Here is a 71,327-nt window from a genome sequence, read left to right on the forward strand (position 1 = left end):
AGTGCAGCCCCAGAGCCCACTCAAACACTCTGAGAAACACGTGTGGCCAGAGGAGGCCGAGCAGGTACGCTACTCCCAAGCAGTTGCCCAGACAGCTGGAGCCAATGCTCAGCTGCAGTCTCATCCGGAGGCTCGCTCTGCCCCGCAGACGTCCCTGGGAATAACATCCTGCAAGCAGACAGCTTTCCCAACTGGCTCTTTCCAAATTGCATTTGAAGTAGATCTGGGCCCAAAAGGGGATCCCCAAGCTCTTTGCCGCAAAGAGCTTACGTGATGCGTTTCCGCGAGCACTTACGCAAAGATGACGGGCTCGTAAACGCTAATGAGATGTCTGGCTGCTGTCCAAGCGTACCCGAGGAAGACCATTTTCTCATCCCAGGGTTCTGAGATTAGTAAATTGCATGAGCAGCTACCAGGAAGCAGCTGTTAAGTGTTGTTACAGTCATTCTATTACACGCAGGCCTTTTAACATTTCCTCTTTAACCCTTAAGAAACACATTTCTAGGGCCCGGGAGATAGCTCAGTGGTGAAGAGCACTAAGCCTGACCACCTACATTGATCCCTGAGACCCATGTGATGTAAAATCTTGCAAGTTGACCTCTGAACTCTACACATGCACCAAGGAACACACACAAAATAGATAATTTTTTTTAATGTAAGGAATGCATTTCTTTTTTTTTTTTTTTTTTTTTTTTTAGAAATACATTTCTGTAACTCAAGCAGAAGGTTGAACGTGACATGAGTTCATTCATTCTACACGTCATTACCCCTTCTGTGTGTCAGGAGCCCAGTCAGAGGCTGAGGGCTTACCAATAAATAAGCACACAGCCTCTATCCTGGAGGCAAAAGAGACCGGAGGACAAAGTATGGTCATAGCCACCTGCAGGTGGAGCCATTCCCATCACAGCACGGCCACACCTACAGATCCCAGCTGACACACAACACACACAGCCCTCACCCAGAACTTTGCAAGGGTTTCAAACAGGCAACAGCAGATAACAACCCAGCCTGAGCCCTCCTGCCCCAACTACCCACCCTCCTCGGGCACTGGTCAGGTTCTCAGAGCCCGCATTCCCTAATCAGCTTCTTCAGACTCTACTGTTCAATGAATATAAAAGGAGGAGGGTACCTCGCAGCAAGGATGGGCCTGCAGTAATCCCCAAATGAATCGGAGCAGGGGTTCACACATTGTCTTCTGTTGCGAGGTTCAGCAGTAGGCAACACCTTCAAGGTCTGTGAGTGTCAATGTGGGGGGTCACTAAAGACCTCCCTCACAAGTCCTTTTTCCTTCTGGTGCTGCTTTCCACACCCCAACCCTGTGTCTCAGAACCAATCATCTGTCTGGAAGAGTCCTTCGCCCCTTCCTCACCTGTTTCCACTCTGACATGACGGCCCAAACCTCCTGCCTGGTAGCAGAGAGAATGTGGTCAGAAAGAAACTCTGGCCAAGCCATGGTTTACAAATGCTACCAACCACAAGCCATCTGTGGGTTCACAGATGACATGGGCAGAGTCCCCGGGAAACTGTTGTGCTTAAAGTCCTCAGCCAGCAGATGTGGCTCGCTCATCTGGACTGATGACAGACCTAAGACCCGCTCGGTTCTGTTGCCACTCAAAGCTGAGAAAGTGTGGCGCTCCCTCCTTTCAAGGCCAGGCTGCTGCCTGCAGCTGTGGGAGCCTGACTCTGATTTACCACAGTTGCCGGTGGGGACCTCTGCCGCCACGTTCAGCCCATAGAGGGAGACTCTGAGGCGGGGGTGGGGGAAAGGTCATCAGCTGGTCACCAATAGAGTGACACTGCTTGAGGATAGATACACTTATATCTGCTTTTCATTGAGTCCAGATCCAGCAGAGCAGGCCCCAGTCAGAGTGGGCCCCAGTCAGCGCTTTGCCTTCCATAAACGCTGAGGGTACTTTAAAAAGATGTAAGGAACCAAACAAAACTTTCCGGCATGATCCAAGCGAGCCCCTGTTGGCCTTGGTAAGGATGCGTGCACACACGGAACAGAGACATCTCCTGCCTGTGGCCTATCACACATCATTGTGACCCTCTCTCTCCTTTCCATGCAGGCCCCACCCCTCCCTCTCATAGCAGATACCCTGGTGGCTCTGGACACTCTTGGGCATGGTGCTCACATTCAGAGCCCAGCGTCCCACAGGTGTCTTAGTTCTTCCTTCCCTCCTCTCTAGGGTCCCTTCTCCTGGCTAGAACTGCGGCCCTGGGACTTCTGTGCCCTCGTCAGAACAGCATCGCTGATGAAAACATGACGTGGAGTAAGACAGGTATGGGCTGGAGTTTGAACCAGCGACAGAGAGCTCATAGGCTATACAGAACCAAGTGCACTCAGCAGAGGGTTCCCACCAGGGCTTCCAGGAAGGAGGACCTGGAACAAGGGGCAGAGGAGCCAGGGAAGGTGTGAGCAGGAGCATAGCCTGGGGTTTGATATGGACATATCAGGGGAAGCAGAGCAAGTGGCTTAGAGGGCTGTCTCCAGACCCCAGGCCGGATGGCAAGGGCCAGAGCCCAGAGCATGAGAAGATGTGGAGGGGTCTGCCCTGGATTCGCAAGTGTTCTAAAGCCACTGTTGTTCCTCGGGGTCAGTTAGGCCTAGATGAGGACAGAATAGAAGAAATGGTTCCTGAGCCTCTTTGGGTGACGCTGGTTCCTCTAGGAGCTCTGTCCCTTCCCTTACCCTGGGGGCTCAGAGCCTGGGAGGAGGAAGGGAACCTCAACTCCTCCTCTGGCCCAGGCCCTGTCTGCTTCCCCCCTCTTCCTTTCTGTAGCTGATCTCTGTCGGTGCTGCTCAGCTGTCCTTGATTTTCCCATACGCCTCAGGGCTCCTCCTGGTCCCTGGTGCTCTTCAGGGATCATCTTCCCACTGGCCAGAGCCTCTCAGACAGAGGTGAACCAGCACTAGAGACTCCCTCACCTCCCCATACCCTCACCCCCACACCCCACTCTTTACCCCGCATCTCATGCCCATCTTTACCCCCACACCCGAGCAGCCAACACAACACACCCCTATTCATTTACCATTCGTGCCGTACCCCTGTACCTGACACCCACCCGCACCCTCACACCCCTCACATACACCCCACCTGGTCCTGGACCCCATTCTCACACCAACCAGACCCTCGTGTACCCAGGAGCAGGAGGGGCTGGGCATTTGAAGTCTGTCCTAAAGACCTAGAGAGCAAAGGGTCCCGGTACTGCTTAGAGAAGAAATCAGCTCTCTGATCTTCCCCTAGAGAACTACACAGATAATAATTAGACTGAAGCCAATTGAAACAGGAAGGAAGAGCTGGCTCTGACCCAATGACAACCAGGAAAGATGTCCTGACTGGAAACCACTGGCTATTTCTCCCTCCTGCCTGCAGTTTAGGGGAAAGGAAGGTTCCAACTGGCCACCCGTTCTCCATAGCAGAACTGCCCTGGCAGGCGGGTTATCAATGGGCTCTGTTCTGGATGCTGGGCTGCAGAAAGAGCCCCACTGTCTTAGTTCACTAGGGGTTTTAGAACTTGGGAGGAGCAGTGGGGATGATTGGGCAACTCAAGGACAGGATTTCCTATGTCTGTCCCAGGACTGTCATAATTACCTCAGCTCCTGGGGAAACCATCTTAAAATTCATGATGAACTGCCCAGATGTCAGAATGCCAGATAGTGGGGACAGATGTGTGACCTCCATGTACCTGAGAAGCAAGCAAAAATTTGGGTTATGAATGTGGCTGACGGTGGAGGAGGACTGAGAAACCAAGGACAATGGCAATGAACATGAACTCTACAGCATGGACGGGCTCACTGTGAGCCTTGTCAGTTTGGTTGCTCACCTTCCTGGACTTAGGGGGAGCTGGGAGGACCTTGGACTTAACATAGTGAAGGGAACCTTGATGGCTCTTTGTCTTTGGAGAGGGGTGGAGTGGGGGTATGGGTGGAAGGGAGGGGAGGGAAGAGGGAGGAGGAGGGGAGGAGATGGAAATCTTGAATAAAAAAATGAGAAAAAGAAAAAAAAAATTTGGGTTAGCCTGGCCAGACCTCACAGAGGCTGACGTTCTGGGATTTGAACCAAATGTAGAGAGCTCATTTTGTGTGTGTGTGTGTGTGTGTGTGTGTGTGTGTGTGTGCGCGCACGCGCGCGCGCGTATTATACACATGTGTTGAGTGAGTTTGGATGCACAGGCATCAGCTAACAAATTCCTGCTTCATCCAGAACATGGACGTTTTCTTCCAAGGATGTCAACCATCCATAGGAGGGAGCCACCTATAGCATGAGGCTCAGGGGTTGTCTGCACCCAAACTCTACTGATTTAAACGACAATCCGGTAGAAGCCCTTTCCCAGATGCAGCTATAGAGGCTTGGCCAACCATCTGGAGTTGGAGGCCAGCAAGGGGCTATGTACTACAGCCGTAGCCTCACTGAGAGCCTCACATGACCTAAGTGTGAATCCTGTGCCCTGCTGAGGGTGCACAGATTTGAGAGCCAGAACAGGACAGCAGAATACATTCCCCAGTGGTGAGTGACGGCTCACCCAGCACCCACTGCTGTCTGTTAAATCACAGATCAGATAGTATTAAATTCACTGTATTTTTCTTGTCTCTAGGTACCCCAAAGAGAAAACACACAAAGAAGAAAGAAAACAGGCCCAAGGCTAAAGCGCAGGGTTCAGCAGTAGGTGTGGTGTCTGTGCTCCCAGGCCCAGAAGGCTAACTGGGAGGGTATAGGATGAATCTCTTCAGCCCAGATAGTTTCCCAAGATGGCTGATCAGGATCAGATGGTGGCGTCTGCGGAGCTCCAAGTCCTGCTGACAAGTTCTCTGTGTAGAAATAGTGCTCGCCATCAGGCCCCTGTGAGCGAGAAGGGCGTGGAGTACCAGCATAAGCCAGCTGAAGGCTGCAGGAGATGTTCTGCTAAAAAACTAAACCGAGCAAAAAGATCAAGGTCTAAGATCTTCCCGGCCAAGCCCAAAGGCCTATGTTGATTCCCCTGCGACCTAGGAAACAAAGCTCTTCCATCTAGGTGGTCCCTCGAGGACTGTGCCTACCTTGGTCTGGGCTTTTTAACCTCTGGCCCAAGGGAAATATAAAAAAAAAAAAATCTCTGAAGCTGAGCCAGTGTTTCCTGTTCCTTTGCTAAGAGAGAATGAAGACGTGGTTTGGCTCCCCAACAAGGAAACTGAAGCCCCACAGTGCCATTAAGGCCCTGGTTTCGCTGGAAGGACAGTGGGATGGGGAACCCAGCAGGCAGGGAGGAGAGAGGCGTGGGAAGAAGTCCCTGTTGCCAACGTTGGTAGGTAAAGGTGTGTACAGGAGGGAAGCTGGGGACAGATCCTGGGGAATGGCCAGTGGGCAGTGTGGATGAGCAGAGAGTCAGGAAGGAAAGCAGCCCAGGAGCAGCACTGGAGAGTAAGGAAGTTCTGGGGTCCAGGGCACCGTTGGAGGACTCAGCTCTGTCATTTTCGGTGCCACTCAAATTCTAAGTGCGTGAAAAGATTTTGTTTCTTCCCAAATGTGGATTCTGATTTTGAAATCTTTCTAACAAGACGTTAAACTACATTAGTGTAGAAGACACGGATTGCTCCCCAAGTGGCAGCTTTCAAAACCGCACCCCACATGGTGTGTGTTCTGTTGTTCTAAAAGTGGGTGTTGGGTGGATGGGAGTTGCCTTAGCTGTGGGAGGCCATGCCCCTTCCCACAAGGCCCAATCTTTATGCTTTATGTGTCTACTCCCAAACAGCAGTCTTGAGACGGGAGGACCAAGTGAGTTCTCTCCTTTGCCGATGCACCATAGAAATCCCTGAACCCACACTAAGCAAGGAATCCTCACCAGCTAACCCTGTAGCCGTGCGGAACAGTGGCCATTCCACTGGGTGACAGCCAGCGAGAGCAGAGGAAGGGCAGCAAAGCGGGGTAGACTGTCCGCGCCTGGATTTGGCAAGGATTTCTTGGATATAACACCAAGCACACAAGCAACAGAAGCAAACATAGACGAACCTGAAAGCTGTGAAGGAGTCAATAGCAAAAAGACAGCCCGTGGAAAGGAAAAATAAAAAGCAAACCACATGCCTGAGAAAGGGTTAAAAACTCCCACTGCCAAGGGGCCAATAGGGCTGGCTCCACACTGCCACCTACAGCAGCCGCCTGGGGAGTTCAGTTCAGACCTTGGCTCAGGTGAACCGGGATACCCGACTCTACGCAGGAAAGAGTAACCAGGCCCAGACATTATGAAGCACACTTGGAGTTTATGAAGAAGAGAGTTAACTTAGATTTAAGCTGGCGCAGGTGGGGGGTGAGGGTGGGTGTAATACAGAGGAATTCAGGGAAAGGCTCACACATCCCCCAAGCATGAGTCATGGGCTCCCCCAGAGAGCTGAACTTAAGCGTCCTTACAATAACCAAGTAGAGGCTTTTGGTGGCTTCTGAAGTTACTTCTCAAAAGGTAGCTGTGGTGGTTGTAATTGTAATGTAACTGACCCTTATAACCTCAGAGGGAGTGGCACTATTAGGAGGTGTGGCTTTGTTGGAGTAGGTGTGGCTTTGTTGGAGGAAGTGTGTCACTGTGGGGGCAGGCTTTGAGATTTCCTATGCTCAGGATACCTCTTCAACTTTTTTTTTTATTGCAGGTTCTTTCTGGGGATCAGACTCTAGCCTGGCAAGCACATTGGCCTGAGGAGCCATTTCCCCAGTTCCTTGGTGATTTTTAAATTCAAGTCTCTGCCACTTCTGTAAGGTTAGCGTGGAGCAGGGGCTGTTCACTACTCCTGCCTCTGTCTTCGTGCTCTGGAAGCTGCTTGTCTTTGTGATTGTTGGAGCAGATTTTGGGGTTTATTTATGCCATGGGCAAAAATAATTCTCCTAGGAGACACAGCCTAGCTCCATAATCTCTTAAGAGGAAAGAGTCGAAGGACAGGATAGGCCTCCACCGCACACGTGTGTCCTGCTCCTGCAACCCACTGTCCCAGGTCTGAGGGAAAGACAAGCAAGGGACCATCAGGGAGGTACAGGCTACTCTTCCTAGAACCAAGTCCGAGAGTCTGGTGAGATCAGTTCTGCCCTACTGTAATTGTCCCAGCTTTCTGGAGAGTCGCTTTCTGATATCAGTAACCCCAGAGACTGTTTAAGACAATGTAAGAGGGATATGGGCCCAGGGATCGCCAATCCCTAGCCTCCTCTTCCTCCTTGGTACCCCACGGCACAGCCTGAATCCAGAAAGAATGACCAATCTGTGTGGCTATCAGCACTGCTATGACACTGTGTCCCTGTGATCAGCTCCCTCCAGAGATGACCCTGACCTCCAGGATCTGACCCCCACCTTCAGATTCTACACTAGACCAGGAGACCAAACACATGGAGCCCGATAGCTGGCCTTGGCGGCTGTAGTGGTCATAACAACCATGTTTTCCCCTGCAGAACCAACGAGGACCCTGCTCCTTCCTCCCACTCCCTTCTGCACACATGAAAAATCATTCCAATTCTCTTGGTATCTCCAATCACACCCTACTGTGTTCCTCAGACCCCTTGACAGTTGGCAAAGTCACCCCAGGTTTTGTCTTGTGCCTCCTGGGAGGGTAACACAGGGACGCCATTACTATTTCAGGACTTCTGCTACACGCTGGGTACAGGTACAGAAGCTGCCACTGGCCCAGATCCCAAATTCAAAAGAATCCAAAGAGCAGTAGCAAAGTAGGGGATGTTGAGTAACACAAAAGCAAAGCAATTAGGAGGTGGTTGTCTAGCAAAAACACACAGCAAGCAGGGTAGGAGAGGACACCCAGGCAAGGCCAGTCTGGTGACAGTCACTAGGAAAGGACCCTGGTGCAGTTAGGGGTCAGGTGAGCAGTTCCTCAGGTCTGGGGCTAGTGGTGCTGCCTCGCGGTTCTAGAGAGAAACCATGAGACTCCCAATCTGGTCTCATCCTCTCGTCATCTCCCTCACAGAAATGCAGAGACAGCCTGGAGTGGAGCCATACCTCAGACACCAAGGCAAAGGCTTGTTGGGCACCTGCGGACTTCCTGTGGAGCTGTGGATTCTGTAACAGTGTAGGATGTGCTGAAAAATGCCTCTGACAGCCTCCACAGGGTTGTGGCTTCTCGAATGTTGTGGGACTCCCCGGAGGAAATCCACACTTCCAGCCTGCTGAGGGCTCATAGCCTCCCGTGTGCTTGTCCCTTCCCACCAGACTCACCTACAGTAGGAGCTGAGGGTTTCTCCCCTGTCCCAGATGGCATCTGGCTCATTTACAGTCTCACTTAGTCTCATTTTCACCAGAGTCTCGGCCTTCCCTGCTAGCAGATGTGGCTGGAGCAGCTGTTTTCTGATTGGATTACCCGGAACAGATCTCTGACAGACAAGGGGCTGCTACATTTTTACAACCTGCACCTCTCTACGTCTTTATCTTTGATTCATTAAGTCGGCCTTCAGTAGTCCCGAGGGCAGCGGAAGCAGGAGTCATTTCCCACCTGGGAGGTGGAGCTGTGCATGCCGTGACCAAGGGAAGGCCTGGGATGTCTGCACACCCCAGACTTGCTCCACACTGCTTTGGTGCGTTCTTGGGCTTTGATGTCAACACTGGTGAGCACTGACAGCCTGATCATCTAGAACGAGCTGAATCCTTGTGTTCAGTTGGACTCAATGCTGAGTTGCACTTGGGATGAGCTATAGGGTATAGCCTCTCCCCAGATTGGCGCCCCTGGCTCCTTCAGGTGGGGATCAGTATGCCATCTGCAGCTCTAAGGTACAGTTCCAGCTCCTCTACTCTTGTTGGGGTGATGTTCGTGTCTGCCCTCTGGTTCACATGCAGATTCTGCTCCTCCCTGGAACAAATCAAAGGGTCCCCTATTCAACCAGACAGACATGTTGAGGTGGATGAGAAATGCCTTAGTTACTCCTCTATTGCTGTGATAAGATGCATGAGCAAGGCAACTTAGAGAAGAAAGTGTTTATTTGGAGCTTATAGTTTTAGAGGGTTAGAGGTCATGACCATCACAGCAAGGAGCCTAAAGGCAGGGAGCAGGGAGCAGGCCAGCAGGCAGGGCAGTAGTTGAAAGCTTTTATCCCCCTCCCACTAAGTCAGGGGCACACTATTTAGCTCTGGCTGTCCTGGAACTCACAGAGATCTGCTTACCTCTGCCTCCCAAGTGCTGGGATTAAAAGTGTGTGCCACTACACCCAGCAAGAGACCTTATACCTTGAGACAAACCTCAAGGCAGAGAGAGCTAATTAGGAATGGCACAAGTATTTTTAAATCTCAAAGTCCGCTCCCAGTGACACACCTCCTCCAACAAGACCACACCTCCTAATTCTTCCCAAACAGTTCTACCAGCAAGTGTGTGTGTGGGGGGAACCAAGTATTCAAACATACGAGCCAATTCTCATTCAAAACAACACAAAAACAACCAATTCCAATAAATCACATATTCTTTTGTCTCTCAGAGCAATAGACGACTTTTCTCAACAACAACAACAAAATCCTTAAAAAGCAGGACAGCGGCAGCGAGTCCCCGCGTCTTTGCAGAGCTGCTTTGGACAGCCCAGTTTGTGGTGCTTTCTATTCTGAGCCCCAGCCGCTAGGACCACCGTGGTGCCATAGCTCCACTGCGGCCTAGGCCGGGAAACCTTGGAGCTCTTCCCAACGGCTGTGCTTCAGGGGACCCCAGGTTCTGGCGCCCCTCTGCAAAGACCATGTCCCCAAACAGTCACGTCCTGGGAATTAGGGACTTGGCCTGTGAATTATGGGGGACACAATTCAGCTCAAGCCGGATGCTGCAGACAGCTGTCCCTGGTGATTAGAACCAATGATGATGTGCCTGGAGCTGACCAACAGCCATGTGGGCTGCTCTGCCCTCCTATTCACACCCCTGCTCACACCCGTGCTCACACACCTGCCCATACCCGTGCTTACATTCCTGCTCACACCCGTGCTCACACACCTGCCCATACCCGTGCTTACATTCCTGCTCACACTCATGCCCACACTCCTGCTCACACTCCTGCCCACACTCCTGTTCACACTCCTGCCCACACTCCTGTTCACACTCCTGCTCGTGCTCCTGCCCACACTCCTACTCACACTCTGCCCACACTCATGCTCACACTCTGCCCACACTCCTGCTCACACTCTGCCCACACTCATGCTCACACTCCTGCCCACACTCCTGTTCACACTCCTGCTCATGCTCCTGCCCACACTCATGTTCACACTCTGCCCACACTCATGCCCACACCCGTGCTCACATCCCTGCTCACACTCATGCCTACACTCATGCTCATACTCATGCCCACACTCCTGCCCACACTCATGCTCACACTCACTCCCACTCATGCCCACACTCATGCCCACACTCATGCTCACACTCATGCCTACACTCATGCTCACACTCATGCTCATACTCATGCCCACACTCATGCCCACACTCATGCCCACATTCATGCTCATGGGCACTGATGTTGAGCAAGCAGGACCTGACTTTGGCTCTCCTTGCTTAGAGCACACACTTTGTGAGCCCAGCCCTTCTAAAGCCTCCATTTCCTTACCTGTGAATCTTGTCCCTAGATCTGGACGAGGGTGGGTATGCCAGCACCCACATCCTCACTCCAGATGGAGCCCCAAGCCTGGCTATGATGCTTGGGGCCATTACAGTGTCCCACAGGACAGTTCAGTCACTCCCATTTCCCAACACACAGGGAAGAAGTCCTTAAACTCACAACTTTGAAAAGTAAGAGCACTGACTTCTTTCACAGGTCCTGAGTTCAATTCCCAGTAATGCACGTATTGGCTCACAGCCATTTGTAATGAGCTCTGGCGCCCTCTTCTGGCCTGCAGGCATACATGCAGACAAAACATTATATACATAACAAATAACTAAACAAAGAAACAAACAAGAAAAATAAATAAAAGTCTGTGCTGGTAGGTGGTGGCGCAAGCCTTTAATCCCAGCGCCTGGAGGCAGAGGCAGGTGGATCTCTGTGAGTTTGAGGACAGCCTGATCTACGACTGAGCTCCAGGATAGCCAGAGCTATTACACAGAAAAACCCTGTCTCAAAAGGAAAAACAAAAACAAACAAACAAAAAACCAAGAGGATATTTAAAACTTAGACCTAAAAGATAGACCTGTACCAATGAATATCATCTCAGCCCTGGTAGGTACAAAGCTGCATGGTGAGCTTGTCGCCCAGTTTGGTCCTCCTGGGCCACACTCAGAGGGTGAGCCTGTATGTCCTTTTGACACTGGGCTCTTTCCTACCCTGTGCATGCCAAGCTGGTACAGATCAGCCCAGGCCACAGTTCTGGGTACCGATTGCCTCAGCTACCTCACACCGTCTCCAGAACAGGCTATGGGCCAACAGCTGAATCCAGTAAACAGAAACCTAAGAGGTAGCGGGGGCAAGTGGGGGAGCTGGTGGCAACCGGCGCCTGGACACAGCAGGCAGGACAGGCTTCTTGGGACAAGGCCAAAGCACTGCAAAGGAGCTAGGTCCTGAGCAAATGTGCTGGAGGTGATGGCCTCTCGAGGGACAATTGTTCGTCTGACTTGGCGTGGAAACTCTGTTGTTTCTTTTCCCAATTTGGGGAAACCCCAAACCGGATTTGCCCATTCTGTTTGCACAAGACAGAGCTGCCTTTTCCAAAAGGACTTCAGGCTGTGTTCATGGAGAGCAAGTCTCAGCCCAGAGAGAAAACGCTGCTGCGACGGGCCCCTAATCTCAGCTGCCATTTCCTTCTGGTTAGACCGCTGACGGTCTTTGTGGAGGGAAAGTCAAGAAAACGGCTTAAGGAGGAGAAATGGCGGAAGATGATAGAAGGTGGGGGGGTTAGTGAGAAGAACAGAAACTCCAACCAGGACCTGGGGACTTCCGGCAACCGTGTACCGAGAAGGGCACTGACTGCTCTAACACGAAAAATGCCCCTTGCAGTACAAAGTGGGTGTTGTCTGTAGACCTGAGTTTTTCCCCAGTTTGGATTGTGCCACAGAGCCCTGGCCTTGTCTCCCCACACCCATGCCCAACACACACACACACAGAGTAAACTCCATCAGCCTCTCCTCACAGTCTGGGCTGCACGCACACACATACACACACCACACACACGCATGAATGCACACACATGCACGAATGCACGCACACGCGTGCACACACACACCACATGCACTGTACATATGCACATATACCACACACCCCGAAATCTACTGAACGCTGGTCCAGGTAACCATCCAAGACCTCATTGCTGAGTCTCCACTGCAGTTCAGGATCTCACTTTGACACACTAGTCACGATGACAGTGTGTGATCAACTCTCACTTTGACACAACACTAGTCACGATGACAGTGTGTGATCACCTCTCACTTTGACACACTAGTCACGATGACAGTGTGTGATCAACTCTCACTTTGTCAGGCATTGCAGCTTCTGTCTTGTTCCCTGAAAGAGGAGTCTCTCTTGCTTGAGGGCCACCAGCAGTTCTGTAAAGAAGGATCCCCGGAGAACTGAGCTCTTCCCAAATGCCACCTGCAGTCCGGCAGGAACCATCCCCAAGGGCTCCTCTGAGCCCAACCTGAACAAAAAAGCCTGTAGTTCTGCTGCAGCTCAGGAGACCTGGAACCAGCCTATCCAGACCACACAGCTGCACAGGGACTGTGAGTGGCACCTGTCGGTCCTGTTTTTAGTCACTAAGTTGTGAGACAATTTGTCACATAGCAATGCTCAGGTGATACAAATATAGATTGGTCAGGATGGAGGCTGCAAGGGGCGGGGGGAATGTATCTAACATCGACTCAGTGTTCCCCAAACGTTCTCGTTATGCAACACTTTATCCAAAGAGCCAAGGGCCATCAGAAAGCAGAGAGCACATCCTTTATCCCGGGTGCACATCATCCAGTACTACGTATAGCTAGGTTATCTTCAAAAGGTCACCAGCTCCACATAACTTCATCTGCTTACCTTTGATTGAGGACGGGTCCTGGTCTCAGTGGGGCTGCGGCAGAGATCTCTCCTATACTCTATCAGCATAGCCTCAACCCTGCCTGAGACCAGCTCCCCAGGGTGCATCAAGAAATGAGGTCTGGGGTCTACCTGCCAGGAGAACCTCTCCAGGATATAGTCCCTTTGAGTATATTTCCAGAGCTATCATCACCTCTTATCATAATCAACTTTAGAACCTCAAGTTCAAGATCTACTAAGTGTATTAAGTATCATGTGCATTTGTGTGTGTGCGTGTGTGTGTGTGTGTGTGTGTGTGTGTGTGTGTGTGTGTGTGCGTGCTGCAGGTTTTGGGGGGAGACGTAGCCAGAGAACAATGCTGACTATTGTTCCTCAGGCATCCAATACCTTGTTTCTTTGAGAAAGGGTCCCTCAATGGCCTGGAACTTGCCAAGTAGTCTAGACTTGCTTGAAAGTGAGCCTCTAAAATTCTCCTCTCTCCATCTCCACAGCACTAAGATTACAAACCCATGCCACCCCCTGTAGAAGGAGGCTGCTTGTTCATCCCGGCCACCCAGAACCAAAATAATCACACAGAAACTATATTATTTAAACCACTGCTTGGCCCATTAACTCTAGCTTCTTATTGGCTAACTCTTACATATTAATTTAACCCATTTCTATTAATCTGTGTATCGCCACGTGGCTGTGGCTTACCGGCTAAAGTTCAGGAATCCATCTCTGGCGGGGCTACCTGGCTTCTCTCTGACTCCGCCTTCTTCCTCCGAGCATCCAGCTTAGTTTTCCCTGCCTAGCTAAGTTCTGCCCTGCCATAGGTCCAAAGCAGTTTTTTTTTTGTTGTTCATTAATGGTAATCACAGCACACAGAGGGGAATCCCACATCACCTCCCCAGTTTTTTTTTTTAAAGTGGATTATGAGGATTGAATTTCGTCACAGGGCATTTCCCTGTGCTCCCCTACTTAATCAAGTGCTGGTCAAAACCTACATTCCATTAGTAGGTGACAACTTTGGCTTGTCACCAGTGCTGAGCATTCTACCAAATGCCTGCCTGCTCCTCCCAAGAATCCTAAGCAGGTGTTGCGAGACTGAGGGCAGGAAGAGAACCAAGGACATGGCTGAGGTTAGAGCTGGCCCACAGGTCCTCAGAGCCACCAGCCCTTGGGGACCACCCCTGAAAATGAAGGCAGTGGTCACAGGGGAGGGTCAACCCCACACAGTCCACCTGCTAGAGACACTGGTCCTGGTCAACAGGGTGAACTCGGCATGTGAGTCTGGCCATGGTCAGAAACAGTCCAAGGACACAGCCCTGGGTGACTGACTCGGACCTGGAGAAAAGCCTGAGGAGCCAGTGAGGCACAAGACAGCCTTCTGGACAATTCTGGCTTTAGGTTTTCAAATGTGGAGCCAATGACTAGGTTTTTGGAAGCCATGAGCCATTGGAAGTATATGTATTTTCATAGCAGTGAGACATTCTAGAAGCGAACATTAGGGGGCTGTCAACCAGATATTGAGAAGCCTAGGGAATTACCTTCTGGAAGCACAGTGGTAAAGCCACAGGAGAAAAGTTCCTGATTCCTCTCATTCCCAACCCACCCACCAACAGAAGGTGTGTGTGGGCATCTGAACCAAGTATATGTTTATATATGTGTGCCTGTGTGGTGTGTTTAAAAACACGTATTTGACGAATTTATGTTTGTCCATATGTAGTATACATATTGAGTGTGCTTTGTGTGGAATGTTTAATTAAATGTATGTTTGTATATGTGTGTGCATGCGTGTGCACTGGTGGATGTTCGAGTATTCTGTGTGTTTGTGTATACATGTATATGCATATAATAGTGTTGCTGTGTGTATATATTTGTGTGTGTGTTCATGTGTGTACGTTTCTGTGATGGTGTATATGCTGGCTAGTCTCATGTCAACAACGCAAGCTAGAATTACCTGGAAGAAGGGAACCTCAGCTGAGAAAATACCTCCGTAAAATCCAGCTGTAAGGTATTTCTTAATTGATGGGGAAGGTGGTTGGTGCCATTCCTGGGCTGGTGATCCTGGGTTTTATAAGAACCAGGCTGAGCAAGCCAGTAAGCAACAACTTCCAAGGCCTCTGTATCAGCTCCTGCCTCCAGGTACTTGCCCTGTTTGAGTTCTTATCCGGGCTCCCTTAGTGAAGGACTACCATGTGGAAGTGTGAGCTGAATGCACCCTTTCCTCCCCAACTGCTTCTGGGTCACAGTATTCTGTCGCAGCAACTGAAGCCCTAATGAAAGCTGTGTCTTCTGCTGGATGAGGAAGGTTTGACCTCTGCAGCCGGAATGACCTGAAGTGACAGGATTTGTGGGCAGGGCAGGGCACGGCAGGGCAGGGCAGGGCAGGGCAGCAGTCTCCTCAGGCTCAGGCGCCCTCACTACCAATCAGGAAGTGGGTTCCTTTGAACATTTGAAGGCTGAAATAAAGCCTGGCTTCTTCTGTATTCTAATGCAGCCTAGGAAACGGCTGTGTACCACACGGGAGGCCCAAAAGGGTCACAAGTGGAGTGTGCTGTAGACTGCTCTCCAGTCCTTTTGCTTTTCAGAGCCAACACCCCGGCTCTAGGGAGGTTCCACCCCTCCCACACCAACTCTTTTCTGTGGGGACGAGGTCCTGCCCTATGGCCCCTGGACTGTATGTTGCCGAGAAGTCTGATGTTGCAGAGGTCCTGTATCAGATGCCAGTCCCTTTGAGGAGCTGGCAAGAGCCACACTGATCAGTGCCGTCCACAGGTGTGGCCTTGGTTTAATGCTCCTCCTCAGCCCTGCGTCCATCACTCTGCTGGGCTGTACAGCCCAGCACCGTGATTGGTGGAATGAAGGTGAGGTCACGTGCCTGAACTGCCAGTGTGGTCTGTGCTCACATGGGTATGGGCCGGGGCTCTAAGGCTAAGCTCTCGGGTATGGACTGGATACTTCTCTCTGCCCCAGGCCTCCTACCTGACTGTGAACATCTCAGACAGGACCTAGACACCAATCCGAGAGCCACCGGTACCTGTGTAGGGTGCACTCACTCAGGTTGCCCCAATGGCAGTTGATTGGCTGGCTGGCCAGACCCGGCCTGAGGTGTTCTAAGGACTAAGTCAACATGAAGCCTTGGTTCTGGGACGGGAGGAGGTAGTCAGTTTTCTCTTCCAGCAGCCCCATCACAACCCAGCACCACAGTCTCTCTCTGAGATTCCCGCTGACATAGTTCCTCACGTGGCACCTGTCAGGAGGTGGCACATGGCCTCCTTACACACAGGATGACAAGCTCGCCAGAACAGGGCACTTAAACTAAAACCAGAACAACTGAACACCTGCCCACAGGCCTTGTCCCTCCACTAAGAGACCTCAGGGCTCAGAGATGGAACCCGGACTTGGAATGCATCAGATCCACGACCCATTCAAAGGTCAGGGCCAGCCAAGTCGAAGGGGGAGAGCAAGGCTTCCAGGCTTTCCCCTAACTATCACAGGCATCAGCCCAGAGCTCAGTCCCTGGGCACAGAGCCTAAGCCGCCTTAGAATAGCCCCCTCCATACACACACACACACACACACACACACACACACCATGGCACTGAGACCTCCTTCCATAGCTTGTCCCAGCTTGGCACAGAGCCTATCTCTCCTTGGAACAGCCAGACCTATGACTCCCAGACCCCTGAAGTGTCCTGTCCTGCAGCTGCCCAGGTAGGTGCCCAAGGATGAGGAGAAGACAGAAGTGGCTTGCCACAACTGTGTGGACAACTTGTCACAGTTTTATTCTTGTTGATGTCCTCCAGCCTGGCAGAGAGAAGGGTGGGTGGGGTGCTGAGGAACCTTGATTCTTTGGTTTTGAGTGAGCAGAGACCAGGTGAAGTCACTGACACACCCAAAACTTGGGAAGCTCCTATCACCTCTGGGGTTCAGTTTCCCTGCGGCCCTAGCCCCTGCCAGTAGGCCCCTCATCTATTCAGGAAATGAATGCCACAGGGAAAACGAGGTGAGGCAATGTTGGGGTGCCTCAGGGATGCCCCCCCACCTCCTGCTTCCAATATTATTAGGCCACCATTTCCTGACTCCATGTATCTGGGAGCATTGTGTTTGTTAACAGGTTGTGACTTCAGCAACCCCAGGAAGCAAAGTGGGCTCCTTAAAAAACAACGACTCAAGGAATTTCGATGGCTCACAGAAGGGGACAGAACTGCATCCACCCCAGGCTGCCTTCTGTTGCTTGGGCTTCTGTTTGCACAGTCCAGAGCCAGCTAAGCAAGGAGAGGTTGGAGCTCTTACAGAGAGCAGCAGCTAGCTTGCGCCCTCTGCTGGTTGCTTTCCCAGAGGATGGCTCCACTAATGCAGAGGCAATATGAGGGAAGGGGCTTGAGGGTTGGGGGTGGGGCAGCTCAAAGCCAGGCTCACAGAAGCAGTGCAGAATTCCAGCTGCAGGGGGTCTCAGCAGCGGGCGGGGTGCCAAGTTCACTGAAGCGGCAAGCGATGATCTAGTCCTTGACCAAAGTAAGAATAGCAAAGCTACGTGTGTGTAGGGAAGGCCGGTAAGGGGCTGGGAAAGCTGCTTCTTAGTAAAGAACTGGTGGGCTCCAGGCTCCATGAGAGGCTTGCAAAAAATAAGATGCAAAGAATAGAGATCAACACCGGAAGTTGATCCAGTCTGGCTTCCACATGTAACCGTGAGTCTACACGAACAAACACACATATGTATATACACATACCGCACACACATAAAGAAAAGATATTATTGTCAGCGATAATAATTTTTAAGAAGCCAGTTGTGGCGGTGTATGCCTTGGCACTTGGGAGGTGGAGGCAGGTCGATTAGGAATTCAAAGCCAGCTTGGGCTATATAGAGTTTTCAAGGCTAGCCTGGGCTATATGAGACCCTGTCTCACAAACAAAACAAAAGAATAATATTTGAGTCTCACAATGTGCAATGTGGCGCCTTTGTTGGCTTTCCTGCTCCTTGGAAGAGCCCTGAAGTAATATTTAGTTTGTCAGCTGTAGAAAATGGGGACTTGACATGCTAAGGGACAGCACAGCCGGGCAGCACCAGGACAAGCAAGGATAGTGAGCAAAAGATATGAGACAGGTTACACAACGTAACGAGTGACTGAGCATCTTCTAAAGTGTGACAAGGCTGCTCGGTGCCCATCTTTAACCCTGCTACCCTGGAAACCAAAACAAACAACCACGAAAACCCAATGCTTAAGGCTGCTGTGTCTGGTGTCAGCACAGGACACTGACTGCCGCCCTCCTTAGTGGAACATCCAGCGTCAAACACTGGGACCACCTCACCCTGAGCCGAGCGGTCAGGAGCCCAGGCTTGGCAGTTTCCCTGCAAGTTGTCTTTCTGGTTTTGAAAGGAATGTGGCCTTCCCAAGGACAAGGAGGAAAGTTGGCGGCGGTGCAGAAGCACCTGAACCGTACTCCAGGTCCTGAGACCCAGAGCTCATGTTTCTCAGCTCTATTCTCCCTGCAAGGAGTTCTGCCCTGCCTGTCTGGCCAGAGAGGCAGCAAGCCCTGGGTCAAATCCACCTCACTGACTTCAGGAGGCTGGCTCCTCCCCAAGCACACAAGCTGCTCTGGAGCACGAAGGAGACAGACGTCACCAACTGACCGCAGCGAGGGCAGTGCTGCTGCTGCCTGGGACCTTGTCTCCTTTCCACCCAGAGGGAGAGGCTGCTGAACGGGGTCACAGCAGAAAGCAACCGAGGCAAATGAGTGTGAACCTTGAAACTAAACTCCTGGCAGGTACTGAAATGAGAAACCCACCTTCTGAGGAAAGACCCTGGCTCTGAAAGTGCCCAGCCGAATTCAAGGGCCAAACCAAGTTGGCACGAGCTAGAGCCCAGTGTGCCAGGGACATTCTGTTAACAAAGCACAAAGGGTAGAGGAGGAGCAGGCCGTCCCATCTCTGCACAGGCTAAGCCTGGCTGTGTTTACCCAGCATGACAAAATGTGCTCTGTTGAAAGCTCCTTGGTGGCCCCACTGTCAAAGTCAAGTCCTCAGACCCCAGATCCTTGGGCAAAGCTAGTGTCCCAGAGCACTGCTGGAAGAAACCTGACCCTGCAGTGAGACCCTGAAGTTCAGCTTGTAGGTCAGATAGGGCCACATGTCCCTTGTGGCTCACTTCTTAGGCTCTCAAGACCAGCAAGAAGGGAGCTGCTGAGGTCCCACTGAGGCCGGTCATAGAAGGCCTCTTGGGGACAGAATAACAACACCAAATTTCACACTTCCAGAGCCTCTGATTATGGAAACCACTCATCTGGGCAACTCTGCAACCCTGGGCAGCTACTTCTGCACTCAGAGCCTCGTTTACAGCCTGCCCCTCGGTTTCCCCAACACTGCCACTTCCTGCCACTCTCATCTCTGCTCAGTAAGATGATTACAGAGTGGTGACCGACATCAACCTAGAAAATATCCCAACTAGGCTGAGGCAGGAAGATCATTTTGAGTTCAAGACAAACTGGACTATAGAGTAAGGCTTTGTCAAAACAAAAAGAGAAAAGAGAGAAGGAAAAAAAGGAAGAAGGAAGGAAGGAAGGAAGGAAGGAAGGAAGGAAGGAAGGAAGGAAGGAGAACGGGATGGGGGAAGGCTAAGGAAGTAACTCAGTGGTAAAACCCTTGCCTAGCATGCACAAGGTCCTGGGTCCAAATCCAGCACTGGAAGGAAGGAAGGAAGGAAGGAAGGAAGGAAGGAAGGAAGGAAGGAAGAAGGGAGGGAGGGAGGGAGGAAGGAAAGAAGGGAGGGAGGGAGGGAGGGAGGGAAAAAAGGAAGAAGGAGAGAAAGGAGGAAGGAGTGAAGGTATACTTGCATTGTTCTATTATTAAATAAAACTCAGGAGACAGATATTGGAGTTAAAAATCTGATTGGTCAAAGAAGTATCAGAGAAATGATCAGTGACTTCCTTGCTCCCTCTTTCCTCAATCCAAAAGGGCTGCAAACCCTTCTAAGCTCCTCCCTACTGCTTCCTATGTCTCTCTATATGTATCCTGGGTCCTCCAAAACCTCCATGGCTAATTCTGGTCAGCCAGTCACTAACTCTGCCCCTGATTCAAGGTTAAACTTTAATGGCAGTGGTCTCAGAGTGTCAGTACAAGCAAATATCCCACAACATTTCCCTTTTTTTGTCTAAGTAAAAAGGAAAGGTTTTAACTCTGACACAGTAAAACTGTATACAGTAAGAACAATTGTCGGGTAAGAATTACATTTACAATGTCTAGTCCATTTGTATTTGACAACTTTGGAGAAAATACTCTATCATCTGTCCTTTCTTGGTGAGTCCAAAGTTTTGTACTTAATTCACTTTCTATCATAACTTGTATTACCAATGTAGAAATATCTTTTTAAACCTTAAAACATTTTCTTAGATAAATAACTTAAGTTTTTATGTCTCTCAACTTTGTACACATACATCTCTTTTGTGAGTTTCTTTTCTAAATTTGGTAACAAGGAAAACTATAACTATTTAGTCCTCAACACCATCAGAGACCCAAGAAGGATATAATATTAGCTCAGTAAGCAGGAAGTGCAGAGCAAACAACTTCCAAAACCATAAAAGCAACAAAAACATCTGGCTGCCTGAACAGTCACCCAAGTTTCCTCTGCAATGTTGGGGCATCAATCTCTGGCCTACAGGCCTAGCTTGTCTCATAGACTTTTTGTGAAGCATGAATTTTTGAAGGACTGTCTTACCTTTCTTTGGCAAAGTTTGGCAGTCACAACCTTATGCTGTGTGCTGCTTGCCCAACAGCATAATGTCATCAGTCAAGGCAAGGGCAGTTTCTTGCCCAGTGGTTAACTTTGCCACAATGAAAATAAACTCCATATGGAGGTTCTTTGATGTCCATCATCCTTTTTTGAAGTAAACTGATACTATCTGGAACAAACATATCCAACTGTCATGAAAAGTCTTATGTTATTAATATATATATATATATATATATATATATATATATATATTTGTTTTGTTTTTCAAGACAGGGTTTCTCTGTGTAACAGCTCTGGTTGTCCTGGAACTAGTTCTTGTAGATCAGGCTGGCCTCAAACTCACAAAGATTCACCTGTCTCTGCTTCCTGAGTGCTGGGATTAAAGGTATGTACCACCACCGGCCAGCTGTTATTAAAACATCTTAAATTCCATATTGTGTAGGTCTCTGAAATGTTTGGAGACCATCTGTCTATCTAAAATATATTTGTTTGACCTTAAAAACATACCTAACTAACATGGTCACAAATTTGACTGTTAGATGACTAACTACTAACCTGTATTTTTAAATTATCCTAAATAGTTTGTAATAATAACTTTCAAGGACTACAAATTTACATTACATTGTTAAATTGGCTGCATACATGCAATACCTTAAATAAGAGGAGAACCATATATATAGTATAACAAAAATAAACTTAAATTTGTATCAATATACAAAAATCTTTATCAATATAAAATATTTAAGACTAGTAGTTGCTTCATTAGTTTAAAAGTAGATTCAATAATCTATCCTTTTATCCTATCATTCCTATACCCTCTTTTTTTCTTCCCAGAACAAGATCCCTAAATCTAGTCTCCTTTGTTTCGTTTCTTCCCTGACCATGACCAATAACAGTATGCAACCAAACCCTCTAAACAATGATAAACATCCATAACCCTCTGACTAGCCAAAAATCACCCACCCAACCTCTTGGGAATATGGGCGTTGTATTCTTAAAATCACTTCCTGTTGTCTAGGGGCGATGGCATCTTTCGGAGGCCCTGAGAAAATTGAGATAGTGGTCAAGTCCTGGGAGAACTAGCTGGTGTCTAGGCTCGGTGTGACAGGAAAGTGCAGGGCTTGTTTAAAGTCCAGGCTGGAGGAGTTATGAGGCTGGACCCTCCTAGTGAACAGCTTTGAAGCTGTCCTGAGCAGTGTGCTGTCAGAAGCTGCTCTGTGGGTGGTGGCTGTCAGCCTAACGGCATTATTGCGGTCAGGTGGGTTTGTTGCTGCAGGTCCCCATCATCCTGGAGACTTCGAAGGTCACTGCCAGGAATGGTCATGGTTCACTGCAGAAAATGTAAACATTTGAAGTGTCATACATAAGCAGCAGATCTCAGAGAGTTTAAAGAACCATAATCTATTAAATACATCCGGGGTACACAAGCTGAATTCCTAGTTACCTGCTTTAGACTCAAACCCCAAATCACATACAGGAAGCTAGATGAAGCCTATTTCTAGAATTAGCTAGTACTCTGTATGACCATTAATATCATGACAGAAAGTTTAAATATGTATAATAATCTTACAAAATTTGAGATAATATTTATTCCTTAAGAAAAGTTTTAAAGAGTCAGAATAAAACCAAAGGATTATAAGATTAGTGTCAATAATAATAATCCCTTAATTTTGGTTTTTCTTCTGTCCATACTAGGTGGCTCTCCTGATATGAGACAGATTTTGGTGGTGAAGGTGGGGGGTGGAGGCAGTGGTGGTGGTGAAGGAGGTGGTGGAGGCGGTGGTGGTGGTGAAGGAGGAGGTGGTGGTGAAGGAGGAGGTGGTGGTGAAGGAGGTGGTGGTGGTGAAGGAGGTGGTGGTGAGGCGGGGGTGGAGGCGGTGGTGAGGTGGGGGGTGAAGGCGGTGGTGTTGACAGCAGCGACAGCAATGGTGGTGATCCTGGAAGAGAAGCAACACACTGCAAATGGCTCGGCACCCTAAAGTTATCATCCCCAAAATGGGTAAAATAAAATAATAATAGAACAAAAAAAGATATAGACCTTTCTAGTATTCTAAAAACGCCACCGAACTCAGAAGTTCAAAGACCGACTCTGTGACGGGACCAGCGCCAGAACGGCACAGCCAGCCCATCACAGTTGATTCCCTAAAAACACAAGAATACAGAGAGGAATCTTAAAGGCAACCTGAAATAAAACAGCTTGTGTGGGGTTCAGAGTTGGCGTAGCTGCAGTTGGCTTCCCAACAGAAGCCACGGACACCAGCAGGCAGCCTGGGAAGAAAAACCTGCTGACCTAGAATCCTATGCCAAGAAATAACATCTGACAAAGCCAAGAAAGAGCAAAATAAGGTTTTCAAATGAGCAAGGGCTAAGACTCATGATGCTGGTGTCCTTGTTCTATAGAATGCCCAACAAATGTCTTCAGGAAGGAGGGAAATACTGAAGAAGGCAGGACGGTGGGCAGCTGTGGGAACATGCGAGTGCATGTTTTAAAATCTCGTGCCTCAGGTGTGATTCTTTAAAAGCCGGGGATGAATCGCCTGTTTTCCGCTTGGGATCACAGAAAGCATTTTAAACTGTAAGCTGTCCCTGTGCAACCCCTGTGGCAGAAGTTAGTAACTGCAGCACAAACTCTGGCCCTCAGCATCTGGAACCTTACAGAACTCCTGCCACTGCGGGTCTAAAGCAAACTGTGGCGCTGACAGGACGTGTAGCATTTATTCTGGGGCCTAAAATCCTGCCTCCACCTCCCAAGGACCGAGACCACAGGTGTGCACCTTCACACCTAGTTGGCTTGGGATTGAACCCACATCTCTGTACATGCTAGGCAAGCACAATACCCACAGAGACAGCCACAGCCCAGACAGAAAGATTGTATTTCAGATCATGCTTCTGCTGTACAGTGTAGGATACATTTACTTAAAACAAAACCTACCTGTATTAGCAGAGTTCCAGGAGCTTTCTCTTATCTGTTTAAACAAAACAAGCAGGCCCAGTGAAATGGCCTAGACTCTCTGTGTCTGTCTCTCTCCGTGTCTGTCTCTATTTCTGTCTCTAGCCCTTTCTCTGTTCTCTAGCCACCATCTGCTATGTTACAAAGAAGCTTTAGCAACACATGTCTCCATGTCTCTAGCTCCGGAGGCTAGAAATCCGCAATGAATGTGAAGGCCTGACTGGCGTCTTCCAAAGCCAAGGACCATCTGACCCAGGCCCCTCTTCAAACATTTTAGCTTATAGGTGCACATCACTCCAAGCTCTGACCTGCAATCGTGGTATTCCTGCCCTGTGTATGTCTCTACGTCTCTTTCTCCACCACCCCCACCCCCAAGACAGCTTTTCTCTTTGTAGCCCTGGCTGTCCTGGCAGTCTCCGTGTAGACCAGGCTGGCCTTGAACTCAGAGATGCTCCTGCCTTTGTCTCCCGAGTGTTGGGATTAATGGGGCAAATCATCACCACCTGGCATTTCTCCTCTTCTTAAGACACAAAGAACGTTAGGTTAAGGGGCTACCCCAAGGTGTAGACCTTCCTTTCTTTTTACAGTGTGTGTGTCCATGTGTGTTCGGACATGCACACATGTGACGGAAGTTAGAGGATAATTTGCAGAAGGCTGTCAGGTCCTTCCACCAATTAGGTCCCAGGGATTGAACTTAGCTGGTCAGGTTTGCCAGGCACTGTTATCCAATAGGGAAGAGCATCTCAACCGTCCATATCTTTTCCTCCTGTTTTTTTTTTTTTTTGTTGTTGACACGTATGAGTGCTTTGCCTGTATGTATGTATGTAAGCATGCGCATACATATGTATGTATGTGTACACACCATATGCATGCCCGGTGGCAGTGGGAGCCAAAAGCCATTGTCAGAGCCCCTGGAGCTGGAGTTACAGATGGTTGTTGGCTGCCACAAAGGTGCTGGGACCCGAACCTGGGTCCTCAACCAGAACAACAAATGTTCTTAACTGCTGAGCCGTCGCTCTAGCCCATGGCTTCTTTTTCAAAATGGCATCTGCAAAGAAGCTTTTTCCAGGTAAAGTTACATCTTTGAGGCACACAATTCAACCCACATCACTTTTATAAACTGCACCCTCCGTCATCAGACAAGACACAGTGCCTTCTTGGATGGCCACCCTTTCTGGGCCACCAGGCTGAGTCCACTAGGAGCTAGAGTCTGGCCACCAGGGGGCACCGCAGGACCAAAAAATGATGTATGAGATTGGCCCTCAACTGAATTTCTGAAGTGAAGCTCTCCACATTTGATAAGGCCAAGCGATGGAGGATGCCCTAGCTTCTCGGTCACAGATGCTAAGCTGCTTTAGAACTCACTGCCACGGGAGAGAGGCTGGCTCCAGACCTCTCCAGAATCTGAGGGTTGGAAATGGAGGGGTTGGAGCTCCCCATTCAGGGGGATGATACAGGTTAGGGCAGACAGCCAGTCTGAAAGTGGGTATCCAGCCTCCTGGGGGGGGGGCACTCTCATGGTAAGCAAGCCTTCAGGAAAGACCCCCGAGGTGGCCACTTCCCTGCCAGTGCCATCATTGGTCTCCTTCCTAGGCAGACACAGGTCCCTCCAACTTTCATCTGACAGCGCTGTGCAGCAGGCTTCACTGAGCCTCCTAAAACCTCTACAAACCAATCTCCAGTTGTTGTATTCTCAATGGCAAGCAAGGATCCCTCCTTTCTTAGGGGAAATTATAACATTCTCTCAGGCCTCTCTCTAGGGGTGGGGAGAAACACACACATGGCCGGGGAGCGGCGCTCAGACAGGCCGCTGGACCACCTAAGTGGTCATCTCTGTCTTGAGACATAACGCTTGGCTGGCCTTAAACAACCCTGGGCTCCTGGGCTGAGCCTTAGTCATGGCTCACTCCACGACTCCCTTTCCGTCTGGTTAGGGCAGTGACTGCACTCTCTAGTCCTGGTGAGGGCAGTGACGGCACTCTCTAGTCCTGGTTAGCGCAGTGCCGGCACTCTCTAGTCCTGGTGAGGGCAGTGACGGCACTCTCTAGTCCTGGTTAGCGAAGTGATGGCACTCTCTAGTTCTGGTTAGGGCAGTGCTGGCACTGTCTAGTCCTGGTTAGCGCAGTGACGGCACTCTCTAGTCCTGGTTAGGGCAGTGATGGCACTCTCTAGTTCTGGTTAGGGCAGTGACGGCACTGTCTAGTCCTGGTTAGCGCAGTGACGGCACTCTCTAGTCCTGGTTAGCGCAGTGACGGCACTCTCTAGTCCTGGTTAGCGCAGTGACGGCACTCTCTAGTCCTGGTTAGGGCAGTGACGGCACTCTCTAGTTCTGGTTAGGGCAGTGCCGGCACTGTCTAGTCCTGGTTAGCACAGTGACGGCATTCTCTAGTCCTGGTGAGGGCAATGACGACATTCTCTAGTCCTGGTTAGGGCAGTGACGGCACTCTCTAGTCCTGGTTCATTTCTTCCACAAATGTTTGCTTGGGACCAAAAAATGTGCCCGGGTCTGGGGAAAGCTCCAGAGGAATCAAACATGGGAACAAAGGCTAGTCTCTGACCTTGGAGCTTGTATCTAGGGTCAGAGGCTACAAACTTGGGCTGAATAGAACAGAACTCCTGGAGCAGGGAGTAAAGGGGGGTGTGCCAGTATGGAAATGGCTCTCTCAGTGGTGGAGGGGGATGTCAAGGACTGCTCCCCAGCCAAAACCCTCCCAGGGAACCGCCAGAATGCAGAAGGGTCCATTCTGGAAAAGGGCGCTGCTATTGTCCTGTGATTCAGATCTGCAGAGCAGAGCAGGGAGGGGAAGGACCGCCGAACTGTGCCCCTCATTGGAACTATGGTGGCCTGGGGACATGGCTCAGCCAGCAAAGGTCTTGCCTTGTAAGTACAGGGCTTTGAGTTTGCTCCCCAGAACCCGTATTAAACAAGGAAACAAACAAACCCAGGCTTGCTGGCACATGCTTGTAATTCTAATGCTGGGGAGAAGACAGGCTGATCTGTTGTGGACATCTCTGTGGGGCTCACTGGCCCGCTGTCTAGCTTGATGGGCAAGCTGCAGACCAGGGAGAAACTCCTAAGGAATGAAAGCTGAGATTTCTCTCTGGCTTCCACAAGCACATAAACAGAATTGCATGCATGCACACAAACACACACACGTGCACACACATGTGCAAACACACACACACACAAATATATACAGACACAATATAAAGCAGACTGTGCAATTGAGAAGCTGGAGGAGAGATAGAAACTTAATGCAGCCACAGAGTTCACAGTCTCTCGCTCCACATGAATGAGAGATGCAAGGGCAGAGCCTGGGGGTGAGGCAGGCAATGAGATACCGCTGAAAGATTTCTGAATTGAAAAACACAGAAACAGGAACCACACGAGATGGAACAGCAAAAGGATTCAGCAGAAACGCAAATTCAGGCATCCTATCAAACTGCAAAGGACGGGGGTTGGGGCGCGGGGGGGACCTCTGAAAAGACAACAGTTGGAAAAAATTCCAAGTCGGATAAAAATGAAAAACTTGCAGAACAAAGAAACCTAACAAAACCCAAGAACAGGAACCATGATGAGAAGCACTCGATGGCGCATCAAGATCAAATTGCTTAAAACCAGAGAAAAAGATGAGATCATTAAAAGCTGAGATAAGTGACTCATTTCACATTAAGAAATGAAGATAAGAGCGGCACACACAGTCACCGGAAACACACTTGACGAACAGTGGGGCTATGGGAAACCGCCCGCCTCTAAGTGAGTTGGCACTTCAGGGGCAGGCTGTGTAAAACACCTTCAAAGTGCCCTTTATTTAGTTTTGGCTAAACCTATATGCAATCTGAGCATGCCCAGAGGCACTCCTCCTTTTCTGCCGTTTTCACCTTTTGAACACACGTTCCCTGCCCCAAAATGTGCCTGACACCTTTCTTACTTCAGTGATCACTTTCAGCTGAGCATAGTCAGGAATGCATGGCTTAGGGCCACGTGTGATGCTGAAGGAATTCTCTGCCAGTATGTTAGCTTCCAGGTCTGTCACCAGAGTCCTCTGTGCAGAAGGAACTGGTACCAGGCAACATAACCCCAAAGTGGGATTTAATTGATAAGCATAATGTGCTCTTTTTCTTTTATTCCCCCATTTACTTGTTATAAGTATGGACACACGCCTGCTGTTAGAAGACACCTTGGGGGAGTCAGTTCTCTCCTTCCACCATGATGGGCTCAGGGATCAAAAAGTGACTTTACCCACTGAGCCTCCTTGCTGCAAAAACTATTTTAAAGAATTGTCTAAACCTAGTGTGGTGGTGAACGCCTACTATCCCAGGTGGTGGAATCCTGAGGATCAAGAGTTCAAGGTCAAGCTGTGTGGTGGTGGCACAGGCCTTTAATACCAGCACTTGGGAAACAGAGGCAGGTAGACCTCTGGGAGTTTGAGGCCAGCCTGTTCTACTAAGTTAAGTTCCAGAATAGTCAGGACTGTTAGACAGAGAAACCCTGACTCAAAACAAACAAACAAAGACAGTTCAAGATCATCCTCAGTTATAGAGCAAGTCTGTGGCCAGGCTGGACTACCTGAGACTGTGTATACAACACACTGAATAGTGCTTGGCCACTGAAAGAAAACAGGCTAGGGATGTGGCTCAAATGAGCCCTGAGTTCTGTCCCCCAGATCACGTAAAATCAGGAGTAGTGATCAAGCCTCTGATCCCAGCACTTGGGAAGAAGCAGCAGGAAGATCAGAAGTTCAAGGTCATCCTCAGCTACGTAGTGAGTTTGAGGTCAGCTTGGGCAACATAGGACCCTGTTTCCAAAACGAAAAGAAAGAATTTAAAGTATTTTCTGTTACTTTTGTTTCGATTCTTTGAAATTCCATGTTTCTCTGCAGTCCAGGCTGTCTGAAACTGGATAACCCTTCCTTGGCCTCTCAAGTGCTGGGGTTAGAATAGCGCGAGCCACCACACCTAGCTAAGAAATTGCATTTTGGGAGCAAGATAGGAAAACAACAAAGTTCAGGGGCTGTGGGAAGGGAAGAAACACCTCGCCTTTTAATCTGATTACATTTCCTGTAGGCTCAGAGAGTCAGAGACGGCAACACAGCCGCCAAGCTCACCAAAGCAAATGAATCTTGCTTACCTAGGGCCAGAAGGCGACCTTTGGGTTTAACCTATCAGCTCCCCTCTTTTATCCCTACACCCAAACAATGAGCCTCCTCAGCCACCTTGCCATTCAGTCACCAGAGAAAATTCTTTAAGCAAACAGGTGAACGCGGATGGGTTTTTACTTAACTCATTTTTACTTAATCTTTAACTGTTACCTAATTTTTAAACTGTGCTTATCTTTTAACCTAGTTGTATATTATGTCTTTTGAGCAATACAGCCCTAAAAACTCCAAGTTCACATATGTAGATATTAAGCCTCTCTGAGGGTTTTTACAACACTCATACTTGAAACTAAAGCATGCACAATATCTTTACTTAATACACTTTATCATCTATCTATCTATCTATCTATCTATCTATCTATCTATCTATCTATCTATATCTCCTTTCCTTTCTTTCTTTTGAGGCAAGAACTCATGTAGCCAAAGCTGGCCTCCACTCTACAATGCAGCAAAGACTTTGAACTCCTAATCCCCCTGCTTCACCTCCTAAGTGCTGGAATTATTGGACCTAGTAGAACGACTGCCAGGTGTGAAATTCCTTAGTTGAGACATAAATTTTGTAAGTGTATTTTCACACACACACACACACACACACACACACACACACGGGCAGGAACTGGCTGCTTAAAGTAGACACAGCACATAGCCAGAGCCATGACATCCGGTTCATGGGTGCTGGCAGAGGCAAGTGGTAATTGTCATAAAGTTCTATATTCCACAGGAAGTGTGTGTGACACCACTGGAGGCCGACGGGGATGATACAGAGACAGATGCTAGAGTCCCTAAAGCCACCACTCAATGAACCTTACAAGACATTATTCTAGAGAAGCAACAAAAGAAACCACCCAGATCACAGGACACAAATGTATAGGCTGAGCCCAATAAAGCTGTGGCACCTTTAGCAGCAAGCACAGGTTTACAGAAATGCAAAACGACCAAAGTGTTAATTCATGGTGTCCATTGTGCTTCAATAAAGTTGCTTCAAGTAAATGAGGAATGAATCACCGAGAGCTGGGAACTCCAGTACGGTTGGAACAGCTTCCCACATGACCTCTCAGTCCCTTGGGGACTTGATATCTCACTTCTTATCTGTCCTCTTTAGAATTAGCTATAGTCAATGATTTCTCTGGCCCATTAGTTTCCGGGGACATCTTTGGCTGATACACAATGTCTCATTTCCTGCCCTCACTGGAGTGATTTGGAGGTGTGTTCAAATGCACCCACTCAGCTTGAGGCTACCAGAACCACAGTGAACCCCACCAACCAGCCCAGAAGTGCCAAGATGGTGTGAGCAAGACCTGAACGTCACTGTGTTAAGCACCGATGCATTTGGGATGACCCTGTTCCAGCAGCTAATTCACTCCATCCAGGCAAACAGTCCCTGAAAGCAGATGTGTGTGTTGCAAAGTTTTGGTGTTTTGTTTTGTTTTTTAGTGTTGGAAGGTTATCCCCCAAAGTATCTTCCTGCTTCATGGCATTCATTGATTCATTCATTCATGGGATCATTTTCACCCACCTGGGTGTAACTAAATTCATACATTCAAGCTTCCATATGTAACTGCACAGCCTGGCTCCTCCTTGAGATAACACCCAGATGTTTCTGAGTCCCAGCTGTTGGAAGTGATTGGTCCATATTCCTCAACTTCAGCTGTGGAGGTCCATATGCTATGGAGGGTTTCCACTAAGCCTGGCCCCCAAGGACCCATGTCACCAAGTCCTAAGCACCAAACTATCGTCATTAAATATGAGGTCTGATATAGTCCAGAAGCAGAAACAAAATGCCAGTTTTGTGGAGGACCCACCAACCTGGGAAGAAATTCTGGTCTTCTTGAGACAATCCTTTCCCCTCCTTTTTCACCTAGATAGGCTCACCCCTCACCCCTAACTCCCACACCCCACCTGGACCTGTTTATAGCCTGCCAAAAAAAAAAAAAAAAAACTCCTCTGAGAAGAAAGGGGGTGACTAAAGAGAAATTCAAGTTAATACATTGGCAAAACTTCAATACACAACCGGCAGTGTCTCCGGATCAGACACTAAGAACACCAGGAGAGGTCTGCCTCCTCCTGGACCCCAACTGCTGAGATGCAAAGACCACTCATCCCGCATCTAAAGAATCCTGGCTCGGCCAAAGCTGCACCATGCTTCTTGTTCTAGTTCTCACACTGACTTCGCTGGGGTGACAGAAGGGTCTCTCTGCATTCTGTCTTATTTCCCCCCAAACAGTATCCTTTCCCAGGGTCTTTCGGCCTTCACTTTTCACAAGACAGACAGACAGACAGACAGACAGACATTTCACAAACATATATATATGTTTGTATACATACATATGAAAGGATGCTTTAAAAAAAACTAGTCAAGTTCAGCCATGAGAAGAGGGGAAGGTGCAGGAGTTCAACCTGTAACCAATTGTGAACAATTGCAGTAACTCACAACCTTCTGACCAACCGAAAGCACACTTTTTCTTTTCTCTGTGACCCTGAGAAAGTTTCTTAGATTTCTGGGTCCAGTTTCTGCCAACACACAAATTAGCACCATACCCAGTGACTTCCTTCTGGCCAGAGGCAGTGTGTGACAGGAAGGACATTTAGATCTGAAGGAGGAGGCTGATCTCGGGTAACACTGACCTCTTCCTGGTCTGGGAACCCCAGTTCTTCTGACTGCTTTAATCAGAAGCAGTTGGCTTTGCTCAGAGCTGAAGCCCACAGAGCAGCAGAAGGCCAAGCAGTAGGGCACATGCCTCAACCCCAGCACTTGAAGACCTAGATGCAAGGATGGATGCCAGTTCCATGTGGGTACATAGTGGTTTGCCAGCCTCAGCTACAGCATGAGACTTTGTACCAAAAATAAAACCAATAACAACAAAGAGAAAGCAAGGAAGGAAGTACCTGAGTCCAGAACTAGATACAAAATAATTCTAGGAAATTACAACTTCCAAAGTACTTTAGCAGTGAGGTCGGCTGAACGGCAGATGGAAGGATACTGATTTGCTATTAGAATCAGCAACAAGGAGCAAGAGACAGACAGCTCTGTGCAGCTGCCTGCAGCTGCATGAGTTCTTTCAAAGATCTCTCTCTAATCAGGGAAGCTGGGTTTTTTGGTTTGTTTGTTTTTTTTTAATTTTTTAATGATTTATTTAACTTTATGTACATTGGTGTGAAGGTGTCAGATCCTGTGGAACTGCATTTTCAGACAGTTGTGAGCTGCCATGTGGGTGCTGGGAATTGAACCTGGGTCTTCTGGAAGAGCAGTCAGTGCTCTTAACCGCTGAGCCATCTCTCGAGCCCAGTTTGTTTTTTAAGACAGGATCTATTCTACCTAGCCTTGGCTGCCCTGGCACTCACTACTTAGATCCAGCTAGTCTTGAACTCATGGAGATCCACCTGCCTCTGCCTCTCAGGCCCTGGGATTAGGGTGTGCACCACCATACCTAGTCAAAGCTAGGATTCTAGACTGCACAACAGAAAATAATTTGCAGTTTATTAAGTAAAGGGGGGGGGGAGCTGGAGAGATGGCTTGGAGGTCAAGAGTACCTGCTGCTCTTGCAGAGGACCTCGGTCTGGTACCCGGCACACACATCAGTAACTCCATTTCTAGGGGATCTGATACTCTCTTCTGCCCTTCAAGGGCACTTGCATGCATGTGATGCACACATATGTATTCAGGCCCACACATATACACATAAATTTTTAAAATAACAAATTTTGTAAAGGCTTGTTTAATTTTCTCTTACATGTATAGATATTTGAGTGCACATGTGTCTGTGAACCATGAGCATATCATGCCCATGGAGACCAGAAGAGGCCATTGGGTTCTCCTGGGACTGGAGTTACCCAAGGTTGCTAGCTGTCAAGCGAGTACTGGGAATTGAATGTGGGTTCTCTGGAAGAGTGGCCACTGATTATTTTTTTCTTTTTCTTCCTGAGACAGGGTTTCTCTGTGTAGCCCTAGCTAGCCTGGACTCACTTTATAGATCAGTCTGGCCTTGAACTCAGAGATCTACCTCCCAAGTGCTGGGATTCAAGGCCTGTGCCATCACCGCTGGCTACAGTCAGTGGTCTCAATAGCTGAGCTACCGCTCCAGCTCCCTTAAGATTAGTAAAGATTTAATCACAGAAATTAAAAGAGAGAGAGAAAGAAAAAGGAAAGGACATGGGTGAGGGGCATTCTCAAAAGAGAGTGTGCTGGCTGAAGATGGGGCTCAGTTGGCCAAGTGTTTACTAAGCACACACGAGACCTAAACTCGATCCCCGGAGCTGCATAAGCTAGGCGTGGTGGTGCAAAGCTCTGATCTGAGCACTCAGAAGGCAGAGGTAGGAAAATCAGAAGTTTAACATTACCTCCAGCTACATAGCAAGTTGGGACCAGCCTTAGTTACATGAGACCCTGTCTCAAAAACTAAAGAGAGAGAGAGAAAGAGAGAGATAGAGAGAGACAGAGAGAGAGAGAGAGAGAGAGAGAGAGAGATTCAAGTATCTTAACATTACCATATATATGATTTTGGCTTTTATTTTGTTTTAATTATTTTATACATTTATTTATTATGTATGTGCATGCACACATGTGTGCTTACTATTTATTTTGTGTGTGCATGACTGAGCGTTGGGGTCAGAGGACAAACCTTCTATCATGCAGGTTTCAGGTCTTCAGGCTTGGTGACAAGCACCTTGACTCACTAGGCCATCCTGCCAGCCCTGGGTTTTTTGTTTTGTTTTGTTTTGTTTTGTGTGTGTGTACACGACGTACACATGTATGTCTGTGCACATGTATGCAGAGGCCAGATGTTGAGTATCTTTCTCTATCACTCCCTTCTTTTCTGAGACAGAGCTCCTTTCTAAATCTGGAGGTTACCGATTTAGCAAGAATGACTGAGCAGCAGACCCCGTGGGTCCCTCTCACTGACTCCCAGTGTTAGGATTATGTGTGCACACCACCGTGCCTAACTTTCTACACTGGTGCTGAGAATCTCCACTAAGGTCCTGATGCTTTGCATGGCAAGCACTCTACCAAATGACTCATCTCCCCCCGCCCCTGCTTTTGTTTGAGTCAGGATCTATCTAAGTCGGATAAAAACACCACGACCAAAAGCAACTTCAGGAGGAAATGTTTGTTTCAGATTATACATCTACATCAAAGTCTGTCATCGAAGAACGTTAAGGCAAAACCTGGAAGCAGGAACTGAAGCAGAGGCCATGAAGGAGCGCTGCCTACTGGCTCGTTCCTCATGGCTAACTCAACCTGCTTTCTTTTATAACTCAGGCTACCTGCCCAGTGCTGGCACCATAATGGGATGGGCCACTAATCAAGAAAATGCCTACACACACCCCAAAAGAAAGAAACTGTCACATCAGCTTGGCTACAGGTCAGTCTTATGAAAGAATTTTCTTAATTGTAGTACCTTCTTCTCAGATACTAGCTCATGTCAAGTTGACAAAAACAACCAACCAGGACAGGGTCTCACGTAGCTCAAGCCGGCCTCAAACTTATTATATAGCTAAGATTGCTGGCTTGAACTTTCAGTCCTCCTTCCTCCATTTCCCCGAGGAATGGGGCTATAAACATGCCACCACACTTGGCAATTTTGATGTCTTCCCTTTCTTTTTTAAAAAAAATGAGATCATAGAGTTGTTTCTGAGGTAAACATCATAAGATTAGAGGCCAAGATAAAAACAGGTCAACAAGGCCAAAAGTTTCTTTACTATATTAAATCACAAAAGCTAAGACATAATTTTTGTTTGTTTGCTTGCTTGTTTTTGAGACAGGGTCTCACAAAGCAGCTCTGCCTAGAACTCACTATGTAGACCAATCTGCACTCAAATTCAGAGATCTGTTGATTCTGCTTCGAGAGATGGAATTAAAGGCCTGTGCCACCATGCCCAACTGAGATGTGTGTTTTGAACGCAATCTGTTTGTCAGCTCCTCAGAAATAGTACAGATTTGCAGCTGGGAAAGAAACCAAGCTAAGCTCGAAGGTCAAAGGTCACATACTGGGGCCGGAAGCACAGTTCGTTGCTATTTTAACATTCGCATATGAAATATCTCTATATTTAAAAATTGTGTAAGCAATCGCTTTGCTATTTTAAAACCTGTTCATTTGTTTCTTTTTGAGCTGTGTCTCTTTTATCTTTGTTTTCCCTCCTTGCTGTGTAGCCCAGGTAGGCCTCCAACTCAAAAATATCCTCTTGAATGCTGAGATTGCCGACAGGGAACACCGTGCCAGGCAATCTCAACTGCAAATTGTGCGTGGGGTAAGAGTTTGGCTTTCTGCTAATGAACCCTCTTCCCTTCAAAGAAAGCCCCCCCCACCCCCCACTCCCCCCCCCCCCGGCACACACACACACACACCCCGCACCCACACCCCTCCCCCCCACGACGGCCTCCTGTCCACCATAGCCTGGTAGGTCACAGTTAAGGATGGCTGTGTCTGTGTTGCAATGACAGCTGGGAGGACCTACCGGGTGCAGGCACCCCTCCCGAGCCCCGCCCCTCCTTCCTTCCTGGTCCCCCTTCTTCATCCTCCTCTGCCTCCTCCTCCTAGTAGGAGCTCCTCACCAGTTCTCTCGCTCTCCCTCCTCCGGTTCCCCAGCCCGGCTCCTCCTTTCTCCTGCGACCCCGCCCCCCGGCCCCTCTACCCCCCGGCGGGTCTTTCGCGGGGCGGTGGTGCGCAGGCGCGGAGCCGAGTCCCGCTGGGCCGCAGCCGGTGGCCGGCTCGCTGTGGGCCTGTACCCGGCCCTCCACGCTCGGTTCTCCCTCGCTCTGCGGAGACTGGAGGACGGACCGGACCACGCAGAAGTGTGGCGGCAGGATGGCGCAGACCGCCATGTCCGAGACTTACGGTAAATCGCGCGGGTTCGCATGCATGTGTGTAGTGGGGCAGGCCTTGGGGTCCCGGAATGTTTGTGGCTGGGCTTAGGTATCCAGAGCCGGTGTTTAGAATAGCGAGATGTTGGGGCTGGACAGGGATCCTGAGAACCTGGCGGTGTCAGAGGCCAGAAGGCGATACTGAAAATCTTTAGATGTTTACGGCTGGGCTGGGATCCTCCTGGTAATCTTGGGGTGGGATTCTGAGAATCTAGGTCTCAGGGTCCGGGTAGAGAATCCAGGGATGTCAGCTGCTGGGATCCTGAGATTCTTGGGGTGTCAAGGTCGGGCTAGAACTTGAGAGCGCCTGAATGTTTGAGACTGGGCTGGAATCATGAGGATCTAGGGGTGTCAGGAGCTGGGTTGGACTCTCTGGCCAGCAGGTGCCCCCAGCTGTGCAGAGCGTTGTGATCCTCTGTTCCAAGTTCCCTCTTGTTTTGACCCTGGTTTCACCCTACATTTTCCTCCTTGGATTATTTAAATAGCTCAAGGTTGGGGGAGCCAGTTTATCATTGATTCTCTCCCTCCCCCCTGCAGCACCCGAGCGCAGGGACTAAAACTCAGGACCACGCCTGCATTCAATGTCTTTGGGGCTTGGCTGTGGGTCTCTCGAGGTTCGGAATTCCTTTCTTTGCATTGAGATTATAATGAATTTTAAATGGATGCGTGCAGCTCTTTTCTGGAGACCCCCTGGCCTCATGTGCCTGTCCATCCCTCCCTCCACTCTGTTATGGGTTAATTATAGCTCTTTATAAACACATACCCTCTCTATGACCATGCGCCTTTCAGCTTTGTCTCTCCTACAGCACCTAGCCATTTCCAATGCGTGTGCAGGGTGTCCCCTCCCACCCCAATCGAGATAAGAATAAACAACCGATACTATGCATGGTTGCCAGTCCCTAATGAGACTTGAGACTTGACTTGGTATGTGCTGGTTCCAGGGAGGGATTCTCATGTTAAAGCATGGTGAACAAGTCCAGGTTATTTCAATGTGCCCCGCTTCCTCCCTGCCCCAGGGTGGGGCCAGGGGCCAGCCAGGAAGGTTCTAATCATTGTAAAAGGTGCCATAGACATTTTCTCCAAGAGTTTGCAGTCTAGTGAGGAATAGATTGCTAATTCGGTTGTGACCTTAATAGATGAACAATTAAAATCCAGACAGCAGTTCCAAAGGAGCGTGGTCTGGCCAACTGTGTAAGAGAGGGCTGCCCCATTGGGTCAGAGGGGCATGTGAACATGCAGACCTGGGGCTCAGGTCTCAGAGCATGGTTTGGGCACTTTAACTTGAGGAGGGTGAGGAGGCAGTTGAAGAACCTTGAGGTTTGGACTTTGAGAGGGTGGGACCCTGGAAAGGGTATTATGAAGCACACAGCAGCCTGGTTCACTGTCTCCTGGCACCAGCACTCCTGTGGCATGGAGGCATAATGTCTGACCCTATAAACATAAGCACTGTCCACGGGTTACTGGCTTTGTCAGGGCCACAGGTGTGTTTATCTTTTCTTTCATTTTAAGGTATTTTCCAAATAATGCCTTTATTTTTAATTTTTGTTTTGTTTTTTGTTTCAAGACAGTTTCTGCCTTTATAGTTCTGAATGACTTCGACTTTACAGTGTAGCCCAGGCTGGCCTCACACTTGTGGCGCTCTCCCTGCCTCTGCCTCCCGAGTGCTCCCGAGTGCTGGGATTATAGACGTGTGTCCCCAGAGCCAGGCTTTTACTTTTTAACTAAGTCTGAATTTAATCTTTCCTTTCAACGGAGAAAAATAAACAAACAAAAAATGAATAGAAACTCGTAAGTGGACGTTTATCTTTAGAAAGGCAAGAGTGGTCTCTAAAGCTGCGGGCGTAAAAGAATAGTCACCCAAACCAAGGCAGAGGCTGTCACCTTCACTCATCCTTGCCTGTGTTTACACAGTATTGTTCCCCAAATCAAAACAACCAAGACCTCTCCTTCCGGACGTTTGCCCGTCGGCTGGCATAGGAATGTTTGCCTAACCTTTTAGTTCCGTGTGTTTGGGGCTGGTTTTCTGTCTTCTGTGAAATGAGGTTCTGTGCAGCTTGGTGGAAATTCGATGAAAAATAGGAGCCAGTTCTTATGGCTCCTGCTAATGAGCTGGCCGCTTATGGCCTTATGGCTCCTGCCAATGAGCTGGCCACTTATGGCCTGGAGAACAGCCCCTGCACCTTGCACTGGCTGAGTGGTGTCCAGCACTTTCTTGAAGTTCCTCACTCTGTGAACACGGTGCTTTCGATCACATCATATCATATGTAAATTGGGATATAAACAGGCAGGCCTCTCATTGAAATGTGGTTCACCTAGCCCACTTGATTAGACAGAGACACTAGGACATCAGCAAAGCACACCTCTGGATGTGCCTGTGGTGGATTTCTAGGCGTGATTAGATCCCAAGGGCTCCAAGCTAATCTGATGTTATTATTGGCAAGTGATCAAAGGTTGGAGGTGGGACATGATTGGAGATAACTGGGGGAATGTCCTTGGAGCTCTCTCTTACCCCTGCCCCTTCTCAGAGTCCCGCCTCTCTGCTTCCTGGCCTCTGTTGATGTGGCCTGTCTATCACACATCCCCAGCTGCGTTGGGCTGACCCCTGGGAAACCAAGCCAAACCAATCCTTCCTCCCTTCATTCTCTCAGGCATTTTGGTCCCAGCTAACACTAAACCCTCAACCCGAGTGTCCCTAACCTGAAGGGAGGTTCACCTACTTACCATTAGAGACACAGCATCGTACGGCTATCTGTGTTCCGTGAGCATTCGCGGGACCAAGGACTCATGCCAGCAGCCTGCCACCCAAGAGTTTGAAAACGATCCCTAAGTACTTCCTGACACCAAATGGTCAGACACAGAAATTGCTAAGCGTGTATGTAGTGGGAAATGCCAGGGAGCTTTTAAACCTTCAGTGCTAGAGAGCTGGTGTGGAGGAAGAGTTTGAGACAGGTGTCTACACACTGCAATTATGCCATGTGCTATGTGAAAACTCCAGAGACAGAAGAGTCCTGCTCATGTTGCTGGCCCTGTGGTTTTCTGTCGTAGTCTGTTCAACATAGTTTATTCCACCTAGAAAACCCCACACAGCATTCCAGTGTCTAGCAGACAAGGTTGAGATCATCAGAGTATTTTCTGCTAACTACATATCCTCATTTGTGTATATGAGGTTTGAATTGTGTTCTCAGTCACTTACATCCTAGCTCTGGACCTGTGGATGTGACCTTATTTGGAATAGGATCTTTTTAAAAAAATTATTTAATTTTATTTTATGTGCATTGATGTGAGGGTGTCAGATCCCCAGGAACTGGAGTTTTAGACATCTATGAACTGCCATGTGGGTACTGGGACTTGAACCCCAGGTCAGCCAGTGCTCTTGACTGCTGAGCCATCTCTCCAGCCCCCTGGAAGAGGATCTTTGCTGATGATTATTGAAGGTGGAGTCTTACTGGAGTCGTATGTCCCAAACTCAGTGACTGTGCCCTAAGAAACCAGAAAAACATGGACACAAGTATTAGCAAGGAGAATGGCTGTGGAGGGAGGTGCACCTCATGTTGGAGAAGACCAGGACCCAACCAAGGTACCCTTAATGTAGCTCGCAACCACCAGAAACTAGGAAGAGGCAGGAAGCACCCTGCAGGAGCTCAACGCTGCCACATCTCTGCAGCCTCTGGCTCTGACAGCAAATATCTGTCACATAAGCCAGTGGACTTGGGGCAGCTTGAGATGCAAAGCCTCGGAAGCTAACTCCCAGGACTTAGTCCTTATATGATGAGTCTTTAAGAAATATAGGCTTGATAAGGCAGTTTGGATTGACAAGGATATCCCTAATAAAAAAAAAAAAAAGCAATCTTTCCAAAGCCCTCTCATTCAGAAAGTAAAATTAATTTCCTGTTAGAAGAATCACCTGAATTAATATTACCTTAGTTCACAATTTGACAAAATGTTTAAGCAGTTCAATCAGACATCCGAAAACGGAACATTTGTTTAATTAAGTACATTTTTGATTGCCAAAGTCATGGTTTTCTTTTTCTCACTCACTGAAAACTAACCAATGAGCATTTCAAGAAGCCAGGTCTAGGGCTGGGGTGGGAGGGGAGGCATGTCCACGATCCCAGCACTTGGGACATGGAGGCAGGAGGATTAGAAGTTGAAGGTCATCCTTTGCTATGCTATATAGGGAGTTGGAGACCAACCTGTGCTACGTGCGATCCTGTATCAAAAAAAAAAAAGAGAGAGAAAAGGGAAGAGGGGGTAGGGAAGGGAGGAGAGACAGGCAGGCTAGCAAGGTGCCGGGGGTGCGGGGTTAATGCACACACTTTGCAGTCAGACTGAGCTCAGTCCTTAGAACCCACGTGAAAGTGAGAGAGCTGATTCCTCAAAGTTGTCTTCTGACCTCCACACACACACACCCATTGCACACTTGTGCACTCACACATTTTACACACACACACACACACACACACTGTAATAATAATAATTTATGGAAGGAGATAAAGAGAAAGAGGGAAAGGACCAAGTCTCCAGACAAGCACTGGTGCTTTGAGAGCCCCCGTGTCCTGAGCCTCTGTGATTTCACCTACAACGGGGTGAGTCCCAAGGGTCTGGAGAGTCTCCCCTGAAGCTCCAGAAAGAGAGGTGCTGTTGCTCAGGAACAGTCTTTGGATGCTTTATCAGGGATGTCCAACCTTTTGACATTACATGATGTTGTAGTCTACAGATGTGCTGGGCAGCATCCATAGCTATCCTGGGATGCTTGTGACCATGGCCATAGGTCAGACACATATTAATGTAGTTGATATAGACTTTTCTGCATCATAGCTCATTCCAAGAACTTCAGAAACACAGTTCTTTGGCAGAGCGAGACCACTTCCCCTCTCATGATCATCCGGGTGCTAAAGCCTATGACTTTATTTCTGATTCTGGGATGCCCCCTAAATCTATAGTTCCAGTTCCACTGTAATTCCAAGGATCTTATTTCTCAATACCCTGCCTACCTCTTCCACCTGGGTGCCCCAGAGAATGAGAATACAGTGTGTCCCATGCCCAGCTACATAACCCTCCGCCTCCCCAGCTGCTGCTGAGTCCCCACCTGCCTAGGAGAAAGCACCATTTAAACAGTTCCCTGCCCTCAGCTCCTGAGTCCAGCTGTCTCCTAAGTCTCCAAGATGCCCTTTCCACAGAGTCCATGATGCTTTTCTCTCTGGAAGAGGCAAAGGGAAGTCGAGTCAGGGCTGCTTGGCCAGATCCTAAGTAAAGGGGGGTTCACTCAGTTCCCGTCTCAGGGATTGGCAGGCATGTGACATCCTGCAGCTTGTGGCTGCACATCTACCCCTGGATCTTGGGTAGCTTCTGCAGGCTTCTCGGGACCCACAGTCCCTGGATGTGCATGAGAGAAGGGACCTTGAGAAAATTATGGTGGAATGCAGTATTGTTGGAAAACCATGATGACTGAGTAAATTAAATTCCCCAAACTTTGCAAATTCTCCAAAAAGCAATATTGGGTACATCTGTTTGGAATTTTCTTCTTGCTATGATAGTGGTCCTTCTGTTAGAGAACATGTCAGTTTCTTTGTTTTTTAAGAATTCACATGTAGGCCAGGCAGTGGTAGTGCACACCTTTAAGCCCAGCACTCAAGAGGCAGAGGCAGTGTGTAAATATACCGCATATATGGGTGCCCATAGAGGCCAAAAGAGGACATCTGCGTTCCTGTTCCTGGATCTGGAGTTACAGGTGACTGTGAGGTGAGCTGGGTGCTGGGATTGGACGCTGGCTCTCTGGAAGGGCAGGAAGTGCTGGGATTGGACGCTGGCTCTCTGGAAGGGCAGGAAGTGCTGGGATTGGACGCTGGCTCTCTGGAAGGGCAGGAAGTGTTCTTAACTTTTGAGCCATCGCTCCAACCCTGAACATTTCTTTGAAATGAGAAAAGGTTCATGTTGTTTCTGGAATTTCTACTCTCAAGCCCTCCTAGGGGGTGTGGTCAAACCGAGCTGGTATGTTTTTATCCTTCTTAGTAATTCTAACAGAACATGGCCCAGTTAAAGTGTTGGAAGCCTCTGCTGGCCGCTTCCGGGCCTGTGCCATAACCCCTGTTGTTGCTGTGAGGGGATTTCTGAGGTGGGGCAATTGTGTTTGTTTTTGTTTGTTAGAGATTTGCTTTTCTTTTATGTGTACGAGTGCTGGCCTCCATGTATGTTAGTTAGTCTGCCGTGTGTGCCTGGTGCCTGCAGAGATCAGAAGACGGCCTTGCATGCCCTGGAGCCCGAGTTGCGGTGATTGGAATACGGGATGGGGCGGGTGATGGTGAGGCGGGATCGAGTCCTCGCCCGAGCGGTGCTGCCCCACCCTGTTTCACCGCTGAACTGTTTTCTGTGCATTTGCAGTCAGTGTCACACATGATGTCTACGACTCAGTGACTAACTGTGGAAGGAAATATCAGACGACACAGGGCACTGTTCTCTAAAGGGTAGAACTGGATGTCAGGCCAATAGTCCCAACACTGATGAGGTAGAGGAAGGAGGGTAGCCTGAGCTACGTGGAACCCGGCCTTTAAAAAAGATAAGAAAAGGACTCACAGAGATCTGCCTGCCTCTGCCTCCCGAGTGCTGGGATTAAAGGCGTGCGCCACCACCGCCCGGATCTCTGTGAGTTCGAGACCAGCCTGGTCTACAAGAGCTAGTTCCAGGACAGGCTCCAAAGCCACAGAGAAACCCTGTCTCAAAAAACCAAAAAAAAAAAAAAAAAAAAAAAAAAAAAAGAAAAGAAAAGGAACCACGTTATAGCAGAGAACATAAGGCAAATAAGCACTGTATACTGATACATTTTATTATTTATCTACTTTTTAAAGCTTGTCTAAGAATTCCAAGAATGCTGGGTGTAGTGGCACAGCCTTTAATCCTAGCTCTCGGAGGCAGAAGCAGGCAGATCCAGCGTGGTCTACACAGAGAGCCACAGGCCAGCAAGGGCTGTAGATGAGACCTTGTTTCAAAAATAGGAGTTCCCAAGGTAGTTTACGATGTGAAAGACGTGGTCAGTACAAACCAGTGTGTGATGACAGCAAACTTGGCATCAGGTAGCACGTGCTGCATCAAAACAAGTCCTGCCTCAAACATTGGCGCCCGGCACTTAGTGGCCGAGTCTTTGTGGGTCTTTCTGCTTCTCTTGTCTGGTTTTGTTTTGTTGTTTTTAAGACATGGTTTCAGGCTGGAGAAATGGCTTAGTGGTTAAGAACGCTTGCTCTCTTCCAGACAACCTGACTTCAATTCCCAGCCTGCATATCAGGTTGCTCACAACCTGTAACTCCCCTGTTACTCCTGTTACCCCCTGTAACTCCAGCTCCGGGAGGTCCCATCACCTCTGGCCTCTGCAGACACCTGCATCCATGTGCATATACCCACACACGTGCACACATAGGATGTTTTAAAAATAAAAGTAATAAAAGAGACAGGGTTTCCTATGACCCAGGCAGGCCAAGGCTGGATCTAATCCTGATCTTTCTGCCTCCACCTCCTGAAACAGATTCCCAGATTACACCAATTCTGGTGCCATCCTTCACAGGTGCGGCATGTTGGCGTTTAAGCCTTAAGGACTCAATGATATTTAGGTGGGGGAAGGAAGGACACTATTCATAAAGTGCTAATAAATTATGAATGTAAGGTCTATTTTAGAGAGACATTTATCATTTTCTTTTCAAATATAAATTTTTAATCGTGCAGAAAAGCAATTGGGGGCTTAAGAACAAAGCAGCCGCCCTTTGTCATTGCTGGCAAGATAGAGTGTGCGTTTAGCAGCCCCAGTGTCTCCTGGGGCACCTGCCGTAGCAGTTCTCGGGAAAATGCTTGCACAGTGAACGCGGCTCTGCGCACAGCCCTTGCAGCCTTCTGCAGATCAGCTCTTTCTTATGATCAGAGCAAAGTCTCTCTTTCAGTACTAGAAGGTAAACTCTCATCTTTGGGGACAGAAGGTCCAGGTGAGCTTCTGCCTTGGTCCTCTCTACAATCCAGGGCACAGACTGCCAAAACAGACTTTGATGCAAATCCATCTGAGAAACGATTTTGCTCTCAGGGAAGATGAAGCAAAAAGCCAAAATAAATAGAAACTTGACTTGGAGGGCTGGCTTGACTTTGTTCTTTGTGGAAGTCAGACGGTTCCATTGTGCCCGTGGAAACAGAACTCTAATAAAACCCGTTCTGTAGATCGAATTTCCTGGACTGATGAGGTCATGTGGGCACTTCACAGAGCCTGAAAACAGGGAACACAAGCATCCCTGCTGAGGACCCAAATCTGAAGCCAAGGCCCTGCCAGGCCTCAGAGCAAAGCGTGGGAGGACCTGGTTCTGCAGTTGCCAGATTCAAGGGATGGTCAGATGAAACCTGGGCAGCCAAAGAAGGAACAGGGTGACAATCAGGGTCTTGGGGGATCTGCCCAGGTACTGTTGGGCACATTTGTGCCCAGATCTCAGCTTGGAACCCCGGTGGGATTCTGGAAGGGCCCCTGTGCATTCAGATGTCTGACCTCATGGTTATTGTTTACAGAAGGAGCTCGCGTTTGTCCCAAGTCATTTACTTTGGTCTCCAGTTCCCTATGTAGACAAGGATGACCTTCAACTTCTGATGCTCCTACCTCCACCCTCTGAGTGCTGAGATTATAGGTGTGCACCATCACACCCAATTTATGGATACTAGCTATCAAAGCCAATGCTTCGTGCATGCCGGGCAGGCTCTCTATAGTCATAAAAACGTTCCAAATGGTCTGGTCTGTTTTAGGGATACAGTTCATGCTGCCTAGTTACGCATGCTCCCAAGTGGACTATTGCTAGCCATTGCCAGGCCTCACCTTGAACACTGTCTGGAGCTCTTCTGGCACCAATGACACTCCCATGCCCAGTGCCACACTGGGGACTTTTCCCCACCCAAGGAGCAGGTATGTGCCTGAGTGGACAGATGGTCTTACCTGCAGATGTGGGCGGAGTCCTATAGTTCATGCCCAGCTCAGACCCACTGTGAGGTGGCCCACTGATGTGACCAGATCTTGTTGACTCACTATGTTCCATACGGAGCAAAAGCTATCTGTGGATCCAGGGCTAACTAGGACTAAAAGGTGGGAGTGCACAGTGGTACCACAGACCTAGGAGGCCCCTAGAGCACAGATGCTGTCCATCCAAACAATGTACTGTTAGGACCCGTGTTTTCTGTGTGTGCCTATGGTGGCTAGCTCACAACAGCCAGGAGGTCAGACTTTCAAAAATGAAAAGTCTCTGCCCTCAGTGGGTCAAAATTGGCACACGAGCCAGCTCCCCATGAAGGAGGAGCTGAGAGCGAGCTGACTGTTCTTTGTCTGGCATGCTTACCTGACCTTCCAGTACAACATGGAACATCAGGAAGGCCCTTTGGGTCAGCCACAAATCAAGTTAGCTATTCACACTGGATGGGGTCATGCACATCTGTGATCCCAGGACTTGGGAGGCAGAGGCAGATGCCTAGACTGTATATTAAGACCCTGTCTAGTCTTTCGGGACTTTGCTCCAAGATGACCAAAAAAAGGAGAAACAACGGTCGTGCCAAAAAGGGCCGCGGCCATGTGCAGCCAATTCGCTGCACTAACTGCGCCCGCTGTGTGCCCAAGGACAAGGCCATTAAGAAGTTCGTCATTCGGAACATCGTCAAGGCGGCTGCCGTCAGGGACATATCCGAAGCAAGTGTCTTCGACGCTTATGTGCTCCCCAAACCCTATGTCAAGCTGCATTACTGTGTGAGCTGTGCTATTCATAGCTAGGTGGTCAGGAATCGATCTCGGGAAGCTCGGAAGGACCGAACACCCCCACCACGATTTAGACCTGCTGGTGCTGCACCACGACCCCCACCAAAGCCCATGTAAAGTGGCTTCGTAGAGACAGAAGAAAACACCTTGGAAAAATAAAATGGGACTTAGACTTTAAAAAAATAAATAAATAAAAAAAAAAAAAAAAAAAAAAAGACCCTGTCTAAAACAGAAAAGCTATTCTGCTCTCCCCACTTCTCTTCTCTGGTTGAAATATTCCGCAAATCATCTTGACAGATTATTTGCCATTATTTCTTTATAGAGTTTGGCAGGCTTTGTCCCTCTGCTAACCTAATCAGATTCAACAGTCTACTCTTTAATGCACCCCAAATTTTCTCCTCATTAAAGGCAGCTGTTCTAATCAGACCTCTTTATCTTTGGTTCACTGTGTCCTGCACTGGCAGCTGACGTCCCATACTGGGCTGCCTGTCCCTTAGGAGTTCACCAGGGTTTGCATTTTCTGAAATACACACCCCCTTCATGCTGAGCCCCGCCAACTCTTTTGAGTTGCTGTCATCCACGGACATTCAGACCAGCCATCATCTGGGTCATCTGTTGGGCATCTGCTTTGTTCTCAGCTCCTGACTGACCCGGCGCCAGCAGCATCTGGACAGAGGACTGGTCAGTCCCTCAGCCTCACAGCTCCGCAGAGTCACTTCTGGTCACCTTCTCTTCTTCTGCTTCAGTTATCCAATTCCCTGGCTTCGCGCTGGACATCCTCTGTCCAGTTCCCATTACTGACTACATCCATCCTTTCCAGATACCCAGTCCTCCACCCCAAGCTCCAGCATCTTTACTTGCTGCCAATGCTCCTCTAGGGCACGCGCTGTGCCAAGTCCTGGCCCAGTCCTTTACTCTGTAGACCTGCTGCTGTAGGACAGAGAGCTTTGTGGGGGGATGGTGGCAGGTGTACAGCTCACTCACCCCTAACACTCCCCTTTCCTGTATGTCAGCTGTCTTGCACATCTCAACCCATTACTTGCCCCGGTGGAGCCCAATAGATGGAGACACCAGCAAAGAGTGTGCCCACCTCGTCCAGGCAGCACACTCACCTGTGCCTTCCCTGTTGTCTCAGAAGGAAGCCCCCCCAATCCAAGATGGGCCAGCCTTTTGCACAAGCTGCCCCAGGTCTCAGTTGCTTACGTCTCAGCCCCCCCCCCTTCTTCTCTGGCATGTACCCACCACTCTGCATCCCCTCTTCATCCTCTACCTCTTCCCTCCCAGCTTCTTGGAAGGGCTTACAGTATTTCCGCCCACATGGCATTACTTGATTCTTCAGCCGTCGAGTCAGGGTTCTGCCTTGCCTCAGGGGCACGGACTTCACCAGAGACCTTCATCTTAATCTCCTTTTCATGGTCAACCCTGTGAAGGACGCTTCCTGTGGGCTCACCTTGTTGGCTTACAGGTGTTTTCAGATGACGCTGCCACTCAGTATCTCAAAATAGATTCTGCTTGCAATCTTTGGCATCCTTTATAGGGGGGTCTTCGCATCGCAAGCCAAGCAGGAAAGCAAGGAACCCCCCAAATGCCTACATTCTACCTATCCAAGACCAAGTACCATCCAGCCTAGACCCTTCCCGGCAAGAAGAGGGACCCCTGGAGAGGGGAGAGGGTCCAGCATTCTTGGGAAGACCAGGTTGATGTCTCTTGAAATCTGGTGTTGACACAGACTGCAGGTGGCGAGTCCCCTCCCCCGCCACCACATACACACCACACACACACACACACACACACACACACACACACACACACACACACACGGCATTTTCTCATCTTGAGGACTGGGTATCCCAGTTTCCGATCAGTCAGTTCCATAATGAGCTCAGAAAGAAAAAACAGGAGGATTCCATGACACGGAGTGGAGCCATCGTCTGAGACTGAGAACAGGCCCAGGGTTAAAGCAAGGTGGAGGTCACCGCCAGCAGCAGCTACACAGGCAGAGGCGCTGTTGCTAACCGAGCCTGCGGTCGCTGGCGCTAGCTTTCGAACACAGTGTGCTGTGCTGTTTGGTCATGTTGAGTGGTCCCCTGCTGCATACCCCACTTCTGTGCGTTAGCTTGTGGTCCCGCTGTGGATCTGCGAGGGTCTGGGAAGGCAGTAAGGGCACTGAATGTCATGTCCTCTGGCAGCTGTGACTGTTTTTGCTCGTGATGCTTCCGCGGGAGGGTGGCTAATGCCTACCCACTGATTGCTGATTGCTTGATAGCTTTCCCATAATCCCACCTGACATTTATCATATGGAAAGTTAAAAGTGAACCGGCATAATATCCCATTTTAGCATTCCTATTTTGGGATCCAGACTTTCCCCTGCCTTCGAGCTGATTCTTCCATGACCTTGTGAGTATAATAAAAAGATATACTCTGAGAAGGGAAACCCAAGATTTGGGAGGGAACAGAGATCACCAAAAAAAAAAGTCATGTAATAAATATTCATAAAAAAACTGTCAAACTCCACCGCTCAGAGCCTATTGTGCTGTTACCTCGCCAGCCCCTCGTCATGGTAGCTAACGTCCCCTCCACTCTCTCCTGTCTGTTGTTTGGTTGATGGATGGGTGTGGTGGTTGTTTCATGTATTATGGTTGTTGAAATAAGGTCTCACAGAGTCCTGGTTGGTTCCTAAGTCCTTAAATAGCTGAAATGACTTTAAATTCCTGGTTCTCTGCATCCACACCCCACAAAGTGCCGATTACGTCACACCTGTCCTACGCGGTTCGCGTCACAGCCAGAGACACAGCGTTGTACACGCGCAGTATATCATCACTGCCTACCTGCATTCCCACCTCCCCTCGCTTTTAAGATGTTATGCGTGTGAGTGTCTTGCCTGCGTGCATGTCTGCGCAGCACATGTATGCAGTGCCCTTGGAGGCCAAAAAGGGCATCAGGTTTCCTGGAACTGGAGTTACAAAAGGTTGTTACCTGCTAAAGGGGTTCTGGGAACTGAACACTGGTCCTTTGCAAAAGCAGCAAGTGCTCTTAACCTCTGAGCCATCCCACCACCCCCTCTTCCTAGTTCCTTAGCGTTCCCACTTCTCACTTAAGTAATTCTAGTACATATTTCTACAGTCGGGTCAGACAAGGCTGTCATTTTTTTTAAAAGGCAGCTATATATAGTTTAGATCCTGCCAGTCCTTTCTCCATCATGGCACACTGACACGTCACCCTTTGGCCAGGTGTGGCCATGGTGCAGTCAGCGATTAGTTTGTAAAGGACAGCTCAGCAAATCTGAACAGAGTGCACACTCAGCTATGCGAGTCCAAGGTCCAGGAGCAGGGATTTGTGTTCTTAAGCAGAGTCTTAGTGTTCCGTGGGATTCTCCCTTTGCCTGCCTGTTGTCCGTCTCTTTACCTTCTCTCTCCCCCGCCCAAGACAACAGCAGACCCAACTGAAGTTCTTTTTTTACTTTCTCTGTATAACTTACATAATGTTACTTCCTAACAGAAGAGAATATTGAATAAGGTTGAGAAATTGTAGTTCCCTTTAGACTGGGAATCCTAACCAAGTGAAATCTTGAGTGGGCGTGTCAGCAGTGCTAAAGTACAGTCACATCTCCTGGGCTGCTGGAGAGACGGCTCAGTGGTTAAGAGCATGGGCTGCTCTTCCAGAGGACCCAGGTTTGATTCCTAGCACCCACATGGGAACTCCAGTCCCAGGGGAGCCAGTGCAAAGGCATTGCGTGTATAGGGTGTATAAACATGCATGCCGGAAAACACCCATACAATAAAGCAAAAATAAATAAGATCTCCAATAGAGAACAAACATCAAAGTACAGTCACCTGTCATGATGTAATGGTCACCACCACCCATCTCTTGAACCCTCATTTTCCAAACTGATGCTCATGCCCCTGAAATGGCAATTCTCCACTTCCACCCCCAGGCCCATATTTGTCATTTTATGACTGGTTTATGTCACCACTATTCTTAAGTTCATCTGCTATAGCAGTTATTAGAAGCGCTTCCTTTTTAAGGCTAAGTTCTGGTCTGTTGTATGGAGATACCGCGTTTTGTGTGTCTGTTCCTCCACTGATGGACACTTATTTGAGTTGCTTCCCTGTTTTACTACCATGAACCATGTTGCTGTGAACATGAATATTTAAAGCTTCATTTTTTAATTGTATGTGTTCTGTCTGTGTGTACGTAAGTGCACTATGTATGTGCCTGGTGCCTCACAGGCCGGAAGAGGAGACTGGATTCCCTGGAGCTGGAGTTGAGGATGGCCGTGAGCTGCTGTGTGGGTGCTGAGAAATGAACCCAGGTCCTCTGCAAAAGCAGCCAGTGCTTGAGACTATGACGTCATTTCTCCAGCCCTTATTAGAACTTGGTTTTGAACCAGAGTTGGTTTATTAAAAGATATTTTAATATAGATTTTATACTTAATGAATAAGAGAAAGAGAAGCACTCAAGAAGAAAGTCAGACACATGGAAGAACGCGGGTGTAGGCATCTCAGAGAAGAGTGGCGTCTCGATGTCATGCTTTAAAATCAGTGAGAAGCTGAAGCTGTTGGCATTTAAATGCTGGCACGAGCCCGGCGACGGTGGCGCACGCCTTTAATCCCAGCACTCGGGAGGCAGAGGCAGGCGGATCTCTGTGAGTTCGAGACCAGCCTGGTCTACAAGAGCTAGTTCCAGGACAGGCTCCAAAGCTACAGAGAAACCCTGTCTCAAAAAACCAAAAAAAAAAAAAAAAAAAAAAAAAAAAAAAAAAAAAAAAAAAAAAAAAAAATTGCTGGCACGATTCTAATGCCACTGCCCCATGATTTTCTGCAGCCATTTGGATATCATTGGAGACCAAAGAGGTTTGATTTCTGAGTGACGGTGATAGTTCTTAGAAACTGGTGACAGGGCCATGCCAAAAACCAGCAGCTGGCTCAGCTCAGCGGGGGAGAGCAGGGAGTGGCTAAGGACATCAGCACTTGGTCCCAGCCGGAAGAGGATGTGGTCTGGAGAGAGTTAGGAATACAGAGCAAGGGTGGCAGGGTGGGGCTTGCAGCGGGTCAGGGCTAAGACAAGGTTAGGCTAGGAGGTCCCTTCAGAGGACAAGGAACCCATGGTGTGCAGCTCCCAGCTATGCAGGACTAGAGTTCTTACTGAAGAGAAAGCCATTGGGAACAGGCTTCCACTTCTAGACTAACGCAGCTTGCAGCTCAGTCCGCGTGTTTGTAGAGGCTCCCGGGGACCCGTTTCTCAGTCCGCGTGTTTGTAGAGGCTAACGGGGACCCGTTTCTCAGTCCGCGTGTTTGTAGAGGCTACTGGGGACCCGTTCTCAGTCCGCGTGTTTGTAGAGGCTAACGGGGACCCGTTTCTCAGTCCGCGTGTTTGTAGAGGCTACTGGGGACCCGTTTCTCAGTCCGCGTGTTTGTAGAGGCTAACGGGGACCCGTTTCATTGACTGTCACAGTTAATTCCCAACCTTCCAACTTCTAAAGTCGTTGAAGGAACAGTTTTGGAAAGCTCTGACTATATCAGAACTATGCAAATGGGCAACGCGTAGCTAGGAAAGGCAGGCCAGTGTCTGTGGTCACCTCCTCTTTCTTATCAGCAGCTGACACGCCACTAAGTTTTATGACCATAGTCTGAGTGTGTTTATACCTCCCTTTAAATTAATTCCTTACTCTTTCTTTCCCTTTCAGATTTCTTGTTTAAATTCTTGGTCATCGGGAATGCGGGAACCGGCAAATCTTGCTTGCTTCATCAGTTCATTGAGAAAAAATGTGAGTGAGACCAGACGTTTTGTAATGTCTGTGAGCCTTCCCTGGGCACAGAGGTGCTTATGGGAAATCTGAGCTTTCTGGAGGGGAAACCATAGCTTCAAAGTGCTTCACTTTTAAAATTTTATTTTTTGAAAATTTCATATATGCATATACTTTGATCCTCTCCACCCTCCCTCTAGAGCCTAACGTGCCCCCCACCCTCTCTCTCCCTCCTTCCATGTAATATCATTGAATTTGATTAAGGTTGCTTACATGCACATGTGTGTGGGGTTTTATCCTGGATCACAGACAACAGGCAACTTACCAGAGGCTACCCCCTTGAAGTAAAACGACTGTCCTTCCCCTAGCAGCCGGACTAACATCTCCTCAGCTAGGGCTAGAGCCTGCTGAGCCCCTCAGTGCTCCGTGCTGGAATGCTGATGGGCTGGATTCTGTGCAGGGACCTTCCCGTGGGTGCTGTGAGTTCATGAGTGCGTGGCCGTACCCTGTGCAGAAGCCCCTCCTCTGGCTCCTAGGTTTTCACCTCCCACCTGCACTTTGAGCAGTTGGGAGTCTCTGCATTAGCTTCTGTCCCCTCCAAAAGGAAGTTTCTCTGGCCGTGGTTGAGAGCAGCACTCATGGAAGGGTAGAAACAGAAGCATTCAGAAGGCAGTTTGACGACATTGTCCATTTAGCAAAACAACTATAGCGGGCTCTCCTCTGAGGTCTCTTACCTCTCCAGCGTGGGCTTTGCATGATTACAGTAGTAGGCATGGATCTCCCCCGGTGGGGCAGGCCTCAGATCCAGTCTGAAAGTGGCTGGTTATTCCTGTGGCATTGCCCCTGTTGTACCAGTGGGCATGTCTTGCCTAGTGGGTCAGTATTGTACACACAGGCACACAGGGTCTACCCCTGGGTAAAAGTGCTTTTATGTAGTATTACAAGGTTGTGGTTTGGGGTTTTGTTTTTAAATATAAGGTCTTGTTATGTAGCCTTGGCTGGACTGAAGCTCACTATGTAAACCAGGATAGCCTTGAACTCATAGAGATCCACCCAACATCCCTGCCTTCTGAGTGCGTTCTTAGACTTTCACATGATGGAGGTTTTTATGAAGTTAGAGTTCCGCTTTAACAGTGGCTCGGTGTCTAGGGTTTTCTTATCCTAAGAGATGACAGAGCAGTAAACATGATGGATTCTTCAGCAAGGACCCTGTTTCCTGGCAGAGTAGCGAGAGCTACATTGGAGTGCATTGGGTAGGTTATAGCCTTCGACTGCTCGGGGCAGCCTTTGGTGCCTCTCAGGCCCTTCTGTCTCCTACGCTGGTCTACAGGTCAGGAAGTGAAATGGAGGTCACAGGTCCCCCTGGGAGGAGTGTCTGTTACAGAGGACTCTCATGCCTCCAGAAGAGAAAAAAAAATGCATCATCAAGTGACCCCTGACTTAAGAAGCAGTACGCTGTGTCCGAGGCATGAGAGCCAGCAGGGGAGAGAAGTAGCATTTGTTCTAGCTCATCCCCTGTTGGAAGAAGTGATGGGACTCTCCGATAAACTCAGTTTTGCTCTGCGATGCTACAACTAATGAACATTTGGTATCAGTAATACACATAAGAAAGGACCAAAAATAATTTCCCAGAAAGACCCCAAATCAGAGTTCTATGATCAAGTTACCTTTGGGGTCTTCTCTGTTCAGTTCTGTGGAAGTAACTAGTTTGACCCTTTCACTTCTAAGTGTCCAGTGTTACCAGGCACACGCCCTACTGGTGGCAGGCTGGTGTCAAGTGGCTCTTAGTCTTCTCCATCGACACTTGGGTGTCTCAGGCTCAGGGAAGCCTCTTCCAGTAACTACCCTTGTATGAGGAGACGGGGAACTCTCTGCTGTCTCTGAGAGCAGCAACGGTGTGGCTTACTAAAGTTAGTGCCATTCGTCAGCTGACAGAAAACGGATGGCTGAAGCGAATGGCCTTTTCATCTACAGAGCCCTCGGTATGCCCCCCCCACTTCTTTTTATTATATTTTAGTTTTTCAGCCCCTGATCTTAATGTTACTATTGAAATCTGTGAACTGTTACCTTCATGTTCTAAAATGTAATTATTTGTTGTCTGTTTTTCTTTTTCAGTCAAAGATGACTCAAATCATACCATAGGAGTGGAGTTTGGCTCAAAGATCATAAATGTTGGTGGTAAATATGTAAAGCTACAGATATGGGACACAGCTGGACAGGAGCGATTCAGGTAGCTCTCCTAATTTCCTAAGAATACTTGAGCTAGATTTCCTCACTGCGTGTGGTCTCAAACCAACATGCACACTGATTTCAAAAGCTCCAGCTCAGCCTGGAAGCTCTCACTGCTAAGAGAGCACTGACTGGACCCCCAGATACCAAAACAAGCAAGAGAGACCACTAGGTAACTAGCGTCTCGGGTGGCAGCCCAGTCTGGAGGCTGTGATGCTGAGCATCCCTGCAGCTGGTTTCGGGTTTCAGTCTTTCCTTCCGTGTTTTGAGGCAGGGTCTAGGTGGACTGCCAGCCTCTGACTGTGTGTGTCATGCTGAGTGTCAGGATGATGGGTGTGCAGCACCATCCCAGCACAGTATGCTTTTAGGTTAAAATCAAGGCAATGCAACAGGACAAATGGCTTTTTCCATATTACACTTGAATGAGGAATTTCTAACTGCCCGTTGTGGGTTCTCACTCCTTCACACTAACTGGAACATGTTGTGACAGCCGCTCTGGAGGCCGCTCTTGCACAGCTGACTTCAGGTCCCTGCTAAACAGCTTGTACAGCTAGCGTCTTGTAACAGTGAGTGCAAGACCGTGTACGTGCTTTCTGTACAGTCCACAAGCCACAGAGTCCGGATTCCGTGTGGAATACGCCACACCCCCACAGCAGACTTCTCACTTTTTATTTAAAACTGGGGCTATAGTACAGTGGTGCCTATAGTCCTAGATATTTTGGAGGTTGAGACAGGAGGATCATTTAAGTCCAGGGGATCAAGGCCAGCCTGAGCAATATAGTGTGAGACCATAGGAGGTGCCTGAGCAAATGTTATTTTGCTAGTATAAAAAAAATCTAACAAGATGACTCAGTAGGTTAAAGCTGGGCAAGCCTGCAATCTGAATTCCATCCCCAGAACCCATGCAAAGGTGGAAGTAAGGACTTCACAAAGTTCTTGTCTGACTTCTACATACATGCCCCACCTAACATCATAATGCAATAATAAATAATAATAAAATAAATAATAATAATTTTAAAAACTAGCAAACAGAGAGAAGTTGGCGTTACGGAAGAGAAAATGTTTTTACTGAAAAACAGATCATTGAGAACGTGAAGTAGACAAAAGGCCAGTCCTTGTAGAGCAGAGTAAATGTGGGCGCTGGCAGGGATCTAGGCTGCTCCCATCCAAGCTTTTCCTGGGAAGAAGGGACGGGATAGCACAGGGCACCCGGAAGTGGCAGGGTTTCCTGGAGTGTGGTGTCCACATAGAGCTAAGGACATTTGGGCCACATGCTGATCCCAGAGCCTCCTGTGCCTTCTAACGAGCTGCTCAGTAGAGCTGTCCCTGCTTTGGAGAGAGCACCCTGCTGGTCTTAGCCCTATGTTGTGGTTCACGGAGGAAGCATGGTTTCTATGGGGGAGAAGTAAAGGGACTTGATTGTTAGAAGCCTTGTTATTCCTTCAGGTCTGTGACAAGAAGCTACTACAGAGGTGCAGCTGGGGCTCTCCTCGTCTACGACATCACCAGGTAAAGTCAGCTCCCCACCACAGATTACCTGGTGTTCTGCATCCGTGTTGGTGAGATGTGATTCACTTGGGTCTAGACAGGCAGCACGGCTGTACCCAACAAACCTCTGGGCCCTTTCCAGGGGATTCATAGAGGTCTTTAGTGTTCCTTGTAAGCTCTTGGGGGCTGAAACGAGCCTTCTGCCTCACTGGTCTCCTTCACACCACATGGGACACATTCCTTGAGGTCTGCAGGGCTCTGCGAGTTCTCAGAAGGGAATCAAAGGGCTAAAGATGCAGAATCCAGCTCGGACCACCTGGGTTCAGATCCCAGCTCGAGCCAGGGGCTTTGTGATCTCTGCAGGCCCAGATCTCCGTTTGGGTCTTGGTTTCCTCATCTACAAGACGAGGGTAACATTCTTGAGCCCTCAGAAAGCTATGAAAGGGAGTGGGTTTAAACCAACTAGTGAAATACTTACTGCAGTTGCTAGCTGCATGTAACAACTGCGTTTCTTCCTGGGTTGCTCTGGCCACATTTCATATCCTCCGTGCCACATGTGGCTGGTGACCACAGGATTGGCCAACGCAGGTTGCAGCACATTCCTGTCCTGGGGGATATTTCATCAATGCATTGACCTCAGAATTTGCAACATTGTCCTGGAAGCATGAGATCCAGACAGTTCCATTAAGGGGCCCTTCCCGGGAGGAATCTGATCCAAAAGAGAATAGCACACGGTCGTCTTTCTCTTCTGAGAGGGTGACGCTCCTGACTCCACCCTCCTCTCCCCCGGTGCCATGAGAGGCTCAACCTACCAGGGTGTGGTATCATTTGTGCCAGTCCTTTGAGAGCCAATCTGAGTTGGTCCTGGGTAGACAGAGCCAGGAAGTCCTGCATGTCCCTGACCCCCAGCTCCTAGCGGCAGGAGCATCCGTGCAAAGTCAGTGTGGTGGGCTCCTGTGGGTCAGGGCGCCCACAAATCTGCAGGCGACAGTGATCAGGCGTGCACCTTCCACGTCCTCAGGGCTCAGGTGCACTTGGGAAGTGAATGAAAAGACCCCTTTCCCTTTGAACCCAGACTGTCTGACTCACGGACTTCGTTGTAACACAAGCTAAACATAACCCCTGGGTCTGATGTCTCACCAAGCACTGGGTTCCCACGTCACTTCTGAGGCCCCGTTGCCCTTGCTGGAATGTTGACAAGCAGTGTGCATGGTGAGGATGACTGGGAAGAGTTGCTGGTTTTATAAAATACATGTATTATTTCCACAATCTTATGTCACACAGCCGAGAAACCTACAATGCGCTTACTAATTGGTTAACAGATGCCAGAATGCTGGCGAGTCAGAACATTGTCATCATCCTCTGCGGGAACAAGAAGGACCTGGATGCTGACCGTGAAGTCACCTTCCTTGAAGCCTCCAGGTTCGCACAAGAGAATGGCAAGTGACTTCTTCCTCTTATAGCTTTTTACAGGGTGGGTGGGTCTGGGCACAGTGACATTTATTCGGGTTTAAAACATCTAGTGGAAAGCCGGGCGGTGGTGGCGCACGCCTTTAATCCCAGCACTCGGGAGGCAGAGGCAGGCGGATCTCTGTGAGTTCGAGACCAGCCTGGTCTACAAGAGCTAGTTCCAGGACAGGCTCCAAAGTCACAGAGAAACCCTGTCTCGAAAAACAAAACAAAACAAAACAAAAAAACAAAAACAAAAAAAAACCATCTAGTGGAGTTTTGAGATTAAATTATCTTATGAATTGTGGAACTTAGACTATAGTTCAGCATAGCTCGGTATGTCTCATTCTGCTGACAAAGGCCAATGTGCTGGGGAAAGCGAGGTATTTACCTTCTGTAGGACTTTTAGGTCTCTGGGATGTTAGCCATCTTAGGGTAGCACACATTTTATGTATCTTGAAACATAATTGGTGAAGTAGTCTTCCCACATAGAAAGGAAGCAGAAGAAACGCTCAGCAAGCTGGCTTCATTTTCTTACATTAAGTATTTGTTTAATGGTAACGAATCTTTTTTGATTTTTTTTTGAGACAGACTCTGTCTATGTAGTCCTAAAACTTGCTATGTAAACTAGGTAACAAATTTAATAATGTTTAAACTGCATTGCAAAATTATCCATTGTTTATAGAGATAACAGCATTATAAACATTCAGGAAGAGCCTTAATTCTGAGAGCCAGCTCATACTAATATATCCTTATGGCCACATCTGTTTGGACTCAGAGACAGAAAACTTTTCCCAGTTTAATGGGTTTTTACTGAAAAAATAAATACAAGCCAGGCACAGTGTTGTGAGCCTGTAATCCCTGTATTTAGGAGGCAGAGGCAGGAGGATTACTGAAGCTCGAAGCAAACTGTTTCAAAAAGTGGGGGGAGGGGCGGGTAGGAAGAAGGAAGACAGACACAGTGCAGACTACGTACATGGAATGTTCTAGAGCAGCGGCTCTCAGCCTTCCCAACGCTGCGGCCCTTGACTACAGCTCCTCATGCTGTGCAGACCCCCAGTCAGAAAATTATTTTTGTTGCTACTTCATAACTGTAATTTTACTACTGCTATGAATCGTAATATAAATATCTGCTTTCCAGTGGTCCTAGCTCACAGGTTGAGAACCACTGTCTTAAGGCTACTTAGAAAGCAGGAGCTGGTTCGTACAAGGAAAGTCCCTTATCAGGACAGACCAGAGGCTAATAGCGGTAGCACAGCTAACGCATGGAGCGGGCTTTCCACTGGAGTCAGCCCCTGCTCTGGGGACAGAGGAGCTTGACTTGGAGCCAGACTTCAGGGCTCGAAGCTGGCTCAGTGGATAAGCGCACTTGTTCTTGCAAAGGACCAGGTTCAACCCCAGCCCACCACCTCCTTTGGCACCAGGTACACACGTAGTACACAGACATACATGCAGACAAAACACCCATGCACACAAAATAATAAAAGTAAATCAAGTGAGACTTCTACCCAACCTCCTCAATTAAAACTGTTAATGCTTAGAGGAGAGCAAAATTAGTAAAACTTATCTAGGACACCCAAATGCACACATTTTCAAATTGGATGGCTTTTCCTGGCAGCAGGACTGTGTCTGGTTGGACAGACATGGGTCTTGCTCGTGGGCAGTGCAATGCCGTGACGCATCAGCTCCGTGTCTGCGCTCATGGAGACCTGCAGATCATCACTTGGAGAAGAAATTGCGGCTCTAAGTCAGTTTTAGCCAGTGTGCTTACTACTTCTTGTCAGTTCAGGAGTTAGGGCATGATAATGATCATTCTTCAACGAATTCCCCATTACTTAATACATTAATGTACCCGGATGTGATGGTGCCTGTAATTCCAGCACTTGAGACAGAAGAGGTAAGGATTAAGAGTTCAAACTAGCCTCAACTATATGAAGCCTTACCTCAAAAAAAAAAAACAAAACAAAAACAAAAAATGTATATTTATGTATATTAATTCTATGTTTATAGAAATTAGAGGGTTTAGGTACTGGGCTGAATTTTGCTTGTCACTCTGTGAGAATGCTGAGCAGGCTGTTGGCAGTTCAAAGTCACTGTCACTGGGCCAGCAAGGTGGCTCAGTGGACAAAGGCACTCGCCTCCAGGCCTGAGGACCAAGTTCCATCCCTGGGACCCACATAGTGGAAGGAGAGAGCTAACTCCTACAGCGTGTTCTCTCCCACCACACCTGCACCGTAGTTCACACTCTCTCCAAAATGAACAAATAAATGTAATAATTAAAAATGTAAAGACCGCCGCTGTCTTCTAACTGTGGCCCGCCGTCTTCTGTGATGTCACTTTTAGAGCTGATGTTCCTGGAAACGAGTGCACTGACTGGTGAGAACGTTGAAGAGGCGTTCATGCAGTGTGCAAGGAAAATACTTAACAAAATCGAATCAGGTAACAGTCTTCCCTGACCTCATCTGTGGGTCTTACCCTGTCGCTCAACGGCGCCCCCTGCTGCTTGCTGGAGTAGTACAGCATGCCAACCACACTTGCCTGAATACAGACTCAGCCATTTTCTTGCTCCTCAGGTGAGCTGGACCCAGAGAGAATGGGCTCTGGTATCCAGTATGGAGACGCTGCCCTGAGACAGCTACGGTCACCACGGCGTACACAGGCCCCAAATGCACAGGAGTGTGGCTGCTAGGCACACCAGCAACACAGGTGGGTGCTGGAGGACCTGCATGCTGGACAGAAAAGAGAGGGTGTGAAATCACAATGGGAGGGCTAGGGAGAGCAGGAGAGGAGACCCATAGGGATAGTCAGAGGTGTGCCCAACAAGACCGACCCTGCAGGAACTCCTCCCGACCACTCAGAGGCAAAGGCAGAGCACACAGAGCCCCGTGGTATCTGCTGGGGCAGCAATTCCTTCTCGGTAAACCATGGAGCAGACTTGGCCTACTTGAAGCCTCCCCAGGAGCATCTCTAAAACCAACAAGCTCGCCATTAGACATTTTTTTCTTGTTTTTTTGAGACAGGGTTTCTCTGTATATCCCTGGCTGTCCTGGTACTCGCTCTGTAGACCAGGCTGGCCTGGAACTCAGAGATCTGCCTGCCTCTGCCTCCCAAGTACTGGGATGTGTGCCACCACTGCCCGGCTATTATACTTAGGTAGCTTCTCTCCCATTTACCAGAGTGACCTTTTTTGTCAGGGAAGTTGAGGCAGGAGCTCACTATATAGCCCAGGATGGACCTACCACATTATGACAATCCTCCTGCTTCAGCCTCCCAAATACTGGGATCACGCATGTATGCCATCCTGCCCAGCTCACCATGGCATTGCAGAGCAGGATAAGCTAGTGTTAATCCAAAGATGAAACTGTCCTGTCCATTGGGCTGTGAGCTGTTTCGCATTTACAACCACACAGGTATCTAACCACACTTAACGTCTCTCAGGTTCCGTGGCGGTTTCTGGAGCACAACTGCGGGAGCCTGAAGAGTCTGGAGTCTTTACTGCCACCTTTTCTACTCCGCACAGAAGCAGATCTTCATGGGGGAAGCCGCAGTGCACACTGGCAGACAGGGCTCAGCAGCCACACTGCGAACTAACTCAGTGGACAGTACCTTTAGATGCCACACATATGCAAAGATCCCCGCCCCACGTCTACCCCTTCCTGTTCCATGAAACCAAGCTTGTGCTGCACACAGCCTGGCCCGTTCCTCCAGCACAGAGCCAGTGTGACAAGATAGAATCCTGCACTCAATGAAGCTTTTTTTTTCAACTCACAGGAAATGCAGTTTGTGAATATGAGCGTGCTTTTTCTCATCGTGTTGGTTACACACGACTCAGTATCAAAGGACTCTGGCGCTAAGAGCCAGCACATTTCTTATTTAATCCCTCTTGCCCTTTCTACACCGTGTCTGTGACCCACACCTGAAATGCTAACCCTCAAGGACTCTCACTGTCATCTGGAAATAAAGTGGAACCGAGTCTCTCACGCACACTGCACCGTCCTGCTCTGTGGACTGCAAGGCTCTTAGCCGAGGTCAGTGCAAGAGCTGCCGTGGGCCCAGGTCAGCCTGCCCATCTTGTTCTGCTTCCACATCACCTTCGACCTCCACGGTCTGTCTCCCATCGTGAGGGCATCTGTGCCTCTTTTTCCACATCTTACATTGTTTTGTAGTCATTTTCAGCAAACTCGCTACCTCTAGCAAAGGAGTCTTGTTTATGAGGAAACCTTGGGCTCAGTAGTAAAGTGCTTTCTTCCACGTGTGTGAGGCCCTGCCTGGATTCGATCCCCAGCAAGCACCTCCACACCACACACATTGTCCTTCTGCCAGGTGCGGTAGTACACATCTATAATCTCAGTAGACTGGGACAGCAGGAGGCAGTCATGACCTTAAAACCATCTTGAGCTAGAGGCTAGAGTGGATACAGAGTAGAGGTGGACCACACAAAATTCCTCTGCAGCTCTTCTTGAATACATAAATGCCTTACTGTATATCATTATCAAACTGGCCTGGTTTTTGTTGGAGACAGGATCTCACTATGTAGCCCTGGAACTTGTTATGTAGACTAGGATGACCTCAAATTCAGAGATCCATCTACCTGCCTGTCTTAAGAGTTCTGAGATTAAAGGTGTGTGCCACCACACCCAGCAAAGCCTGCTTTCCTAACAAGCAATATTTCCTGAGTACTACCTTTCTTGTGCAAACTTTAGTATGACCAAACTTCATTTCTCTTTTATTTAAAACATTCTCCATCGTTGAGATTTTCTCTTTGGCAATGTTTTATGTGTGTGCTGTTTAATTTCCTCTTGACCAGATCTACAACAGCCAGAAACATACAATGCATAATCTTTTTTTTTTTTTTCTGACTGGCAGGGTTTGTTTTATACAACAGAACTGGTGTCTTGGTAATGCTGTGTCCCTGGGAGTTTGAATGACTGAGAGGGAAGGGAACTGGAGCTCGTGACTGTTGGCTCATCATCACCAGGCTTTCCTGCGTTGTGGCTGGTTCTCACCTGTTATCTCTAGTGTCTAGCTCTTACCCTGAACTTACCGGTCCCATCAGATTCCTATTTGTAGGCAACTCATCCAACTCTGGGTCCGTCCACACAGCCTTTGCCCCAGTGCGACACAGCCGCTAGCCACAGGCTGTCTCCACTTACCTGTATCACTCTGTGGGCGTGATGCTCACATTCTGCAGTCACGTGGGTCCCAGGAATTCTCAGCATCTTCACAGCACTGCTGACATGGAACCACTGAGAAGGCACTGCATACATAGATATGTTTGGTTTCTTTTGCATTTTTAAAATGCTTTTCAGCTTCTCTGAACCTGCTTTCTTTAGGTTAAACATCTTTAGTATTATCTCTTTATAAAATGAAATAATACTTTTCAGCCCCTCCCCCATTTAAGATAGGGTCGGTGTCTAGCTCAAGCTGGCCCCATACTCATGGCAGTCCCACCTCAGCCTCCCTCGTGGATTATTGCGTGTGCCAACATGCCCAGCTCTGGCTACAGAATCCCCAGGTGATATGTTTCTTTTCGCTCTGGCCCCCACGATCTCCATAGAGAATGTGTCATCGTTCAAACTGTCAGTGCAACGTGTGGCTTTCTTTGAGCACTTCCTGGTATCTTAGTTCTCGGCAGTTTGAGGAGGGTGCATCCAGATGGGTATTTGTGTGAGACGGGCTACGTAACCAGATGTGGCCTCAGACTCAAAATCCCCTTGCCTTAGTCTCCCGGTGCTGGGCTGGCAGGCGCGCAGTGCATCCCTTTGAGTTCATCCCAAATGGCGTTCACGCAGCATCTTGACTCCTCTGGTTTTGTATCTTTCACCAGATTGAGAGTTTCCGGCCATTGTGCGTGCCAACCTTTGAACGCCTTCATCGTCTTTCTCATCTCCCATGCCACAGGTCCTCATGAAACCCTCTCTTCACCTCTTCTCTCTGCTGTTCAGACTGCTGATTCTCTTTCGTCTCCTGCCTGCCATTGAGTCTCTCCAGCTGTGCTCGCTCACAGTTCCAGTATTTTCATTTAGAGGTTGGGTTTCTGAGATAGTCTTGCTCTGTAACTCTGACTGACCTGAAACTCCCTGTGGGGCTCAAACTTCCGACAGGTCTCCTGCCTCTACCTCCCCAGTTCTGGGATTAAGATGTCCCCCAACACATCTGCCTATTCACTTCTTTTTGTCACCATTATCCACATTCTAACCTTTGAGAGTGTTCTGATTGCTCATTAGAGCTATTTCAACGTCTGTATCGATATCTGCGGTCTTCCCTCCTGAGCCTCCCAGCTCTGATGCTGAGTGGTACAGCCATGGCCTCACTGAGGCCGAAGGGTTTAACTTTGTGGAGTTGACCTTGTTTGAACCCGCCTTCTGTCAGCTGGATCCCAATTCAGCATCAATTCCAGACACTAAAACCAGACACTTGTGTTTGTTTGGACCTTCCCTACCTGTGTCCCCTGCTGGTTCAGTTTCCTTTGGTCTGCTAGTTAGGATCAGTGTGAACGAAGCCATAGCCCTGCCCACCCAGCCTGTGTTGTTTCTCACTCAACATAAGCTTAGAATAAGGGGAAACTTTCCTAAATACAAATTCGTTATTATTTAAGAAATCCAGAGTGCTGGGTATATCGCAGGATTGAGGGCTGACAATCTCCAGCTTCCATCCTGTGGGCCATCCCCCAGGTCCCACGGCCTAAAAATCCCCCACTAAAGGTCCATAAAGTTAAAAAATGCCCAAAGATGACCAATAACTGCCTCTTGTGGAGAATTTTTAAAAATCTTCAGGTAATTTCAATCATTTGAAAGCTCTTGTGAATACAAGAATCCCCCCAGATTCTCCAGATTTTCCTACAAGAGGTACTAGGAAACCATTATAGCGTTCCCGGACACCTTCCATGGTGCTGACTCTGATGCCTTAGAAAGCCTGGCGGTTGAGCAGCTGGTCCTCACGTGGTCATATCTGAGATGCTCTGCAGGTATGTGTCCCAGGAGCTGAACAGCCACCTCATGATATGGTGACTAAGTCTCATGTAACTGTCTTGTACAAGCCTAGGTTAAAGAAAAGAGGAAAGAAAAAAGAAAAGAAAAGAGGGAAGACATTCATAGAGACATACAAATGATGGGTGGACCACTTTACAGATACCTCAATATGCCATCCACTCACCTTGTAGGAGTTGCTAGCAAAAAATATGTCGTTGCTGCCAACCTAAAGTCTACCTGTTTTGAAGAGTGGGAAATATAACTCACTTGGCAGAGTAACTACCTAACATGCATGAAGCCCTGGATTCTTCCCTCCCCAGAACCACATTAACTAGGTGTGGTGATATATTATCTGTACTCCCAGCAGTTGAGAGGCAGAGACAAGAGCAGAAAGTTCAAGGTCATCCTTGGCTATTTAGTTGCAGAGCCAGCCTGGGCTACATGAGCCCCTGTCTTTAAAAAGAAGAAAAACAACCAGGCAGATGCACTTGGGAGGCAGAGGTAGTCAGATCTACAGAGTGAGTTCCAGGATAATCAGGGCTACATAGAGACTCCAATTCCACTTCAAATTCAGAAGCAGGCATTTTGAAATGACCAGGTCATGCTGAAAGGGCAGCACTTGTACCACACAGATTATACACACAGCACTTGTACCACACAGAGTATACACACAGCACTTGTACCACACAGAGTATACATACAGCAAAGACCTTACCTGGGCCAGGTGACTGCAGAATGGGCCATGGCATAGCACGAGTTTATCCATAAAGTAGACCATCCAGCTATCCTGGTTTTCCTGAGCAGCAAACCTACCTGGAAAGCAAGCCTCTCCCATTCTTCTCCAACACTACTTCTGCTGTCCCAAGTGTCATGGAGTCCCATTCCATTTACAGTCTCTGAAGACGCTTTTAATCGGAAAGCTGGGCAGAACTCTCTTTGGCTGCTGTTTCGTTTCTCGCCACGTGGGGACCCCAGTGCCTCCTCCATGCCAGGCAAACACCCTATCACCGAGCTACATTCCCAGGACGTAGGATATGTCTGGAAATGACGCCTTCAACAACAGCCCCTTTGCTCGCTCTCTTTTCTTACAATACAGTCCGGGTGTTGTGACCTGAGCAAACACCTTTGAATTAGCAGCCACCCTTCAACGAAACACAGTGACAAAGAATACCGCATGGGAGCCGAGAGACGCATGCGCTGCTGCACTGTGAGCGGGTGAGGCCGCCAAAATGCCTTCAGTAGCTTGAACATGGCTAAACATGTTAGAGATTCCATGGGGGTGGAGCGGATGAGCCGACACGCACGCAACACCAAGTTCGCAGATGTCCTCTCAACACACAGTTGAAGAAGACATTTCTATTTTCTTCCCATTCTCGTCAGAACTGGGCATTCTTACCTCAGTGTTCTATTATTAGCTCTGAGGTAAAAGTAGCATAAAAAACCCAAAACACTTATGTTAACATTTTTTAATTAAGACCTTAAAATCAAATTTTTAAAAAAGACTTGTGTATCATTTATTTTAAGTATGATGGTATTCTCAAACATTTTCAGACATTTCCAGCGTGGAAGCTAACTTTAAATTATCTCACTGCCTTGAAACGAAACGTGTCCTGTATTAGCTCCTAGGACAGGAAAAAAGCTGTTGCTAAGATCGATTTGTTAAAAATTTCATAGGCTCACCGGGCGGTGGTGGTGCACACCTTTAATCCCAGCACTCAGGAGGCAGAGCCAGGTGGATCTCTGTGAGTTCGAGGCCAGCCTGGTCTACAAGAGCTAGTTCCAGGACAGGCACCAAAGCTACAGAGAAACCCTGTCTCGAAAAACAAAAAAAAAAAAAAACAACAAAAAAAAAATTCATAGGCTTAAAAGGTAACCACTACCTTTTGAAAAGGAGAAAAACTGAAGCCTAAACACTCGGGACTCGGGTGTGGGAGTCACAGCTAATCCATACGCGCTTCCTTGTGGTGTATGAACATTAAATATTCCCCCAAGTCCTGATCATTTGTGCTCTGTGTAAAAAGAAGGTGGCAAAGACACCAGCATGGCTCTCAGTACACCTCAGCCTGTACTTCACCACACATGCAGAAGGATGCACGTGTCTTCTGCACAAGTCTAAAGGCCAGGGTGGGGGTCCTGTGCCCTCCCTCCCACCCCCGTCTTTCTGAGATTGTCGGGTGCAACTTGCTGATGGAGGGCTGGGCGGGAACAGAGACCTTCAAGACACAGCTTTACAAAGAGTAATACTGTCCCAGTCACCCTGCCTGTGTGACAGCTGGGGACTATGTGGTCAGTAGAGTCACTAGCAAGGTTGTATTTGGACAACTTGGACAACATGTAGAACTTACTCTTTAATTAAATACACACCTCACTGGGAGGGCTCTGTACACAAGGGTCTATACAAAATAGGCAAATATTTTTAAAGTTTTTTTTAAAACACTCTTGATTCTTCAGTATGCATCTTCAAAGCTTCATACAGTTTTAAGATGACATCGTGTGATGACTTTATATGGAATAAAATCAGTTTGTGTTCTAGAAATTATTATACTCAAAAACCCAAAGGAAAAATACATGGAAAGGCTCAGCCACACGCTCAGTTTTACCCAACAAACTCAGCTGCTGAGTGGGTGCAGGCAAAAGATCTCCCTGTCTCTCAGGAAGGAAGAAAGAACATAGAGATCATCTTCTGAGCGTCCCTCCAGCAGGATGGAGAAAGGCACCCATCTCATGGAAACCTAGGTTTTTTAACCCTGACAGTTGTCTCCTACTAGAGGAAGGACATTTCCAGCCAGGCTGGCACATGCCCATTCTCCATAGTTCAGCAGCACCGATCACCAGGCCGGACACCAAGGAGTCACATTTTCAGCCTACACTATCAGCACCTTGCATCATGAAGCCTTCATCACGCTCTACGGAAGGAAAAGCAGAATGGAGCTGATGGCACACTCATGGTGCCTGCTGGTCCCATCCCCACAGGCCAAGCAAACTCAGTTCATTAAAGGTCATTTCAAATTTCAAGTTTTCCATATCATCGTCTGCTCTCTCCGGAGAGGGGCTTGGCAGGTCAGACTTAACGAGCGGCTGACTATACCCTGTGAACTCTACCGGGGAATGCTGCAGTTAAAAGAATATGATGCTGACTCAAAAGAAATGTCACCATTAAACACGGACTGCACGGCACGTCACTCACTGGAATGTCCCAGAACTACTAAATTATAAGTTAAATAAATGTCTAAGTGACAATTTAAGAAGAAAAGGTGACCATTGCTCTGGCCAGAAAAATTCTTAAATATCATAGTCTACAGGGAAGCGAGGAGAAATGGAATGCCCAGTGTCAGCTGCCGAAGTCCTAGTTCATCGGGAACAGCATCGTCTCATGCTTGTGCCCTTGCTTTCCTTGCTGCTCCCTGGGGCCAACTGCACAGTCGTCGTGCCTGTGAGCCCTGCACTGTGGGATGGGATGCCCCTGCCAGCTGTGGAATGTGGTGCTGATCAAAAAGGACAGCTCGGACCATGCGAGAGGAGAGGGTGTGGGTGGGGAGCGCCTAGAGCCAGTTAAAGGCATTCGGTGTGGGTATCTCCAAAGGTTAAAATCCTTAAAATAAAACTCTTACAAGAATATCAAGACTTGGGGACTTGTCTTCATAAACAAGCCAACATCTATGGCTTCGATGGTCTGCCCTAACTACTAAGGCGGGTGACCAACCATCACGAAAGCAAAACCATCTCTTGAAAATTCCTAAGAGGAACCTGCAGGACCAGTTGATTTCTTCCACCTGTGCATGGTCTCATTGGACAGTTTTGGTTTTCCTTCTCTCTCATAAACACTTGAAAGAGGACGTGCCAGCATCTAGGCCCTGGCTGAATAGCACCGCATGTACTCTGTCAGCCACGGGTTCTCTGCGGAAGTTGGCTTCACCGTTCGGTTCTTCTCCACATCCACGGAGTGAGCCCGCTGCCTCTGGGCAGCCAGTTTCCTTTTTTCCACCTGTCTTCTGTTCTTGGCTCGAAGTGCTGATTCATGAATCTAAAGAAAGTTCAAAGATAAAGGTAGTAGCCTAAGTGGCTTAAGGACCAATTCTGAACAATATCTAACTACAAGTCTGGGGATGTAGCTCAGTGCAGCCTAGTACAGATGAAGCCCTGGGTTCTATCCCTAGGCATGGAGCTACACACCTGTTACCCCAGCACCTGGGAGGTAGAAGCAAGAGGATCTTAAGCCCTCAAAGCCGTCCTTGGCTCCATAGGAAGCTCAATGCCAGCCTGGGATGCACAAGACTATCTTACATTACTAGCCTGATTCCCTGAAGCAAGGAGTCAGGCCATGCCAATCTATGGCATCAGTGCTTCACAGAATAAACCATCCTGCCACCACAATTCACCCTGTTACCAATGACAGCAAGGCTGAGCACAGAAAATTAAATTTTAGGGCTGAGAGATCGCTCAGAGGCCAGCACAAGTACTGTTATTGCACAGGACCTAAGTTCAATTCCCGGAGTCCAAGCTGGGTGGCTCACAGCTGTCTGTAACTAATTCCAAGCGGATCTGATGCCTCAGTCCTCTGAGATCACCTGCACTAACACACACAGACCCACACACATATACATAACTAAAAATGAAATTTTTTTTAAAAATAAAAGTTTAGATAGAAACGGCAAACATCTAACTTTCATGCGATCTAGGACCAACTTGACAAAACTTGTTTTGTTTTGCTTTGCTTTTTAAGACAGGATCTTGCTATGTAGCTGTTTGGCCTGGAACTCACTACATAGATCAGACTGGCTATGAATTTCCAGGGATCCTCCTGTCTCTGCCTCCCAAGCACTGAGATTATAGGCGTGCCACCACACCAAGCTCTGGAAATCTGTGGGAACTCCTCCACAGTGTGCACGTAAGAGAGTCTGAGTTCTTGACAAGGTTTGAAAACACTGCATGGAAAATGGAGACAGCCAGGTGCAGGTGCACAGCCTGTAAACCCAGAATTTGGTAGGTAGAGGTAGGGAGATCAGAAGTTCAAGGTCATCCTCAGCTAGGTAGTGAGTTTCAGGCCCATGGTTACATGAGATCCTGTCTCAAAATATAATAATAAAACAAGAAAAACTGTCAGGGGAGTTTATCCTGTGACAGATATGCACACTGTTAAATTAGTCCCAGAGACTCGTCAGAACCCTCTGCTAACAGCAGCCCCCCTCCCTGTCTCAGATTTCACTTCAAATAAACAGCATCTGTCACCAAACAGCTCTGGGCACTTGCCTGGCATTACAGGGAAACTGAGTTTGCAGTTTCTCTTTCTGCCTGCTCTTCGGACATCCCTGGCATCCAGCTGGTGCTAACACGGTAACCGTTTCAAGATGGACCATACCCTCTCTGTCCCCCTGTCTAAAATATCTCAGGTCTTGAGAGAATGTCAAGCCAAGGCTGGGTCAGATGATTGGGGCTCCATGGAACAAACACCATTGCATACACATATGAAAGCAGTGAGCCGAATTTCATCAGAAGGGAAACAGAGGTCCCCAGAAGATGCCAAGTAGTCAGACATGCCAAGGAGAAAGCCTTGGTCAAAGACCCAGGTTAGCAAAGCTGAGGGAAAATGAGACCTCTCCAGGGGATGGCTCCAGCTCCCAGCACACTTTTCCCCTGTGGCCCAGGCCACAGAACTCAAAAACCACAGTGACATCTGCCTCTTCTCCGGGCTGTAGCCCCAGTCCACCAAAGTCTACTCCACCTTCCTAGTGACCAGAGACCCCTTCTTTTGGCTTCGATGGACCCCACACCACCCGAGGACCTCCCATGGCCCAGAGCAGCCATAGGAGAAAAGCCCCGTGGCAGCGTATGGCTGGACTCGCCCTTCTGAGGCACACCTCATGCACAGGGGCTGATGCACAGACATTGTGCGTCTTCTGGCTCCCCGTGTCCATCTGTTTCTCTCCCCAGCCATACAGAGCAAATGGGTGCTTGTTCTCTTTTATTTTGCTTGCTGATCTTTGGGGGCTTCTGGTTGCTTTCTTACTTCCTCTGGCAAATAAGGCACTAGGCTGCTGTCGAGGGTCGGGGCCAGTGAGCACCCTGTCAGTCTCTCTTGTCCCAGTCTGTTGTTCGGGTTTTCCTTCTATGTCCTTTTTTGGTGGTGCTTTTGAAAAAAGGGATGAGAAAAGATGGAAACACTTTAAATCAAGTTTATATAAAATAACTTAACTGAAGCTGAAAAATAATAATGCTTCATCAAGCCAGTTACACACTTATTATGGCTAAACTCAACAGGTTTTACTTAAAGCAAGATATGGAAACAAATTTGTAGAATAACTGTCATTTACCCCATCTTAAAAATTGACAACAAAGGTTCCAACATTAAATCAAAACAATTCCAAGGCAACCTTGATGGCCCCCTTCAGGATCCATCATCTCGATGACGAGTGAGTGCACACACCTGGGAGCTCCCTCCGCAAGCCCCAGGGTGTGCACTCCTCTCTGTGTGCCTTCCCTGAGACAGACAGGCTGTCCTCACCAGGCGGATACTCAAGGTTGGTTTCTAAGTCACTCCCTGAGTTCTAGAATTCTGATTCCTCTTTGATGTATGTTGATGGAAAACCTCCTTACCTGTGCCTCCAGAGAGGCAGCTGTCCACCTGAGCCTAAGGGCACCTGTCACAACAGGATGTGGTCACCGTAGCGGCTCACCTAACTGTAGCCCTTTACGGCGTCCCCAGTGCAAAAAGCAAGAGATAATGAGACGGAAGTGACCGCACGAGTCAAGGTCCTCGTGCTGTGCTCGAACACGTAATGTCCTGACAGGCTGGGGAATCTGGACGAGTCCAGCCGGTGGTGCTGTTGGAGGAGGTGGTGGAATCTCTGGGAGATGCGGTCTGACAGAGGAAGTGAGTCACTACAGGATGAGTGTTATGGGCTATAGCTTGACTCCAGTGTTGACCTAACTTCTGTTTCCCGAGCCATCAAGAAGCTTGAAGCTGCCATGAACTCTGCCACATCTCCCTATCACGACAGACCATGACCTCTCCAAGCACAGTCAAAATAAACCTTTCCACCCTTCAGTTATTTCTTATCCGGAATCAGGTAACAGTGATGAGAAAAATAACTGATGTGTATGGTGTGTGGGGCCTGAACGGTGTCAGCAACCCTGGGAAAGTGGAGGGAAATGATGGGGGATGTGGTTGCCCAACCTGAGGTGAATATCAGGTATGAAAAAATGCTGCAGAATGTCTCTAATTTCCCTTACCTACCTTTTGGGATATTTTGACATTTTAACGCGCATGTGCGTGCACACACACACACACACACACACACACACACACACACCTTTGTAAGACACGATGTTTGCATAAATCCTTCCTGAGCCTGCTTCCTTCCCACCTACACACACTGGAATATGAGCTCCGTGTGCGTCACCCGTGGCTCAGGCATCATATACCCTCCCCCATCAGCTGCTGCAGAGCTTGGCTCCCCTCAGAGGACAGACCCTCAGCCCTGCTGCCCTTGGCTAGGCATCTGATTCATACTCCTCTATGGGAGAGCATACCCCATGTGGGCAATTCAGACAGGGCATGCCTGACTGTAGGAAACCTTACTCCCGCCTTAGCTTTGGCCTCAGCTCTAACAACCCATTCAAAGTATCAGGTGACACAAGCCAAGCCTGGGGTCTAACATCTCCATCCTGCAGCAGGCTGTAACCCCAGCAGTAGATCACAGGGTGAAGGGACACCAGATTTACCTCATTCCAGGAACTTAAGTCCGCTCACTGCCCAAGTACCTTTCTGCATGTTATACCCATATCCTTCCTCACCTTAATGTAGGATGAGGAAAAGAAGGACCCTCGAACTCAAAGCAAAGAGGAAAAGTAGCATGGAACAAGACCTACGTAGATCAAATATAGAGAATGAGAAACTGTAGTGACCTGAGTTTTGGGTTCCTTCTCCTCCTCTCCTCTAGATCTCCCAGGGCAGCCTGTCCAGAGAGGACAATAATGCCTTTCTTTGAGGAAAAGGCAGATGCTGACCATGAAGAGACCTAAAGAAGGGGTGTTCACTGAAAGGGAAGAGGGAAGGATCAACAGCTCTAAGGA

General features: G+C 48.5%; 2 protein-coding genes and 1 pseudogene across 2 annotated transcripts in view; 2 read left to right on the forward strand and 1 right to left on the reverse strand.

Annotated features, from left to right (window-relative positions):
* The first annotated feature begins 35,265 nt into the window (after positions 1-35,265).
* Positions 35,266-60,267, forward strand: Rab4a (RAB4A, member RAS oncogene family). The gene is made up of 8 exons (XM_038313049.2): positions 35,266-35,589; positions 51,058-51,138; positions 53,233-53,347; positions 54,793-54,855; positions 56,119-56,273; positions 58,627-58,722; positions 58,857-58,989; positions 59,722-60,267. The coding sequence occupies exons 1-7, from the start codon at positions 35,559-35,561 to the stop codon at positions 58,970-58,972; spliced, it is 657 nt and encodes a 218-aa protein (XP_038168977.1). The 5' UTR covers positions 35,266-35,558; the 3' UTR covers positions 58,973-58,989; positions 59,722-60,267.
* Positions 45,132-45,543, forward strand: LOC119802130 (annotated as a pseudogene).
* Positions 60,268-65,837: 5,570 nt separating the features above from the next.
* LOC119802182 (centriole, cilia and spindle associated protein) overlaps positions 65,838-71,327 on the reverse strand; it is a 14,654-nt gene continuing 9,164 nt past the window's right edge. The window contains exons 2-3 of the mRNA XM_038313132.1: positions 69,113-69,381; positions 65,838-67,278 (exon numbers count right to left, since the gene is read on the reverse strand). Coding sequence (XP_038169060.1) covers positions 67,102-67,278; positions 69,113-69,381 — 446 coding nt within the window. The 3' untranslated portion in view covers positions 65,838-67,101. The remainder of the gene's footprint in view (positions 67,279-69,112; positions 69,382-71,327) is intronic.

This window comes from Arvicola amphibius, chromosome 15 (genome assembly GCF_903992535.2).
Source record: "Arvicola amphibius chromosome 15, mArvAmp1.2, whole genome shotgun sequence".
In the NCBI taxonomy this organism is placed as follows: domain Eukaryota; kingdom Metazoa; phylum Chordata; class Mammalia; order Rodentia; family Cricetidae; genus Arvicola; species Arvicola amphibius.

Coding starts and splice junctions, on each gene's coding strand:
- Rab4a (XM_038313049.2), top strand. CDS start 35,559: ATGGCGCAGACCGCCATGTCCGAGACTTACG. Junction 51,139..53,232: donor TCAGTTCATTGAGAAAAAAT/GTGAGTGAGACC, acceptor TTTCTTTTTCAG/TCAAAGATGACTCAAATCAT. Junction 58,723..58,856: donor ACTTAACAAAATCGAATCAG/GTAACAGTCTTC, acceptor CTTGCTCCTCAG/GTGAGCTGGACCCAGAGAGA.